The 72,089-nt window shown below is 39.6% G+C and overlaps 13 non-coding genes across 13 annotated transcripts; 6 read left to right on the forward strand and 7 right to left on the reverse strand.

The window, feature by feature from the left end:
• Nucleotides 1-14,237: 14,237 nt before the first annotated feature.
• Nucleotides 14,238-14,320, reverse strand: trnal-cag (transfer RNA leucine (anticodon CAG)). Its single transcript has one exon. It is a non-coding gene; the product is annotated as a tRNA-Leu (tRNA).
• A 3,646-nt stretch (nt 14,321-17,966) lies between these two features.
• trnaa-agc (transfer RNA alanine (anticodon AGC)) lies at nt 17,967-18,039 on the reverse strand. The gene has a single exon. It is a non-coding gene; the product is annotated as a tRNA-Ala (tRNA).
• A 3,699-nt stretch (nt 18,040-21,738) lies between these two features.
• Nucleotides 21,739-21,811, forward strand: trnaa-agc (transfer RNA alanine (anticodon AGC)). Its single transcript has one exon. It is a non-coding gene; the product is annotated as a tRNA-Ala (tRNA).
• A 5,393-nt stretch (nt 21,812-27,204) lies between these two features.
• trnal-uag (transfer RNA leucine (anticodon UAG)) lies at nt 27,205-27,287 on the reverse strand. Its single transcript has one exon. It is a non-coding gene; the product is annotated as a tRNA-Leu (tRNA).
• Nucleotides 27,288-30,466: 3,179 nt separating this feature from the next.
• Nucleotides 30,467-30,549, reverse strand: trnal-cag (transfer RNA leucine (anticodon CAG)). The gene has a single exon. It is a non-coding gene; the product is annotated as a tRNA-Leu (tRNA).
• An 863-nt stretch (nt 30,550-31,412) lies between these two features.
• On the forward strand, nt 31,413-31,485 carry trnac-aca (transfer RNA cysteine (anticodon ACA)). Its single transcript has one exon. It is a non-coding gene; the product is annotated as a tRNA-Cys (tRNA).
• Nucleotides 31,486-34,212: 2,727 nt separating this feature from the next.
• trnak-uuu (transfer RNA lysine (anticodon UUU)) lies at nt 34,213-34,285 on the forward strand. Its single transcript has one exon. It is a non-coding gene; the product is annotated as a tRNA-Lys (tRNA).
• A 1,734-nt stretch (nt 34,286-36,019) lies between these two features.
• On the forward strand, nt 36,020-36,092 carry trnak-uuu (transfer RNA lysine (anticodon UUU)). Its single transcript has one exon. It is a non-coding gene; the product is annotated as a tRNA-Lys (tRNA).
• A 12,251-nt stretch (nt 36,093-48,343) lies between these two features.
• On the reverse strand, nt 48,344-48,425 carry trnal-aag (transfer RNA leucine (anticodon AAG)). The gene has a single exon. It is a non-coding gene; the product is annotated as a tRNA-Leu (tRNA).
• Nucleotides 48,426-52,279: 3,854 nt separating this feature from the next.
• trnal-cag (transfer RNA leucine (anticodon CAG)) lies at nt 52,280-52,362 on the reverse strand. The gene has a single exon. It is a non-coding gene; the product is annotated as a tRNA-Leu (tRNA).
• An 11,430-nt stretch (nt 52,363-63,792) lies between these two features.
• trnal-cag (transfer RNA leucine (anticodon CAG)) lies at nt 63,793-63,875 on the reverse strand. Its single transcript has one exon. It is a non-coding gene; the product is annotated as a tRNA-Leu (tRNA).
• Nucleotides 63,876-66,943: 3,068 nt separating this feature from the next.
• trnak-uuu (transfer RNA lysine (anticodon UUU)) lies at nt 66,944-67,016 on the forward strand. The gene has a single exon. It is a non-coding gene; the product is annotated as a tRNA-Lys (tRNA).
• Nucleotides 67,017-67,745: 729 nt separating this feature from the next.
• trnak-uuu (transfer RNA lysine (anticodon UUU)) lies at nt 67,746-67,818 on the forward strand. Its single transcript has one exon. It is a non-coding gene; the product is annotated as a tRNA-Lys (tRNA).
• The last annotated feature ends 4,271 nt before the right edge of the window (nt 67,819-72,089 follow it).

Here is a 72,089-nt window from a genome sequence, read left to right on the forward strand (position 1 = left end):
AGCTATCCAGGCTCTGCAACCTGCTTTAATCCCCACGAGCATGTGACTTAAATTACAAACTTTAACATACGTTGTCCTGTAGAACTTCAATTACAGTTTTTCTCGATTGTTTACACACATTTTCTGAAAGCTTGCCTCATACTCAAAACTCTACACACAAATCAAAAAACACACACACAATGGGCAAAACCCCTCAATTCTCCTGCAAAATGAAACTTTACATTCAAAACAATGTTTTCTCTTTTTTGTTTAGTGTTACACTTACTACTGACAGTACATACATACGTGTGTTGTAAAATATTTTGGAATATTGTTTTTATACTCAGAACACACAAATACACGGTAACAAATGTATTTTATTTTTCCCACAAAAACAATGTACACAGTGTACATCCCAACCAACACAAAGTTGCACATACAGTGGTCTACATACAAAAGAACAGACAAATTTACTGTATACAGTTACAGTAAAAAAAAACACACAGTCCAGCGTGAAATATCTCATTGTTTTCTATTATTTTTCTTTGTATTTGCCATAATGTTATGGCGTTATTTTCTAGGACCATGTTCATGATTTCAGTTTCCTGTTCAGGAGACAGAAGACGTTCCCATCCACCTTGTGTTGGTAATCTTTCAGTTCTGCAATAAAAATAGTAAAATACTGTAAATACTGTATTATTCCCAAATAATTGAAACATACTTTATTTTTACAGTCCTACAGAACAGTCCACATGCAATACTGCACTACTGTACTCATTGAGTACTGTATTGATATGCAGTACTGCAGTTTTGTAGTGAGAGTAGATTTCTTACCTGTTCTCATTTCTGAAAGTCCGGATGATGGATGCTACAGTGTACCTGCTCAAATTTGGCTGTACTCTTTGCCCAGCCTCCCTCATTGTTAGACCATGGTTGACCACATGGTCAACCAAAGTGGCTGGGATCTAATCAGAGATTACTGTCACTGGCCTTCCTCGTCCTCCTCTTACTTTTACTCCTCTGGCTCTGCCTCTGTTTCCAATGTTGGCATCCATTGCTCCAAAACAGAAGAGCTCACCTGTTGCCCTTTTATACTAAAGCTCTGATTTCTGATTGTTAACCTGTGTGACAGGTGTTTGCCCATGTGATGAGTCAGTGTGCATAGTAGGGCAATTAACTTTAGAGTTAGGAATAACAGAATGTTCCTTGTGAAAACAAGAGATTTTCTTCATGAAAATTGTGTGTAGTGTTTTGAAAAAAGTGTGTTTTAGAACTGCAATTTAAGTGTAAAGCAGGAATTGTGCTTGTAGTTTAGCAGAGGTTTAGGAAGTTGGTGCATGAGTTACATGTTGTGGTCATTGTGTCTCAAGTACCAGAATTTGTGTGTAAACAATCGAGAAAAACTGTAATATAAAATATTTTTATTTCTGTTTCGGCTCTCTTGAAGGCGATTATATCAAGTTTTAGGTGAAGTATGTTGCTGCTTACACACACTAAAAAAAACAGGAGGAGAATTTTGCAGGTAGATTACAAACAGATTCCTTTCTTTCACCTTTTTCCTTTTTTCCTGTATCAATTGCACGATTGTTTTCCAGTCCTTAAATGTTATGTGCATTTATATGTGGCAAGAGAAAAAAATCCATAAAAATCTAATTGAGTTAGCAAAGAACCTTAAATTATACTTTTATAATTCTAAGAGTTCTTCAAGTAGAAACAGTTCTAGCAAAAACACAAAAAACCCTTAAGACTTCTTAGTCTTAGTTTTTTATTATTTCAAATGCCATTAATAATTTATAGTGACTGATTTGTGAGATATCAGCAGTAGTAGATCATGTTTAACTGGTTTAATATTGTTTAAGCGCTGATTATCGGCTGTTTTTCGTTTGGGCGGTTTTCCATGCATTTTGACGGACTTTAAAATGCGCAATCTGGCAACCCTGGCTGAAGCGTTCATTCATATTTTGGAGCGATGTATGTTTGTATGCTAGAATATAAATAACATCTTTTACAAACTGCTGTCTATTTACATTGACATTTTCTCTTCTGTCTAAACATTTTTGGAATTGGGTTTGTAAAAGTAAGTGATACTGTGGATAATATATTTAATGAGCTGAACTAACTGAGAGAAGCGCTAACGGTGGTGGAAGAGTCTAAAAGGGTTTGGAACATAGTCGTATCATCATAGCAGTACAACACAGTTTTGTCCGTAGCATCCGAAAATATCCAGAAGCTAAAATACAAAAAACGTTTATTTTAATAAACTTACCTTAAACTTGTTAATAAAGTATGACCATAAAATCTAAACAAACACAGTATCCCCTAACTATTACAGCATAACTAGGTTTGCTTGTTTAGTTTGAAAAGACCAATCAAAAGCCTGAGTAAATAAATATGTTTTCAATCTAGACTTGAACATAGAGACTGTGTCCGAGTTCTGACAGCGGATCTCCCGAAGTTTGAAGCAGATCTGTGATGGAAATGTTGTGTTTCAATAAACAATAAAAGTTTTCAGGAGCAATTTCTTGGAAAGACTCCAAAGGGGTTACCAAAAGTACAGTTGTTTTACATCAGGGGTGCCCAATACGTCAATCACGATCTACCAGTCGATCGCACAGTGCATACTGGTAGATCGCCCCTCATTCTAACAGGTCAACGTGATTGACATGAAATGTGGCCACTGTTTTTGTAAATTTGCGGTCAATCAAATGTGGCCCGCCATATATTTCCTAGATTTTATTGTCTGGGCTTTATGCAATTAATTAAACTTTAGACGATACAACAGACATAACAAATACGAGTTATGTTGCCACATACCGGTTGCGTGTTGCCACGACATCATTGCCCCCAGATATTCCACAGCTGGTCAAGACCAAACATTCACAACCGTCACATTGAAATTATGATAAGGTAAGTCTGAGATCAAATATAAACACTACATACCATCAGCATCATGTATTTATAAAGCCTATATGAATTTGGCTCTATATTGCGTCATTGTAGTCTGTAGCCCGTGACCAGATATGTAATTATTAATCTGGCCCTCAGTGGGTAGAAGGTTCCCCACCCCTGGGTTAGAACATAACATTAAAACAACCTCTTTGTTTCTAAACTCACTGTCCATTTTATCAGCTCCACTTACCATATTGAAGCACTTTGTAGTTCTACAATTACTGACTGTAGTCCATCTGTTTCTCTACATAATTTTAAAAGTCTTCTGAAGCAGCAGTTGATGTAATCACATGCCTGTGTCAACAGATATGGACAACTGGTAAATGGCCCAAGGACTGGACAAGATCAGTGTTTATTCCTATTCCGAAGAAGGGAGATGTTACTGACTGTGGAAACTATCGTACTATTGCGCTCATACATCATGCCAGCAAAATACTACTGAAGATCTTACAAAGACGGTTGCAGCCTTACTTTGACAGAGAGCTGCCGGAGAAACAAGCAGGATTCAGGAGGAGCAGAGGTACAAGAGATGTGATTGCTAACATTAGGTGGATAATGGAAAAGGCCAAAGAATACAACAAGGAGATTTATTTTTGCTTCATTGATTACAGTAAAGCCTTTGACTGTGTTGATCACCAGAAACTTTGGATTACCATGAAGGATATGGGTGTGCCGAGCCATCTGATCAGCCTCATTAGGAACCTTTATACCGACCAAGAAGCAACAGTCTGAACAGAACACAGCGACACGGAATGGTTCAAAGTAGAGCAGGGCGTCAGACAAGGATGCATCCTGTCGCCATTTCTCTTCAATTTGTACGCAGAAGCCATTTTCAGGAAGGCTGGACTAACTAAGGCAGGAAAATCTATGGCAGACAAGAGTCAGAACAGCGGATTGGGCGTAACGTTATTATTACTGTTTGCTCCTTTTTCTCAACACTTGTGCTCGATTTACACTGAAGATATATTTAGTAAATAAGTACATGTCCACGCATGCACGCGCTTGTGTTCATTTCCGGTTGAACTGATAAAAAATTTTGATTTTGAAAAATTAAAAGACGAGCCGTTATTCAGTTTCTGCTTGTTAGCTCACAGCTAACGCTAGCCAGTGTGGCTCTTCACTCGTCTCTCTGTGTTATCACACAGTGAGCACCCCACAGCCAATCAGCGAGCTCCAACCACCTACCCCTCCCATCCCTCCCTTACTGTGGGTGCGCGCATGTCCTAAAGTCTCAGTTTTCAAGGTAGACCTGAAGCAGAAATTTGGCGCTTCACATTTAAAAAATACCGTCACCATTTTTGAATACCGCGGTATACCGTAATACCGTCATACCGCCCAATCCTAGTATAGATTCAAAAATTAAGTTCTAGTCCTTGAATGTGTGTATTAAAGGTATTTTCCTATGGCTGTTTTACCCAGGTAGAGTAAATAGTGTGAGTAGGTTCTTATCTGGTCCTGGGCAAAAACTCTGATATATCCGGAGTCTTCTGTAAACAGTCTTAACGGTAGGCCACACCGCTTCTACGACCATCAACAGTTTCACAGGGCTGGGCTCGCCATCACAATTCTCCAAGTCTTTCTGTGCGTCTAAGAAAAACCAATCTACACAGATAGTGCAGAACAATGAATGCTCCTATTATTTTATGTTCCCTAAAATGAGATCTCATTAAGTTCTTTTCTTCATTTCAGAACATCTTATAACATGTACAAAAACTAAGGATGCACCTTGACTACAAATGATTAATTAACATTCATACATCACAGCAACATTTAACATGTAAGGAATTACCATACATCACTCCAGTATTGGTATTTTAGCACTGACTAATGAATTACTACTCTAAGTTGTATATCAGATAACGGATTTATGTTCCCTACATAGTGCACTAAGTTGTATATCAGATAATGGATTTATGTTCCCTACATAGTGCACTAAGTTGTATATCAGATAACGGATTTATGTTCCCTACATAGTGCACTAAGTTGTATCAGATAACGGATTTATGTTCCCTACATAGTGCACTAAGTTGTATCAGATAACGGATTTATGTTCCCTACATAGTGCACTACGTTGTATATTAGAGAACGGATTTATGTTCCCTACAAAGTGCACTAGATAGTATTTTAGATATGAATTCATGATCCCTACTTAGGGCACTAGACAGTATATTAGACACTTGATTAATGTTCCCTACACAGTGCGCTAGATTGTATATCAGATACCGGATTTAATACGTGTCCCTGCGTGTGTGCGCTCTTGGCCGCTCGTTCTAGATTGTGGGAGATTTCATCTGACTTGCGGGCATCAGGGAGCCGCTATGTATATGCGGGAGAGTCCCGGAACTTCCGGGAGACTTGGGATGTCTGTTCTCATAACTCCAATTGGTTTTTTATTCCTTCCATTTCTAATGAAAAGCGTATGAACTCAAAAGAAAGGTGTACTCTCCCTTTACAGTGGCTAGCTAGGCTATCAGAACAAACTCACGGAAGTTTAAAAAACGTATTACTTGACAGAAAACCGCCTCCCTCACGTTCATAGCTGGAATTCTGGTAAAAAAAAAAAAATCCAGTTCATTAGCTCTAATATATGCTAAAAGTCAATATTTGAAACCATTATGTAGTATTTTGTACCGAATATTGCTCAGCTGGTCTGCAGCAATCTCTCAAGATCTCTTAAGCCAAAAAGGGAAAAACTAACGCAGGTAAAGTCTTTTTCTACCACTGCGCCCTCTTTTGGGGACGACAAGTAATTACACCTCTTAAATGACGAGGTTTTAGTAGCTCCATATCTCATATGGGTTACAATAGCATACGCTTCAATCAGGCTCTAAATCTCTGGTTTCCACCTACCATTCAATCATACGCTAATTTTATGTTATAGTTCGCCTACAGATTTATACTTCCATCATTACCACTTAGTTATGCCATTTACTTATTAACTGTCATTGTATCAGTGGCGATTTCTCTAAGACTAAAATGTCAAAAATTAAATGGTCAAATATGTACAGTTGTGTTAACATTGCATTGACTACAAATGCGTTAGAACACGTTCATCTTGAAGACGAGTTCGTTCAGAATCAGCTACTTATCACAAATCGACTGACTTGATTTTGTTAACTCCCGTAGCGTGAATGCATTTACCCGCAGAAGCTGAGCGTCTCTTCACTTCAATGGGGCTGCATGGAACGGTTTTTTTCATTGCTTCGAAACTCGCCGGTCATTGGATAAATGCCACGATTTTGTCCCGCCCCCGGACACTGAGCGTCTCTGGGGGTGAATGGAGCTGTGGGCGGGTCTGGACGCTGAGCTTCTGCAAGATGATTGGAGGATCAGTCGAAAGGCTGAACCCCATTTTGATTGACAGCTATTTTGAGATCTACACGTCACTTAATCACTGGGAGCTTCAGTCCCATCATGGATTTTGCGAGTGAAGTCGAAAGACAAACTGCAACCCATTTCTTGGTATTTGCTTGGTGAAATTACTTGACCATTTCCGTTGTTCACTGTGTAAATAATACACACTCATAGTATTTGTTTCAGGACACTGGTCAAGTCCCTGGAAAAGACGCCTATTTGGTACGATAGGATCACAGGCCATTTTCTTGAAAAGGAACAGAGGGCAGAATTTATGTATAAATAAATTGACAAATTTTATGATGTAAGCCGACAACGAGCTTCCCCTCTTTGAAAGACCAGCAGCTGCCACTGCATTGTATGTGTTTCTTGTAAGTTTAAGAAACATTACAACGATTCAAAACTTAGCGCTGTGGTTTTAATTACTTCGGTGAGAAGAATAATTGGCTTTATGTACTTACCCCAACAGAAAGGGACTGATATGTTATGAATTAGGTTTTTTGAAACAATTTAGCCTAACCAAACAACTAAATGTTGGTGGTGCCTCATGAAGCTATTAATTATATTTAAAAAAATAATTACATGCAAATCTCTCTTTTACGCTACAATAAGGACCACTTCCCATACCCATAGAGAGACCAAAAAGCCATAAGGTAACCAAGTCAGCCAGTAGTCGAACCTAGACTGACCTGATTTTTGATGCTGCATTTCAGTGAGCAATGACGCAACGAGTTCATATTTCGGTTTGCCTTCAAGTGTTTCAGCTCATGTACTCTTTTCTATATTATGTGTTGCTTTTAAACCATCACAGACTCAGTTTATTTAAAGCGTTCGTCTCAGCCTTTAGGACGAACTGAAAGAAAACTGTCTTTGTAACACTGACAGACTTAAGTGTTGAGGCTGCATTTTAAAAGGGAATGTTGTGAATATCAGCTGTTCATCTTTTACCAAGCAGTTCACTTAATAAACCATGAAAAGGTCACGTAACGACACAAAAAAGTGGTTTTAAAAATCCGAGACATTACAAATTTACAAACAAAGCAGCTCTGTGAAACAAGAACTAAAATTATGATGCATGTAATTCAACATAAAATATGTGGGTATTAATATCTAAAACTCAGTGCATTATTATTATCACTGCTTGGTTCATCTTGTTCCGACATACAGGCAGAAACTAAAATCAGCTAAGCCTGTGGTTAAAACTGTGAAGAAATGGACCAGTGAGGCAAAGCAGGAACTACAGGACTGTTTTGACTGTACTGATTGGAGTGTTTTTGAGACTGCAACCGACAGCCTGGATGAACTCACTGACACTGTGACATCGTACATTAGCTTCTGCGAGGAGGTTTGTGTGCCCACCAAAACCTTCTGCAAATACAACAACGACAAACCATGGTTTACAGCCAAATTAAGAAAACTCCGTCAAGCAAAGGAGGATGCCTACAGAAGTGGGGACAGATCCCTGTACACGCAGGCCAGGAACATGCTGAACAAAGAGATCAGAGTCGCCAAAAACAGCTACACTCAAAAGCTGAAAAACAGGTTTTCAGCCAACGACTCTACATCAGTATGGAGAGGCCTGCAAGAGATAACCAACTACAGGAGATCACCCAACCCCATTGAGGCAAACAAAGACCTGGCTGATGACCTTAATGTTTTCTATTGTAGGTTTGATAAGGAAACATTCACACCCACCCTTCACCCCTGCACATCAACAGCCCATATCACACCTTCAGCTATCACCACACATTCTTCCATGGATACACAATCTGCATTACAAATAGGTGAGATGGACGTGAGACGACTGTTCCAAAGACAAAAAACCAGGAAGGCACCAGGCCCAGATGGAGTCTCACCGTCATGTCTCAAAGCCTGTGCGGACCAACTGGCTCCTATTTTTACAAAGATTTTCAACGAGTCACTGGAGCTGTGTGAAGTCCCATCCTGCTTCAAACGCTCCACCATCATCCCAATCCCCAAGAAACCCTCCATCACAGGACTTAATGACTACAGACCGGTTGCCTTAACATCTGTGGTCATGAAATCCTTCGAACGACTGGTTATGACACATCTGAAGAACATCACTGGCCCCCTGCTGGACCCTCTCCAGTTTGCCTACCGGTCAAACAGGTCGGTGGATGATGCAGTCAACATGGGATTGCACTACATCTTAGAACATCTGGACAGCCCACGGACTTATGTAAGAATCCTTTTTGTGGATTTTACTTCTGCATTTAACACCATCATACCAGAACTCCTTGACTTCAAACTGTCTCAGCTCAGTGTGTCCCCCGCCATCTGTCAGTGGATCACCAGCTTTCTGACAGACCGGACACAACAGGTGAGGCTGGGGGATATTACCTCTGACATAAGAACAGTCAGCACTGGTGCACCACAGGGCTGTGTCCTCTCTCCACTGCTATTTTCTCTCTACTCTAATGACTGTACCTCTACAGACCCAACAGTGAAACTTCTAAAGTTTGCAGACGACACTACGATCATTGGACTAATCCAGGATAGAGATGAGTCTGCATATATCAGACATAGTGCTGAACACACTAAAGACTGTAGAGATAACAGTGGATTTTAAAAGGAAACCTTCGACACTGCTCCCCATCACCATATTCAACAGCACTGTGTCTACCGTGGAGACCTTCAGGTTCTTGGGAACTACTATTTCCAATGACCTAAAGTGGGAGGCCAACACCAACTCCATCCTCAAAAAGGCCCAGCAAAGGATGTACTTTCTGCATCAACTGAGGAAACACGGTCTGCCACAGGAGCTGTTGAAACAGTTCTACACCGCAGTCATTGAATCTGTCCTGTGCACATCCATCACAGTGTGGTTCGGTTCAGCCACAAAACAGGACAGATGCAGATTGCAAAGAGTGGTGGATAGAGCAGCAAAAATCATCGGTGCTCCTTTGCCTACCCTCCAGGACTTATACACAACAAGGACCAGAAACCGGGCAGAAAAAATTATCACAGACTCTGCACACCCTGGACACGAACTCTTTAACCTCCTACCCTCTGGCAGGCGCTACAGAGCCCTGAACACTAAATCAAACAGACACTGTAACAGTTTCTTTCCAAATGCCATCAAACTCATTAATAACAAAAACTGAACTACTGTTTACTGTTGTTTACATGCCACACTGCACTTTATACATGCTGTATAATACCGTAACTGCATCTTACCTTACTCAACTATTTATCTTACACTATTTTTATATTTTCTGTACATATGCAAATTCTGCTGAACATGTAAAATTGTACATTGTCTACATAGTCTTGTCTGTATATTGTATTGTTGTAAATTGTAGAGAGCTAACAACAGCCGGAAACAAATTCCTTGTGTGTGTAAACATACTTGGCGAATAAAGCTGATTCTGATTCTGATTCTGATTAGGCTGCACATAAATATAGATTTAAACTGTCCTATATTTACTACAGTCTGTTTGCAACAGCTGGGCGTACAACTAGTTGGTGTGGAGAACATGTTACACATATAGTGTGCTATTATTTCAAGCTGATCAAGTACATGCTATTTCACTTAGAAATATCTCACAAAGTACAAATTCTTCAACTTTCTAAATAAACCATGTAGTATGGGACATTACCGCTTACCTAATGCAGTAAGAAACAACTCGCCCGAACAGGGACTTGAACCCTGGACCCTGATGCTCTACCGACTGAGCTATCCAGGCTCTGCAAGCTGCTTTAATCCTCACAAGGACGTGACATAAATTACAATCTTTAACATACGTTGTTTTGTAAAACTTCAATTAATATAAAAAGGTTTTATTGCCAAAAGTATTTCCTCATCTGCCTTCACATGCATATGAACTTGAGTGAAATCCCATTCTTAATCCAAAGGGTTTAATATGATGTCGGCCCACCCTTTGCAGCTATAACAGCTTCAACTCTTCTGAAAAGGCGTTCCACTTCTTAGTGCTACATACAGTACATCAGTTGTATTCCACACAGATCAGCATGCAATGAAACTTTCCAACGCAATATTAACTGTATTCATATTATTCAATCTTGTGGACGATTGAATAGCCTACAACAAGCACAAAAAGGGTTTGAGTTCTTAATAAATAATGCAGTCAGTTTAAAACCCAACAAGAAGGCTGTACCTAATACACTCATACCAGAGAAAAAACACACCCTAACACGCTAGTGCCATTACAGTGCTAAGAATGGTCCACCCAAAAAACATAATTTGGTCAGTTGGAGATCTCATATGGGGCTCCCTTTCGATTGATATATGATTTACAGCCTAGTGACAAAGTGTACAGTGCAGCAAATGGGTTAGAGTCAGTACATTTACTATACATAATAATGTGAAAAGATTCAGGAGTTCGTACAAATATTAGTTCGTGTGGGGCGGGAGTGGTGTCAACAGTGTCCAAGTTAGACAGAATGGTTTAGCAGTCTACGGCACTGTATTCAGTATGCAGTATTCGCTGAAGGGGTGGGTTCAAATCCCACTTCTGATAGCTCATGCTTTATACAAATTTACGTCTTTAACCCTCTACCATACATAATAATGTGAAAAGATTTAGCAGTTTGAGCAAATCTTAGTCGGTGTGGGCGAAAGTGGTATCAATGAAATCCCAGGTAGTCAGGATGACCGAGCGGTCTAAGGCGCTGCGTTCAGGTCGCGGTCTCCCCTGGAGGCGTGGGTTCGAATCCCACTTCTGACAGCTCATGCTTTATACAAATTACCTTATCTTTAACCCTCTACCATACATAATAATGTGAAAAGATACAAAAGTTCGTACAAATCTTAGTCCTAGTTAGTCTTAGTTTTTTATTATTTCAAATGCCATTCATAATTTATAATCACTGATTTATGAGATATCAGCAGTAGTAGATCATGTTTAACTGGTTTAATATTGTTTAAGCGCTGATTATCGGCTGTTTTTCGTGAGTATGTTGGGCGTTTTTCCATGCATTTTGACTGACTTTGAAATGCGCAATCTGGCAACCCTGGCTGAAGCGTTCATTCATATTTTGGAGCGATGTATGTTTGTATGCTAGAATATAAATAACATCTTTTACAAACTGCTGTCTATTTACATTGACATTTTCTCTTCTGTCTAAACCTCTTTGGAATTGGGTTTGTAAAGATAAGGGATACTGTGGATAATATATGTAAAGAGCTGAACTAACCGAGAGAAGCGCTAACGGTGTTGGAAGAGTCTAAAAGGGTTTGGAACATAGTCGTATCATCATAGCAGTACAACACAGTTTTGTCCGTAGCATCCGAAAATATCCAGAAGCTAATATACACAAAACGTTTATTTTAATAAACTTACCTTGTTGAAAAAAGTATGACCACAATTTCTAAACAAACACAGTATCCGCTGCTGCAGTCTCTACACAAACTATTCTGCACTGAAATCGCAAGGACACATTTTATGGATATTACGGTAATGCACTGAAAACGCGTCCTACAGTCATGCAAGCACATACAACAGTGTGTGAGTTTACACTAATCAACCATAACATTAAAACCACCTCCTTGTTTCTACACTCACTGTCTATTTTATCAGCTCCATTTACCATATAGAAGCACTTTGTAGTTCTACAATTATTGACATGAGCACCACAGAGCAGGTATTATTTAGGTGGTGGATGATTCTCAGCACTGCAGTGACATGGTAGATATAAAGATATAGACATACTTTATTTGTCATATACATAGTACAATGAAATTCTTTCTTTGCATATCCCAGCTTGTTTGGAAGCTGGGGTCAGAGTGCAGGGTCAGCCATCGTACGGCACCCCTGGAGCAGACAGGGTTAAGGGCCTTGCTCAAGGACCCAACAGTGGCTGCATAGCAGAGCCTGGATTTGAACCGCCAATTCTGGGTAATAGCCCAAAGCTCCACCCACTAGGCTACCACTGTGGTGGTGTGTTAGTGTGTGCTGTGCTGGTATAAGTGGATCAGACACAGCAGCGCTGCTGGAGTTTTTAAATACAGTGTCCACTCACTGTCCACTCTATTAGACACTCCTACCTAGTTGGTCCACCTTGTAGATGTAAATTCAGAAACGATCGCTCATCTATTGCTGCTGTTTGAGTTGGTCATCTTCTAGACCTTCATCAGTGGTCATAGGACGTTTCCCACAGGGCGCTGTTTGCTGGATGTTTTTGGTTGGTGGACTATTCTCAGTCCAGCAGTAACAGTGTTTAAAAACTCCAGAAGCGCTGCTGTGTGTGTCTTATTGCAGGGGAGACACACACACACACACACACACACACGCACACGCACACACACACACACACACACGCACACGCACACACACGCACACACGCACGCACGCACACACGCACACACACACGCACACACACACGCACACACACACACACGCGCACACACACACACACCATAGGGCAATTCAGTGTCTCCAATTAACCCCAGGAAACCCACGCAGACACTGGAAGAACATGCAAACTCCACACAGAAAGGACCCAGAGCGCTCCGCCTGGGGATTGAACCCAGGAACTTCTTGCTGTGAGGTGACAGTGCTATCCACCAAGCCACCATGCCTCCCCTTAAATCTGACTCTCCTGCATAAATTCGTAATAAAATCTTCTCTGTCTTACTTAGCCTTCTGCTTCCTTGTATAGAAATAGGCTAAATACAGGGGGTAGAAAGTCCTGCTGTCCACTACAAAGGACATTGAATAAAATTGCTGTACATTTTTAAATCTTTTGAAACAATTTGATTATTAGGAAAAGATTACAAGAAAGATCATGAGCTGCCACACACCCACAAATGTGACATTACTAAAAAGCCCAGGGTGTACTCTATAAAGTACAGTAGTACTCAAATGGATTGCATCAATGGTGCTTGTGTTAGAGATCTCAGACACATGTTCCCACAGGGGACAAAAATGAATTGCTCTGTCTCAGAAGGATATGTTAATTAAAGCTCATAATGTCACTCATTACAGTTTAATTTAGAAATACAAGATCTGATAACTGACCTTACAAATTTTGAAACAGATCTGTGATGGAAATGTTGTGTTTCAATAAACAATAAAAGTTATCAGGAGCAATTCCTTAGAAGGACTCCAAAGGGGTTACCAAAAGTACAGTTGTTATACATCAGGTGTGCCCAATACGTCGATCGCGATCTACCAGTTGTTCGCACAGTGCATACTGGTACATCGCCCCTCATTCTAACAGGTCAGCGTGATTTACATGAAATGTGGCCACTGTTTTTCTAATTTGCGGTTTGCCTCCACCTCCACCTAATTTATTACAGGTTAGAACATAACATTAAAAAAACCTCTCTGTTTCTAAACTCACTGTCCATTTTATCAGCTCCACACTATTTTGGCCCTTTCATAATGCAGCATCAACGCTCTGTAGTACATTACAATTTACAAAGGGTAAAGGAGAATTGTGGGCCATATTGACTAATCAGTGAAAATTAATGTTTCCTTGTATAATAAAACCATTATGCTTATTTAGCTTTAATTAGCTTTAATTATTAAATAGTTAATAAGATAGTGATGGTGAAACTAAAAACCTGTAATTACCATCACTAAGTGTTTTTACCATCACAACAAGATATGTGTTGGTAATGACATGTTGAGGTAATGACAGTTTTTACTTAGGAAAAAAGTAAACAGCTAGTATACAATGTACTTAACATACATTTAAATAATGTGAACATTTCAGTTGTAAAATACTGCTGTAACAATGTAAATAGACGCTGAATAAACATACTTTATGATCAGGATGAATACATGTTTAAATTTCTCACATTTTTAGAGATCAAAAACCTGGGTCCTGGCATCCATGCAGATGTTACTTTGACACGTACCACCTACTGTACCTCAGCATTGTTGCAGACCATGTACACCCAGTTCATGCAAACTGTATTCCCTGATGGCTGTGTCCTCTGAAGAAGTAAACTTGCATAAAGCATGAGATGTCAGAAGTGGGATTTGAACCCACGCCTCCAGGGGAGACTGCGACCTGAACGCAGCGCCTTAGACCGCTCGGCCATCCTGACATGCTTGTGAGGTCCTAATGCCAATTACCAACAACACCCTCACATGGCCAAAGATTTGTACAAAGTGCTGAGTCTTTTCACATTATTATGTATGTTAGTGGGTTAAAGACATAAATTTGTATAGAGCACTAGCAGTCAGAAGTGGGATTCAAACCCACACCTCATGGGACACTGTGACCTGAACTTAGCGTTTTAGACCTCATCCTGACTAGCTTGGGTACCATCGACACCACCATTTGTACGAACTGCTTAATCTTTTCACATTATTATGTATGGTAAATTTACTGACTGTAACCCATTTGCTGCACTGTACACTTTGTCACTAGGCTGTAAACCATATATCAATCGAAAGGGAGCCCCATATGAGATCTCCAACTGACCAATTAATGTTTTTTGAAAGGGTTCTTTTTGTGTTCTTGGTAGAACTATAATTCAAGGTTCTTTGCTAACTCAATTAGATTTTTATGGATTTTTTTTCTCTTGCCACATATAAATGCACATAACATTTTAATGACTGGAAAACAATCGTGCAATTGATACAGGAAAAAAGGAAAAAGGTGAAGGAAAGGAATCTGTTTGTAATCTACCTGCAAAATTCTCCTCCAGAGATGTTTTTCTTTGTGTGTAAACAGCAACAACCTTCACCTAAAACTTTTTATAATCGCCTTCAAGAGAGCCAGCACGGATCTTTACAGCCCAGTCGGTAGAGCAACAGACTTTTAATCTGAGGGTCCAGGGTTCAAGTCCCTGTTGGGGTGAGTTGTTTCTTACTGTGTTGGGTAAGCGGCATTGTCCCGTACTACATGGTTTGTTAAGAAAGTTAAAGAATTTATACTTGGTGAGATATTTCTAAGTGATCAGCTTGAAACAATCGCATAGTGAATGTGTTCTCCACACCAACTAAACTATAATTATGTGCAGCCTAAAAATGCACTGAGTTGTACATATTAATACCCACATATTCTATGTCGAATTACATGCTTTTTTAAATTGTTCAGTTCTTGCCTTACAAAGCTGTTTTGTTACTGCACTGCACTAAACAGTAGGTATATCCTGCACTATTTTGGCCCTTACATAATGAGTTCTTTCTGTGTCCTGACTGACCTCTTATTGATGACTGGTTCAGTATTATCTTAAAATGACAATCACAAAAAAACTGAATAGCTTAGTGTGCAGTGATAACCATTGTTATAGTTGTCATTGTAGCATACACTGTTGCTCAGTTACAGACTAAACCAACATAACACCAGCACAGTCTAGTTTAAACCAAAAGTAGATTTATCTCAGGTGCTTGTAAGTGCAGCATATTCTTTTATTTTATTTAATTTTCATCAAACATTTTATCTTGGACGGGGTTGTGGTGGGTCATTTTTTACTGGGCGGAGGGAAAGGATACAGTATATACACAATATTGAACATAAAATGATATTTATTATAAATACTTGTAGTGCTTGTGCCTGTGCTGACTTGATCATTTAGAAACTACACACCCAGAAGCAGCAGCCACCTCACTGGCCTATAGTATGTCATCTATATTTTATTGTTCAGTGTGTTGTACTCGTCGAGTACTTTATGCCAATTTGTAAAGACAGTAAATAAGTCTCTGTAGTTCTACCTAATGTTTAGTCATGTGATGTTCAAGTCCATGTAGACACAAGTACTACAATGAGCAATATATAAATATAAAAAGTCATTCATTTGCATGAATAGTTAAAAGCTAATGAATGGATTGTTGGATGGATAATTGCATTTAGATTCCCTCGATTTTACTTCATGGTAAAAACCCTACACAGACAGAAGAACAAAATAAATATTATGAAGACCATGTTTTTAACTACAGTGCATTACAAGTCTAAATGTTATTTACAAGTCCCTACTTAGCTCATGGGAAAATGTGCTTAAAGGTTTGCAATGCTTCTGCATTGGAGAATGCGAGCATCGATCCAGCTACCGCTCGCATGCTAAACGAGCACTCTACCATTCGAGCTAATTCCCCTTACGATGAACCCCCTTTAGCCTTTTGTAAATTGTAATGTACTATCAGAGCGTTGATGCTGCATTATAAAGTGAGGGTGCAACGTGTTTAAGCTCACATACTCTTTTCTGTATTATGCCTTGCTTTTAAACCATCACAGACTCCGTTTATCGCAGACTTTAGGACGAACTAAACCCAATCAAAACTGTCTTTGTACCACTGATAGACTGACTTAAGGGTTGATGCTGCATTTTAAAGGGAATGTCGTGAGTTTCAGCTTTTCATCTTTTACAAAACAGTTCACCAGATGAAAAATCATTAAAAAGTCACGTACCGCTACTTTAACAAAAAGTCGTTTTAGATAAAACTCCGAGACATTTCAAAATTGGAGAATTATAAGTTATTGTGTGTTTGTGTAGCCCAATTAAAATTTGGGGATTACTAATATTTTATGTTAATTTATAACTAGTAAATAAGTTGTTCTTATTTGTTCTGTAAATAATGTTCTGGTTGTTTTATGCTGTTTAAAGTAAAGTGTATGTAAATCCCTTGATTCATTTTTAAGCCAATCAGCATGAACTGTCACAGGTCGGGAAAAGAAGAAAAAAGTGGAGAAAATAGCGTGATGTGAAACGTGTCATGTAAGTGGGTAAAACACCTGTTTAGGATTTATCTCTGTTGATGCGTAAAGACAAACGGACAGTGAATCTTATATTAACATCTTGCAGTCGATTAGTGACATTGTTTATGCTGTATCAGCCGTGAACTTCGTCTCTTGAGTTTCGCGCATGGACATTGAAGGCAGTACGCTTCCTCAGCAGCTGTGATGATTACAGTGGATTAAAAGCATCGGATTAACTCTGATTGTTTCATCCAAGATCAAAAGGAAAAAGACTGGTGGATTTTTTCTGTTTCATCCATGTAAACAAAGAACGTGGACAGCTCCACCACAACCGACCAAATATACTTCATGATCTGTGTTGATTGGGACTATTAGGTTGGATCAGGCCTGCAATGCAATGGTAATTAAAAAATTTTTTAGTTAGTTATTTACCTAACTTAGGAGAGATTGATAATATTTTGAATATTACTGATGGTAATTTGAGTGAATCTGTATTATGACATTTTTGTAAAATATATTGGGGTTTGAAATGCATATTAAAGATTGTGTAAATGAGTAAATAGTTAATTTGCTTAAGTATTATTAACGTATACAAGTTTGGTATGTGAGTCAGGGATAACGTTAATACAGCTACTGTAAATGGTGTTAGTCGCAGGTTTTTTTGTGCAAGGTTAGTACCACATAAATATAGGGTAATTGAAGTAGTTTTTTCGGTTTAAATAAGAGTATAGCTTAAATATAAAATAACCGTAAGTACTGATAAGTAATGGCCCTTTTAAATCCTTACATTACCACAAAGAAAGAGATTTCTTAAACAAATAAAAGAAGTCAGGGAGCGCTTTCCAAATACAGCCAGGGGTGCTAGGGGGCGCTACATTTGTCAATTTAAACAAGTCAAAAAAGGCCTTTAAACCAAAGGATTTGAGTAAAAATAGAGCATAACTGTCACTGTAAAACTTACAGACTGACCTAATGTTTGATGCAGCGTTTCAGTGAGCAACGACTTTTATATTATGTGTTGCCTTTAAGTGATCATAATGTTTCGGCATTGGAGAATGTGGGCATCGATCCCACTACCTCTCGCATGCTAAGCGAGCGCTCTACCATTGGAGCTAATTCCCCTTACACAGAACCTTCCTTTATGATTTGTAAATTGTAATGTACTAACAGCAGTGGTGTATAAAGTACTGGAAGGCCATACTTGAGTAAAAGTACAAGTATCTTACCAGAAATTTACTTTGATAGAAGTAAAAGTCACCTTTTAGAATATTACTTAAGTAAAAGTCTAAAAGTATATGATGTTTAATGTACTTAAGTATCAAAAGTAATTTGATATTAAATGTACTTAAGTATTAAAAGTAGAAGTAAAAGTAAATGCTGTTAGTATAAATGGAAGCGGTCATTTTAAATATAAAGATTGTTCTTTTAAGCCTGTAAACCACCTTAACAATTAACCTGTTTTCTTCCTTTCATCTGAACATGATTTGTGCCAATTCATGATCATTTGTTGACATCACCTGTTTGAAATCATGACATTATTTAGTTGTTTTTTAACTTATTACTAGCCCTAAATGTTCCTGTTCCAACGTTTTTAGAATATGAGTCGATGTAAATGTAAGAAACACTGCATCTATTTTATTTGCATTTTCTATACTGTCCCATTTTTTTATTTGGGTAGTATATTTCAATAACAAAAAAATAATTTTGGCATAATTAATTTAAAGCAAAACTCAAGAGAGTTTAACAACGTGTGGCACTTTTATCCCTTTAATGATCTGTTCAACCATTATTTTAAATCAAAATATTTGAGTAAAATAAGCTGTATTTAAATCATCTTTTTTGGGCTGTATCTACTCACTGAATGGCATGTGTTAAACTAAAAAAATATTGGTATTCTTACTTTAAGAAAACACCATTTCTAACTTGAAGCCAACAGCTGAAAAATCATGAATAATAAGTTGGATAAGTTGAGTTCTTGTTGAGAGCATTAAAGGTTAAAGACGTGCTGCATGTTCCTCAGCACCATGAATCTCTCCTCCGCCGGTCTAATACAGAAGTTATCTGAGGAAATATTTGTCCGTAGGCGAGTTTTTAAAAATAATGGACGTGTCTTCATGAGTTTTGCAGTCAATGAATTCCAAACAAATGTAATGATTTATGAAACGTTTTATTTGTGGTTCGAATGTAATCGGTGAAAGTGGTAGGTAGATATCTGAACAATGTTAATGCTAATAATATGAAAAAAAAAACGCTGATGCTTCAGCTTTACTTTGTTAATCATTGTTAACTTACATCAGTGTGTTGGAGCTTCTGAAATCTCCATATTTGCGGGTCTTTGGGTGAACGACGCACATCTAGAAAACTCTGATAGCTTTTAGAGAACGTTTGCACATGCGCATTAATGTGTTTAACTCACAAGCGCAGATTTGTGCATCATTTAACTTTCATTTTGTAGTAACGAGTAACGAATTTACATACAGCGAATGTAACGGAGTAAAAGTACACAATTTCTTTAGAAGATGTAGTGGAGTAAAAGTGAAAGTTTTTATACTCCAGTAAAGTACAAGTACTTCAAAAAACTACTTAAGTACTGTAACGAAGTATTATTACTTTGTTACTATACACCACTGACTAACAGAGTGTTGATGCTGCATTATAAAGTGAGGGTGCAACGTGTTTAAGCTCACATACTCTTTTCTATATTACGCGTTGTTTTTAAACCATCACAGACTCAGTTCATTTAAAACGTTAATCTTAGCCTTTAGGACGAACAATGTGAGGTCTTTTTTGAAGTGCATTTTTTTTATTTTATTTTGTTGGACCTGTAGGGTTATTTTCTTGGTGTTTGTGGTGGTGGTGGTGGTGGGGTCTTTGTTCCCATTTTGGTTTATTTAGTAAATGATGTACTTTACATCCATTTCAATTAGGGCTGCACGATATTGGAAAAAACTGACATTGCGATTTTTTTTCTTCCCTGCGATATATATTGCGATATTTAAAAAATGCAGGAATTTTCACCACATTGCTAATAATATTAATAATGCATGTATCTTACTCTAAATAAGGGGCTCATCTGTGAAAAAGGGTGGTGCCTACAAGGGTTACAAAAGATTATGACCAGCTACATCTTTGTACTTGGTTGAAACTGAGCATTAAACTAAGAAAGCTTCAATATCTCTTCTCTCACAGAAAAATAAACATGGCTGACGGAGCGGACAAAGTTGTTTTCAAACGTAAATAAATAATTATTGATTTTAAACGAGTGTTTTTATTAGCAAGTATGGGCTTGTCAGCAAATGTAACCGTTTTCTGTACACGAATCGAGATGTTATATTGACATGTTAGCGCTAGGGTTGCCAACCGTCCCGTAAAATACGGAATCGTTCCGTATTTGAAAACTGAATGTCGCGTTCCGTATTGAACTGATACGGGATGCGCTTTGTTCCGTATTTTTATCAATGGGAGAGAAATGCTGCAGATTAGACTGTTCAATACTAGAGCTGGGCGGTTCCTGAATCAACCGTGTTAATGATTCGAATCTTTGTACTGAATCAGGAATCACGAGTCCGAAATCTCAATGAACCCGGATCTTATGAGTCCTCTGACTGGCTGCTGCTCAGTACACAAGGCGGGTGTGAGCCGTCATTGAAAATGAGAACGGTGTGAATTTTGGTTTTGTGTCAAGCAGCAAAAAAGTTGTAGCATGACGTATTTGATATCATTTGCATTAAGAAACATCGCACGTCCTGCGATGTGACTATCGCGCATGCACACATCGCGATGACGATGCTGAAACGAAATATCGTGCAGCCCTAATTTCATTAATGTGAACATTTCCATTTTTGTCGTAAAATACTGCTGTAACAATGTAAATGGACGCTGAATAAACATACTTAAATGGATATTTAAGTATTTAAGTACATATTTAAATGGATGTAAAGTACATCAAATAAACCAAACCTACCTCACCTTGACACGTACCACCTACCTCAGCATTGTTGCAGACCATGTTCACCCTTTGATGAAAACTGTATTCCCTGATGGCTGTGTCCTCTAAAGAAGTAGATTTATTTAAATCATGAGCTGTCAGAAGTGGGATTCGAACCCATAAACTGCTTAATCTTTAAACATTATCATGTATTGTAAATGTACTGACTGTAACCCATTTGCTGCACTGTACACTTTGTCACTAGGCTGTAAACCAAAAATCAATAGAAAGGGAGCCCCATATGAGATCTCCAACTGACCAAATAATGTTTTTGGGTGGACCATTCTTAGCACTGTAACAGCACTAGCATGTTAGGGTGTGTTTTCTCTAGTCTGAGTGTATTAGGTACAGCCTTCTTGTTGGGTTTTTAACTGACTGGATTATTTATTAAGAGTAATAATTATTCATTAAGATCTCAAACCCTGTTTGTGCTCGTTGTAGGCTATTCAATTGTCCACTAGATGATAATATGAATACAGTTAGAAAGTAAAACGATGTCTGTTTCGAGCAAAGTTTCATCGCATGCTGACCTGTGTGGAATACAACTGATGTATGTAGCACTAAGAAGTGTTTCTTAAGGGTTCTTTTAGGTGTTCTTGGTAGAACTGTTTCTACTTGAAGAACCATTTAGGATAATTTAAGGTTCTTTGCTAACTCAATTTGATTTTTATAAATTTTTTTTATTTTGCCACATATAAATGCACATAACATTTTAATGAAAAGCAACGCATAATATAGAAAAGAGTACGTGAGCTTAAACATGTTGCACCCTCACTTTATAATGCAGCATTAACACTCTGTTAGTACATTACAATTTACAAAGTTTTGTGTAAGGGGAATTAGCTCAAATGGTAGAGTGCTCGCTTAGCATGCGAGAGGTAGTGGGATCGATGCCCACATTCTCCAGTGCACAAACATTATGATCATTTTGCAATCTGAAAAGATGAAATTACGGTAAAATTCGTTGCAGCATTAACCATAAGGCTAGTCTGTCCGTGTTACAATGTCAGTAACGCCCTATTTACGCTCAAACAGTTTTGTTTACATACCTTTTTTGTTTTGTTTTGACAGAAACGCATGAACTTATAATTTTTTATAATGTTTTATTATTTGATACTGTTACAATTGATACATTATAAAGTATTGTACATATTTAAGTTCGGTGGCATAATTGGCTTGCTTTTAAAAACGACCACAGTGCGCCATCTACAGGCCATTCTTGGTACGTCTTGTTAAACCGTAGCCAATGTAAAACTGGTGCCCACACTTCTGTGGCTTGGGATCTACTATTTCAGTCAACAGGTCATCGGGATCTACTTTTTAAAAAGGTTGGCCTGATCATTTTTCAAGAATGCTTTAAAGCTTTTTTAAATGCGCTTCATTTGCCTGTATTGATATTCAGCATTACAGGGCAAGCGTGGGTCCAGTGTCACAAACACTGGGCTCGAGACAAAAATACACCCTAGACAGGGCGCGTCAAACCATCGCAAAGCATCACACACTAATTTATCCACTCACTCACACATACAGGTGCAATTTAGAGCAGCAATTACACCTACTGGCACGTTTTCATACCCGGAGGAAAGTCACGCATACATGGTGAGTATACACCGATCAGCCATAACATTAAAACCACCTCCTTGTTTCTACACTCACTGTCCATTTTATCAGCTCCACCATATAGAAGCACTTTGTAGTTCTACAATTACTGACTGTAATCCATCTGTTTCTCAACATGCTTTTTTATCCCCCTTTTATGCTGTTCTTCAATGGTCAGGACTCTCCTGTGTTGTGCTGGTATGAGTGGATAAGACATAGCAGCGCTGCAGGTTTTTAAACACCTCACTGTCACTGCTGGACTGAGAATAGTCCACCAACCAAAAACATCCAGCCAACAGCGCCCTGTGGGAAGTGTCCAATGACCACTGATGAAGGTCTAAAAGATGACCAACTCAAACAGCAGCAATAGATGAGCGATCGTTTCTGACTGTCTCTACAAGGTGGACCAACTAGGTAGGAGTGTCTAATAGAGTGGACAGTGAGTGGACACGGTATTTAAAAACTCCAGCAGCGCTGCTGTGTCTGATCCACTCATACCAGCACAACACACACTAACACACCAACACCATGTCAGTGTCACTGCAGTGCTGAGAATGATCCACCACCTAGATAATACCTGCTCTGTGGTGGTCATGTCAATAATTGTAGAACTACAAAGTGCTTCTATATGGTGAGTGGAGCTGATAAAATAGACAGTGAGTGTAGAAACAAGGAGGTGGTTTTAATGTTATGGTTGATTAGTGTAAACTCACACACTGCTGTATGTGCTTGCATGACTGTAGGACGCGTTTTCAGTGCATTACCGTAATATCCATAAAATGTGTCCTTGAGATTTCAGTGCAGAAAAGTTTGTGTAGAGACTGCAGCAGCGGATACTGTGTTTGTTTAGATTTTGAGGTCATACTTTATTAACAAGGTAAGTTTATTTTTTAAAGAAAACTTTGTGTATATTAGCTTCTGGATATTTTCGGATGCTACGGACAAAACTGTGTTGTACTGCTATGATGATACGACTATGTTCCAAACCCTTTTAGACTCTTCCACCACCGTTAGCGCTTCTCTCAGTTAGTTCAGCTCATTAAATATATTATCCACAGTATCCCTTATCTTTACAAACCCAATTCCAAAAATGTTTAGACAGAAGAGAAAATGTCAATGTAAACAGACAGCAGTTTGTAAAAGATGTTATTTATATTCTAGCATACAAACATACATCGCTCCAAAATATGAATGAACCTCCAGGGGAGACTGCGACCTGAACGCAGCGCCTTAGACCACTCGACCATCCTGACTAGCTGGGGTACCGTTGATACCACCCTCGCCCCACATGGTCTAAGATTTGCACAAACTGCTTAATCTTTTCACATTGTTATGTATCGTAGAGGGTTAAAGACATAAATTTGTGTAAAGCATGAGCTGTCACAATGCCTTAGACTGCTAAAACCATTCTGTCTAGCTTGGACACTGTTGACGCCACTCCCACCCCACACAGACTAATATTTGTACGAACTGCTTAATCTTTTCACAAATTATTATTTCATAAATTATTATGTTTGGTAAATGTACTGACTGTAACCCATTTGCTGCACTGTACACTGTCACTATAGGCTGTAAACTATATATCAATCGAAAGGGAGCCCCATATGAGCACTCCAACTGATCAAATAATGTTTTTTGGGTGGACCATTGTTAGCATTGTAACGGCACTAGCATGTTAGGGTGTGTTTTCTCTGGTATGAGTGTATTAGGTACAGCCTTCTTGTTGGGTTTTTAACTGACTGGATTATTTATTAAGAACTCAAACCCTGTTTGTGCTCATTGTAGGCTATTAAATCGTCCACTAGATAGCATAATATGAACACAGAAAGTAAAATGATGTCCATTACTAATAAATAAATAAATGTCTGTTATTAATAAAGCTACTTTGAATCTTGAATCTACTATCAAAGTTTCATCGCATGCTGACCTCTGTGGAATACAACTGATGTATGTAGTACTAAGAAGTGTTTCTTAAGGGTTTTTTGGTGACTTTTATTTTTGGCCAGGCAGTGTATGTTAAAGTTTGTAATTCAAGTCACATCCTTGTGGACACATCCTTGTGAGGATTGATGTGTCTTGCAGAGCCTGGATAGCTCAGTGCGTCAGACTTTTAATTTGAGGGTCCAGTGTTCAAGTTGTTTGGGAGAGTTGGTTCTTACTGCATTAGGTAAGCGGTAATGTCCTGTACTACATGGTTTGTTTAGAATGATGAAGAATTTGTACTTTGTGAGTTGTTTGTAAGTGAGCATGTACTTGATAAGCTTGAAATAATAGCACACTATGTGTAACATGTTCTCCACACCAACTAGTTGTACGCCCAGCTGTTTCAAACAGACTGTAGTAAATAGAGGACCGTTTAAATCTATAATCTCTCATCCAGAGCGACTTACAGAAGTGCTTCCATAGTAAACATTTCATTTCTCAAGTTTTAGTAAACAACAGTCGAAGAAAACAAATCTGCTGAAACCTGTTAGAACCAAAGTGTTTTTTTTTTTGTTTTTTTTTTGGAAATGGAAAAACATTTTTTGTAAATAAGTACAAGTCAGCTTAAGTGCTTAGTAAAAAGGTGAGTTTTTAATCGTTTTTTAAAGACAGCAAGAGACTCAGATGTTCGGACGGACAGAGGAAGTTCATTCCACCACTTGGGTGCTAGAACAGAGAAGAGCCTTGATGCTTGTCTTCCTTTAGTCCTGGGTGGAGGATCAAGTAGGGCAAGACTAGTGATTCGGAGGTTGCGTGGTACAGAGCGGGGGTTTGATTAGACCGTGAAGGTAGCTTGGGGCTGGTCCATTTTTGGCTTTGTAGGCGAGCATCAGTGTTTTAAACTGAATGCGTTCAGCTACAGGAAGCCAGTGAAGAGAACGCAGCAGTGGGGTGATGTGGCAGTGTTTGGGCTGGTTAAAAAACAGACGGGCAGCTGCATTTTGAATGAGCTGCAAGGGTTTAATAGTGGACATGGGAGCTCCTGCCAGGAGGGAGTTGCAGTAGTCCAACCGTGAGATTACAAGTGATTGGACCAGAATCTGGGTAGCTTCCCTGGAGAGAAATGGCCGAATCTTCCTGATGTTGTACAGGAGGAACCGGCACGATCTTGTCATGTTGGCTATATGAGGAGAGAAGGTCAGCTGGTTATCCAGGAGAGCACCAAGACTTCTTACCTTATCAGATGGTCTGATCTGGGAGTCATCAAGAGAAATGACTAGGTCCTGGGTTGGAGACTGATCTCCGGGAATGAGCAACATCTCTGTCTTGCTGGGATTGAGTTTTAGATGATGAGCTGACATCCATTGTGAGATATCTCGCAGACATGCTGAGATGCAAGCTGAGACTTGTGTGTCTGAAGGAGGAAATGACAGAATGAGCTGAGTGTCATCTGCATAGGAGTGGTAGGAGAAGCCATGGGAGGCTATGACCTTACCCAGAGAGCGGGTGTAGATAGAGAAAAGAAGTGGGCCAAGAACAGAGCCCTGAGGAACACCGGTTGAGAGAGTGCATGGGGGAGATATGGATCCCCTCCATGACACTTGGTAGGAGCGCCCTTCAAGGTAGGAGGTCATCCATTGCCATGCTGAACCTGTTACTCCAAGGTTGGAGAGAGTGGACAAGAGGATGCCGTGATTCACTGTGTCGAAGGTTGCGGAGAGGTCAAGAAGAATGAGGACCGATGACAGTTTGGCTGCTGTGGCTGCATGAAGCTTCTCAGTAACAGCTACAAGTGCTGTTTCCGTAGAATGTGCTGCCCTGAAGCCAGACTGGTACGGATCGTGGAGGTCATTCTGAGTAAGAAAGGAAGATAGTTGGTTATAGACAGCACGTTCAAGAATTTTGGATAGAAAAGAGAGGAGTGAGACAGGTCTGTAGTTGTTAATGTCTGTAGTGTCTAGTGTAGGTTTCTTAAGAAGGGGAATGACCTGAGCCTTCTTAAAAGCAGTAGGGACGACACCTGATGTCAGGGAGTTGTTGATGATGGGTGTGATGAAGGGGATTAGGTCCTGTGAGATGTCTTTGAGGATGGTGGATGGTATAGGGTCGAGTGTGCCATGTAGTGGGATTGCTGGATGAGAGGAGCTGTGCAACCTCATCCATGGTGAGTGGGGTGAAGCTGGTGAGTGTGTTGGTGGGTTGAGGGTCAGTTGAAAGTGGGTCAGTCGGAGAGAAGGATTGATTGATTTTGTCAATCTTGTCCTGAAAGAATGTTGCAAAGTCAGTAGCAGTAAGAGAAGCAGATGGGGGAGGAGGAAGAGGGTTCAGAAGAGAGGAAAAGATAGCATGAAGCTTACGTGGGTCAGCAGCAGATTGTTCAAGCTTGGCTTTGTAAAAAGATGTTTTTGATGCAGTCACATCGGATGAGAACCTGGACAGCAGATCGTGGTAGGAGTGGAGATCAACACCAAGCTTAGATTTTCTCCACTTTCTCTCAGCTGCCCTTAATTCTCTTCTGTTGCTGCGCAATGCATCTGAAAGCCAAGGAGCAGGGTGAGAAGGTTTTCCTCGTTTAAGGGTAAAAGGACAGAGCTGATCGAGGACAATATTAAACCAGTTAAACATGGCCTACTACTGCTGATATCTCACAAATCAGTGATTATAAATTATTAATGGCATTTGAAATAATAAAAAACTAAGACTAAGATTTGTACTATCTTTTCACATTATTATGTATGGTAGAGGATTAAAGATGTAAATTTGTACAAAGCATGAGATGTCAGAAGTGGGATTCGAACCCACGCCTCCAGGGGAGACTGCGACCTAAACGCAGCGCCTTAGACCGCTCGGCCATCCTGACTAGCTAGAGTACCACAGATACCATCCTCGCCTCACAAGGAATAATATTTGTACAAATTCCTGAATCTTTTCACATTATTATGTATGGTAAATTTACTGACTGTAACCCATTTGCTGCACTGTACACTTTGTCACTACGCTGTAAACCATATATCAATAGAAAGGGAGCCCCATATGAGCACTCCAACTGACCAAATAATGTTTTTTGGGTGGACCATTGTTAGCACTGTAACGGCACTAGCGTGTTAGGGTGTGTTTTCTCTGGTATGAGTGTATTAGGTCCAGTTTTCTTGTTGGGTTTTTAACTGACTGGATTATTTATTAAGATTATTTATTATTTTTTAAGAGCTCAAACCCTGTTGTGCACCACCCTTAGGCCAGACTTGGTTTTCTGGTCCCCTTCATTGAAGTCTGTATACATCACAGAGCTCACAGTTCCATGGGAGAATTGAACAAAAGAGGCCTATGAGTGCAAGAAACTGCGCTACACAGAACTGGCAGCAGATGCTCAGCAACGAGGATGGAACGCGAAAGTCTATCCAGTTGAAGTGGGATGCAGATATTTTGTGGCTTCTTCCACCATCAGGCTGCTGAAAGAACTTGGCATCCATGGACAGGCTCTACGACAAATAATTAGATCAGTCTCTGAAGCGGCCGAAAGAAGCAGCCAGTGGATATGGATCAAGCGGAAGGACCATTGCTGGGCTCAAAGAGCATCGACAGGACCCGCTCACTAATTCCCCCCACACCCCATCCCATTAGAGAACCCAGGTCACAACCCTCCAGGAGGAGGATGAAGAAGGTATACGATTAGTGCTAGGCTTGACTCGGGGAAGAGGACACCCCCTGCCTTGCATAGTCCAGTGGGCTGTGCCACTTAAATAACCAGGCAATTCTCATGATTGGGCATGGGACACAAGCTCAGGTTTGATCATCCTGTAGCTGTATCGAACCCACGCCTCCAGGGGAGACTGCGACCTGAACGCAGCGCCTTAGACCGCTCGGCCATCCTGACTAGCTGAGTCATCCTCAACACCACCCCCACCCCACACGGACTAATATTTTTATATACTCAGAATGTGGCTCCGCCCATCCCGCCACTCACCAACCCAACTACTGGAGGACCAACACTGGTTCTTAACCACCACCAGGTGAGAACCACCCTGAGGAAAGTCAATGCAAGCAAAGCAGCAGATCCAGATGGAGTTCCCGGCCGGGTGCTGAAAGCATGTGCCGACCAGCTTACAGAGGTGTTTACCAGCATATTCAACCTCTCACTCCAACAAGCTGCTGTCCCAACGTGTCTTAAATCCTCCACCATCGTTCCAGTACCCAAGAAATCAGCTTCATCATGCCTGAATGACTATCGTCCAGTGGCTCTAACACAACACCCATAGTCATGAAATGCTTCAAGAAGCTGGTGCTTTCACACATCAGAACAGTCATCCCATCTGGCCTGGACATGTATCAGTTTGCCTACCGACCAAATCGCTCAACAGAGGACGCCATAACAACAGCACTCAACACCGCGCTGACACATTTGGAGGAACTTGACAGTGATGTGAGGATTTTATTTGTGAACTTCAGCTCCGCATTTAACACGATCATCCCCAATAAACTGGTCAGCAAACTGGTGAACCTGGGCCTGAATTCCTCAATGTGCACCTGGATTATGGATTTTCTCACTGGACGTCCACAAAAGGTCAAAATTGGCAACCACACCTCCTCCACCCTCATCCTAAACACAGGAACGCCGCAGGGTTGTGTGATAAGCCCTATGCTTTTCACACTTTTTACACAGGACTGTACCACCATTCACAATTCCAACAGAATAATTAAAATTTCAGATGACACAACTATAGTTGGACTGATCTCCAACAATCAGGAAATGGCCTACAGGCAGGAGGTAGCTCACTTGTCTGATTGGTGTACATTAAACAACCTGGCTCTTAACACCTCTAAGACAAAGGAGATCGTCATTGACTTTTGAAGAACAAAGGAGATAAACCACCTCCCCCTGCACATCCATGGAAACAAGGTGGAGATGGTGAAAAGCCTGAAATTCCTCAGAGTCTACGTGTCTGACCAGCTGACGTGGACCGTTAACACCTCACACCTGATTAAGAAGGCTCAACAAAGACTCTTCTTTCTCAGGAAGCTGAAAAAGGCCAAACTACGGCAGAACCTACTAGTGAACTTTTACAAGAGCACAATAGAAAGTATTCTGACCAGCAATTTCACAGAGTGGTATTCAAGCTGCACTGCCGCCGAGTGTAAGGATCTGCATCGCGTAGTGAAAACAGCTCAATGGATTTGTATTGTTCTTTCTTTTTTTTGTGATTACTACTACTGTCTTTCTTCTACTGCTGCTACTCTATTGGAGAGATGCCACTCGAAATTGCATTGTACTTGTGTATAGTGACAATAAAGATTCTATTCTATTCTTCTATTCTATGCTGCATTATAAAACGAGGGTGCAACGTCTTTGAGCTCACATACTCTTTTCTATATTATGCATTGTTTTTGAACCATCACAGACTCAGTTTATTTAAAACGTTGATCTTAGCCTTTAGGACGAACAATGTGAAGTCTTTTATAAAGTGCATTTTTTCTTTAATTTTGTTGGACCTGTAGGAGATTGTCCTGTTCTTGTTGCAGCTCTGCTGGAGGGTTATTTTCTTGGTGTTTGTGGTGGTGGTGGTGGTGGGGTCTTTGGTTTATTTAGTATATGATGTACTTTACATCCATTTAAATAATGTGAACATTTCCATTTTTGTCGTAAAATACTGCTGTAACAATGTAAATGGACGCTAAATAAACATACTTAAATGGATATTTAAGTATTTAATTACATATTGAAATGGATGTAAAGTACATCATATACTAAATAAACCAAAATGGGAACAAAGACCCCACCACCACCACCACCACCACAAACACCAAAAAAATAACCCTCCAGCAGAGCTGCAACAATAAACAGAGCAAGATCAGGATGAATACATGATTCAGTTTCTCACATTTTCAGTGATCAAAAGCCTGGGTCCTGGCATCCATGTGGATGTTACTTTGACACGTAGCACCTACCTCAGCATTATTGCAGACCATGTTCACCCTTTGATGAAAACTGTATTCCCTGATGGCTGTGTCCTCTAAAGAAGTAGATTTGTATAAATCATGAGCTGTCAGAAGTGGGATTCGAACCCACGCCTCCAGGGGAGACTGCGACCTGAACACAGCGCCTTAGACCACTCGGCCATCCTGACCTGAACGCACATTATGAAAGACAATTTTCCTCAACACCCCCACATGGCCACAGATTTGTACGAACTGCTGAATCTTTTTACATTATTATGTACAGTATGTTAGAGGGTTAAAGACATAAGTTTGTATAAAGCACTAGCAGTCAGAAGTTCAAACCCACGCCTCAATGAGAGACTGTGATCTGAACGCAGCTCGTTAGACCGCATCCTGACTAGCTTGGGTACCATCGACACCACCCTCGCCCCACACGGACTAATATTTGTATTAACTTTTTACATTATTATGTACAGTAAATGTACTGACTGTAACCCATTTGCTGCACTGTACACTTTGTCACTAGGCTGTAAATCATATATCAATAGAAAGGGAGCCCCATATGAGCACTCCAACTGACCAAATAATGTTTTTTGGATGGACCATTGTTAGCACTGTAACGGCACTTGCATGTTAGGGTGTGTTTTCTCTGGTATGAGTGTATTAGGTACAGCCTTCTTGTTGGGTTTTTAACTGACTGGATTATTTATTAAGATTATTTATTATTTTTTAAGAACTCAAACCCTGTTGTGCTCGTTGTTTGCCTATTAGTTCCTCGTTGCTGTAGCTCAAGCAGCTTGTTCTGTTGAAACTGTGAGACTGTGAAACTGTGAAACTGTGATAGTCTATCAGGGAGCAGTGGCTGAGCATTGGGAAGCCATGCTCATATAGTGGTTAGTACTCTGCGTTGTGGCCGTAGCAACCCCGGTTCGAATCCAAATCACGGCACTGTCTTTTTGTATGCCGTGCTTCAAAGGTTTCTATTCTCTCCTCGGGCAAGAGACCGAAATGAGGCTGGAGCTTCAGGAAAGTCAGAACCATAGTCAAAAAGGGGCCAGTGGCGCAATGGATAACGTGTCTGACTACAGATCAGAAGATTCTAGGTTCGACTCCTGGCTGGCTTGGTTACCTTATGCCTTTTTTTTTGTCTCTCTAACTCCTTGTGTATGGAGCACCAACAATGCATCCAACAATGGAGGTCTTGTCAAAGTGAAAAAGACTTGTCAGAGCGGAAAGAAGTGGCTGATGCTGTTGGAACTATGACTGCAGTCTATCAGCCGACATGAGCCACCAGTGGCAGACTGCTGGGAAGCCGTGATCATATAGTGGTTAGTACTCTGCGTTGTGGCTGCAGCAATCCAGGTTCGAATCCAGGTCACGGCACTGTCTTTTCGTATGCCGTGCTACGTAGTGGGTTAATGACATAAATTTGCATCAAGTACGTGCAGTCACAAGTGGGATTCAAACCCACATCTCCAGGGGAGACAGCTACCTGAACGCAGCGCCTTAGACCACTCAGCCATCCTGACTAGCCAAGAAATGATTAATACCACTCTCACCCCACACGGATTGAGATTTGTACTAACTCCTTAATCTGTAACCTATTTGCTGCACTGTGCACTTTGTCACTAGGCTGTAAATCATATATCAATAGAAAGGGAGCCCCATATGAGCACTCCAACTGACCAAATAATGTTTTTGGGTGGACCATTGTTAGCACTGTAACGGCACTAGCGTGTTAGGGTGTGTTTTCTCTGGTATGAGTGTATTAGGTACAGCCTTCTTGTTGGCTTTTTAACTGACTGGATTATTTGTTACGAACTCAAACCCAGTTTGTGCTTGTTGTAGGCTATTCAATCGTCCACAAGATTGAATAATATAAATACAGTTAATATTGTATTATATAATAGAATGACTATAAAGCTGAGTCTGAGCTTAAACACTTGCACCCTGACTTTATAATGCAGCATCAATGCTCTGTTAGTACATTAGTAAAGGTGGGGTTTTCATAAGGGAAATTAACTCAAATTGTAGAGCGCTCGCTTAGCATGCGAGAGGTAGTGGGATCGATGCCCGCATTCTCCAGTGCAGAAACATTATGATCATTTGGCAGCAACTCGGAATCTGAAATTATAAAATTAAGGCGAAATTCGTTGCAGCATTAATCTTTAGGCCAGTCTGTCAGTGTTACAATGTCATTAACGCCCTATTTACTCTTAAACAGTTTTATTTACATACCTTTTTTGTTTTGTTTTGACAGAAACGCATGAACTTATAATGCTACAATATTAAAATGCACAAGTTTTATTTCTTAGTTTGATCGCTGCTATTGATATAACTGAAATGATATTATTGTTATCTTTTTTATTTACTTTTCGAATTAAAAAAAAAAAAAAGACTCACAGTGATCATTACCAGGATAAAACAGGCAGTGAATGAATGAATGTATTCCATAATAAGAAACAATAAGAACATCCATCATACCACCAGGTGGTGGAAGTGTGATTGTGTGGGGATGCTTTGACATTTGGGTGACTTCATGGGAGTCTTAATCGATTGAACCAGGAATAATGAACCACTGCCCTGATTCTCAGTGCTGAGAATCATCCACTATCTAAATAATACCTGCTCTGTGGTGGTCCTGTGGGGGTCCTGACCATTGAAGAACAGAGTGAGCAGTCTAGAGTCAGTAATTGTAGAACTACAAAGTGCTTCTATATGGTAAGTGGAGCTGATAAAATAGACAGTGAGTGTAGAAACAAGAAGGTGGTTTTAATGTTATGGCTGATTAGTGTAAACTCACACACTGCTGTATGTGCTTGCATGACTGTAGGACGAGTTTTCAGTGCATTACCGTAATATCCATAAAATGTGTCCTTGCAATTTCAGTGCAGAAAAGTTTGTGTAGAGACTGCAGCAGCGGATACTGTGTTTGTTTAGAAATTGTGGTCATACTTTTTTCAACAAGGTAAGTTTATTAAAATAAACGTTTTTTGTATATTAGCTTCTGGATATTTTCGGATGCTACGGACAAAACTGTGTTGTACTGCTATGATGATACGACTATGTTCCAAACCCTTTTAGACTCTTCCACCACCGTTAGCGCTTCTCTCAGTTAGTTCAGCTCATTAAATATATTATCTACTGTATCGCTTACTTTTACAAACCCAATTTCAAGGTTTAGACAGAAGAGAAAATGTCAATGTAAATAAACAGCAGTTTGTAAAAGATGTTATTTATATTCTAGCATACAAACATACATCGCTCCAAAATATGAATGAACGCTTCAGCCAGGGTTGCCAGATTGCGCATTTCAAAGTTCCCCAAAATGCATGGAAAACCGCCCAACCTACTCACGAAAAACAGCCGATAATCAGAGTTTAAACAATATTAAACCAGTTAAACATGACCTACTACTGCTGATATCTCACAAATCAGTGATTATAAATAATGAATGGCATTTGCAATAATAAAAAACTAAGACTAAGAAGTCTTAAGAAGTGTTTCTTTAGGGTTTTTTGTGTTCTTGCTAGAACTGTTTCTACTTAAAGAACTCTTTAATATAATTCAAGGTTCTTTGCTAACTCAATCGTGCAGTTGATACAGGAAAAAAGGAAAAAGGTGAAAGAAAGGAATCTGTTTGTAATCTACCTGCAAAATTCTCCTCCAGAGATGTTTTTCTTTGTGTGTGTAAGCAGCAACATCCTTCACCTAAAACTTTATATAATCGCCTTCAAGAGAGCCGAAACAGAAATAAAAACATTTTATATTAATTGAGGTTTTAAAGGACAAAATATGTTAAAGTTTGTAATTTAAGTCACAACCTTGTGAAGATTAAAACAAGTTGCAGAGCCCGGATAGCTCAGTCGGTAGAGCATCAGATTTTTAATCTGAGGGTCCAGGGTTCAAGTCCCTGTTTGGGCGAGTTGTTTCTTACTGCATTAGGTAAGCCGTAATGTCCCGTACTACGTGGTTTATTTAGAATGATGAAGAATTTGTACTTTGTGAGATGTTTCTGAGTAAAATAGCATGTACTTGATAAGCTTGAAGTAATAGCACACTGTATGTGTAACATGTTCTCCACACCAACTAGTTGTTTTAAACAGACTGTAGTAAATAGAGGACCGTTTAAATCTATATTTATGTGCAGCCTAATAATGCACTGAGTTTTAGATATTAATACCCACATATTTTATGTTGAATTACATGCATCATAATTTCAGTTCTTGCTTCACAGAGCTGCTTTGTTATTGCACTGCACTAAACAGTTGGTATATCCTGCACTATTTTGGCCCTTACATAATGCAGCATCAACCCTTAAGTCAGTCTGTCAGTGGTACAAAGTTACGATTTGGTTCAGTTCGTCCTAAAGGCTGCGATAAACGTGAGTACGTGAGCTTAAACACGTTGAACCCCCACTTTATAATGCAGCATCAATGATCTGTTAGTACATTACAATTTACAAAGGGTAAAGGAGAGCTCTTTAAAAGGGGAATTAGCTCAAATGGTAGAGTGCTCGCTTTGCATGCGAGAGGTAGTGGGATTGATGCCCGCATTCTCCAATGCCGAACCATTATGATCATTTAAAGGCAACATGAGATTCCTTGCGTCATTGCTCACTGAAACGCTGCGTCAAAAATAATGTCAGTTTACGATTTTCATTCATCGTTTAGTCAAAAGACCTTTATTAATTTTTTTAATTGACAAACATGCAATAACTTTGAAACAATCTTGAAACAAATCTTTTCACATTATTATGTATGGTAGAGGGTTAAAGATGTAAATTTGTATAAAGCATGAGCTGTCAGAAGTGAGATTCAAACCCACGCCTCAGTGAGAGACTGTGACCTGAACGCAGCACCTTAGACCGCATCCTGACTAGCTTGGGTACCGTTGACACCACATCATATAGCAATAGAAAGGGAGCCCCATATGAGCACTCCAACTGACCAAATAATGATTTTGGGTGGACCATTCTTAGCACTGTAACGGCACTAGCATGTTAGGGTGTGTTTTCTATGAGTGTATTAGGTACAGCCTTCTTGTTGGGTTTTTAACTTACTGGATTATTTCTTAAGAACTTAAACCCTGTTTGTGCTCGTTGTAGGCTATTCAATCGACCACTACATGGAATAATATGAATACGGTTAATATTGCGTTGGAAAGTTCTAGCAAAGTTTAATCGCATGCTGACCTGTGTGGAATACAACTGATGTATGTAGCACTAAGAAGTGTTTCTTAAGGGTTCTTTTTGGTGTTATTGGTAGAACTGTTTCTACTTGAAGAACTATTTAGTATAATTCAAGGTTCTTTGCTACCTCAATTTGATTTTTATGGATTATTTTATTTTGCCACATATAAATGCACATAACATTTAAGGATTGGAAAACAATTGTGCAACTGATACAGAAAAAAAGATAAAAGGTGAAAGAAAGGAATCTGTTTGTAATCTACCTGCAAAATCTTCCTTCCGGGATGTTTTTCTTTCTGTGTGTAAGCAGCAACATACTTCACCTAAAACTTTATATAATCACCTTCAAGAGAGCCGAAACAGAAATAAAAACATTTTATATTAATTGAAGTTTTACAGAACAACTTTTTTTGTAAAAAGTTTGTAATTCATGTCACGTCCTTGTGAGGATTAAAGCTGGTTGCAGAGCCCGGATAGCTCAGTCGGTAGAACATCAGACTTTTAATCTGAGGGTCCAGGGTTCAAATCCCTGTTCGGGCGAGTTGCTTCTTACTGCATTAGGTAAGCGGTAATGTCCCGTACTACATGGTTTATTTAGAAAGTTGAAGAATTTGTACTTTGTGAGATATTTCTAAGTGAAATAGCATGTACTTGATCAGCTTGAAATAATAGCACACTGTATGTGTAACATGTTCTCCACACCGACTATTTGTACGTCCAGCTGTTTCAAACAGACTGTAGTAAATAGAGGACAGTTTAAATCTATATTTATGTGCAGCCTAATAATGCACTGAGTTTTAGATATTAATACCCACATATTTTATGTTGAATGACATGCATCATAATTTTAGTTCTTGCTTCACAGAGCCGTTTTGTTATTGCACTGCACTAAAAAGTTGGTATATCCTGCACTATTTTGGCCATTACATAATGCAGCATCAACGCTCTTTTAGTACATTACAATTTACAAAGGGTAAAGAAGGGTGCTTCATAAGGGGAATTAGCTCAAATGGTAGAGCGCTCGCTTAGCATGCGAGAGGTAGTGGGATCAATGCCTGCATTCTCCAGGTTTCAAATTTATGTAGAGAAACAGATGGACTACAGTCAGTAATTGTAGAACTACAAAGTGCTCCTATGTTGTAAGTGGAGCTGATAAAATGGACAGTGAGTCTAGAAACAAAGAGGCTTTTTTAATGTTATGTTCTGTTATGTTATGTTCAATAAATTGCATTTATCAGTGCCGGATGCCATCTGCCGGACTCATGGACTTTCTGACAAATAGGACACAGCAGGTACGGCTAGGAAAACACACTTCAGACCAGCGGAACCTAAGTACTGGTGTACCACAAGGCTGTGTGCTTTCACCCCTTCTCTTCAGTCTCTATACCAATGACTGTGTTTCTAAGGAACCAGCTGTAAAGATCCTTAAGTTTGCTGATGACACCACTGTGGTGGGCCTTATAACCGATGGTGACGAGTCTGCCTACAGAAAGGAAGTCGAGCAGTTGGTCTCCTGGTGCAGCGACAACCACCTGCTGATCAACACACAAAAGACTGTAGAGATGGTTTTGGATTTCAGGCGCAACGCACCCTCCTTACACCCCCTCACAATTAATGGCTCTATGGCCTTAGTGGTGGAGTCACTTAAGTTCCTGGGCACCACCTTATCCAGGGACCTAAAGTGGGAAAAGAACATGCTCTCCATCGCCAAGAGGGCTCAGCAGAGAATGTTCTTCCTGAGACAGCTGAAGAAATTCAACCTGCCACAGAGTCTGCTGATCCAGTTTTACACAGCCAGGGGTGGATCTAGAAAAATATTTATGGGGTGGCGAGAGGGGGGCAGGAATTTTTGAGGGGTGGCAACATATGGCAAACGTATTTATACTAAATTTAATCACAGTTTGATGAGAAATAGTATGTACACACTTCAAAAGGGTCAGAGTGGCAGCGTTGCAGCCAGCATTTGTACAAGAAGAAACTATCCAAAGAAAAACTTACCCATGAAGATCTATGGACTGAGCTGTACTAAGGTGAGCATAAATACACTGTGGAAATAAATGGGTCATGGCACTCAAACAAGGTACTGGACATTGCTTTTATTTTTTACTCGAAACACACATTCTCCCCATTTGTCCCTTAGTAGCTTGAACAGATTTATACTGTATATACAAAAGAGACATTAAAAACAACAACAATAACAACAATAACAACAACACTATAACAGCTGAATGCGGCGATTTCCATGTTGCTCAGCAAAACGCTTAACAAATTTATCTAGGTCTAATGCTTTTGTGCGTTTTGATTCAATGCTGAGTACAGCCAAACTTGATAGTCTCTTTTCTGTCATAGTAGACCGCAAATAAGTCTTTATGAGCCTGAGAGATGAAAAACTTTGTTCACAGGATGCACTGCTCACAGGTAAAACAACTGCTATTTTACACAACCTGAACAACTCATAAAAAACATCCTGGTATGGGTCCAAAAACTGAGTGAACTCCATTAAAGTGGTAGGACTCTCCTTTTCCCCCTTTTTTCTGTCTAGTACTCTTTTTGTCTGATGTAACTCGTGTTTGAGATCCTCAATATTTGAATCATAAGCTTCAGCCAATAACAGAACAGCCTCCTCCCTCAAAAAAGTTGGACTTGACGGATTTAGTGCCTGGACACCCTGCATAATTTTACAATTTGTGTTAGAAAATCTTCTTCCTATTTCTCCAATCATGTTATCCAGAACTGGATAGTACACAGAGACACAAAAGGTGTGTTTGCTATCTGGAACTACATGCTGTCCCAAGGTGGAGTGGATGACAGTATCCTGAAGCACCTTTGTTGTCTGTCTTGGCCTCTTTGGTTTTCGCTGAGTTGTATCAATGTTACTTCGCTGACATAAATCTAGTGTTTTACTCCACATTTCCTCAAAAGAGGTTTGACTACGGTACTGGACCAGTGTCTCTTTAAGTGCTTCAATAAGTTCAACAGCCTTGGCATAGTCCACTGTTTTAGACTGGAGCATGTCTGATAAAAATTTGGAGTCACTCAGGACCTTTTTGAACAGAACAAGAGATCCAGCAAAATTCAGATCAATTTGAGCCAATATCCCTCTTGCTTCAACAGCTCTTTGTGGATGGTTCTCAGATGCGATCTCTTCAAGCACCTGTACTATTGCAGGCAACCTGTCCATAACATTGCGACATGCTATGTGCCTACAGGCCCAACGTGTATCACTTAGCTGTTGGAGTTCCCTTGGTGCACCATCAAACATCTCCCGCTGCACTTCCAGCCATTTGTTATGTACATAAGACCCAGACATGAATACATACAGTCGTTCCAATAATGAGAAGAAGTTTCCTGCATCTGCCACACTTTTTACAGCGTCTACTATAACTAAGTTCAAGCAGTGTGCACTACAGTGAACATAGAAGGGATGTTTGGCTACTTCTTTTATTTTTGCTTGAACACCTGCATGTGCCCCTCGCATCACTGCCGCGCCATCATAGCCCTGGCCTACAAGGTTTTTCTTGTACTCCAGCCCATGCTTCTCAAGGAAGCATATAATCTTGTCACTTAAGCTGGCAGCATCCAGGTGTTCTGCCACTTCAAACTCCAGAAAGCTCTCATGAACCACACCGTTGTAAAAATATCTCAGAACAAATGATATTTGCTCTTTTTTCTTAACATCTTTAGTTTCATCAACAATAACTGAAAACTGCTTGCTCGTTTTAACTTCCTGGATGATTTCCTCTTTGACCATTGCAGCCAAGCACTCAAGTATTTCATTCTGTATTGTTTTACTGGTGTATTTTGCATTTTTAACTTGTTGTTCAAGTCTTTTTTTAATGATAAGGTTATGGTTACCCAGCAAGTCTAACATAGACAGAAAAACACCCTTTTTTTCTGAGTCGAGAGACTCCCTGTGACCCCGCTGTGCTATGTTTTCTATTCTGTGGCTGTTAGAACTAAAATTTCAGCTAATGTTTTAATGTAGTATTGATTTTCAGCCACCTGCTTCTTTTTTTGCTCATCCATTAGTCCAAACATTGAGGTATTTCTATCCATAATTTTCTTGTTCTCTGTCCATGCAAACATTGCATTTACATGGCCTTCAGATCTGGCATGAGAACAGAAACCACTGTCTTTCATTGTAGCCTTTTTCCAGTTACGATAACCCTCGAATGAGGTGAAAACAGTCCTTGGAGCATCGGGGAGGGAAAAATGCCTACAAGCAAAACAGTAAGCTGCATCTTTGGATTGCGAGTATTCTAACCAGGGATGAGATTTGTACCAGTCGCTGCGGAAGCTTCTCCTGGCTCCTCCCTGGAGGGTCTTAGGGAAACTCTCTCGCATTGGCTGCACTGGCACCTCACACCTGGACTTGGATACGTCTAGAAGATGGAGGGGAGGAAAGATTCAAACTGCATTACATCTGAACTAATAATACAATATAACAACTAGTAAAAACATAATCAATTTGGAACTGTCATTGATTAGTTATAACCATCAGACTGTGTTAGCACACACTAACATTTTAGCCTGGAGAGTATTTTTAGGTTTATTTGTGTAATTTTGGAATTTAACCTTAGCAATAGATCTAAAATACATTGTACACAAAATATTAAAACTCCGTCCCCATCTCATCACACTTTCACACTTACAAGTTTCCCCAATTATTCATATTTAAGCAAACATGAATATTTATATTTATTTGTCTTATAAGTCTAAGCAATGTCTCTTAAATACACCTTACAGCAAAATGTCCGTTTTTGTCATTTGTTCTTATTCATATGTAACTTAGTAAACTATGCAGCAACAATTTCCATACCATGTGGACCAGTTCGACTGGAGATCGTTGGTGATGGCTCAGGCACTCTCCTTTCCCTTTCACTGTCTGAGCCCTGTGTGTTATCTTGTCTCTCGCTTTCTCCCTCCTCCATATCTTCACCGCTATGGTGTTCTCCTACCTCCTCCTGTCCCTGGTTGCCTTGGCCTATTCTATCTCTGTCACGTTTCTGTTGCCCTCCTCTCTCTCCTTCCACCTCATCCTTCTCTTCTCTCTCTCCTTCCACCTCATCTTCACTGTTTACCTTGCTCAGTTGTTCATTTTCTATTTCTGTCGCCTCTCTCTTTGGTGAGAAAAAACTATGTATGCTACCCTTCCTCTTCATTTCTGTAAGATTCAAAGTAACTTTACAATGTTTTCCTTGACAGACGTTGAATCAATATTAGCTTTTATAGCCTACTTTACACAGAACTAACGTCAGACCTAGCTAACATTACATGTTTACAGACATCCCAAATCTCCCGAAAGTTTCGGGAGTCTCCCGCATATACATAGCGGCTCCCTGATGCCCCCAAGTCAGATAAAATCTCCCGGAATCTAGAACGAGCGGCCAAGAGCAACACACACACACACACATGCATGCAGGCGACACAGACCTTTTTTCCCATCGCGTATTAAATCTGTTATCTGATATACAATCTAGTGCACTATGTAGGGAACATAAATCAATTGTCTAATATACTGTCTAGTGCACTGTGTAGGGAACATAAATCAATTGTCTAATATACTGTCTAGTGCACTATGTAGGGAACATAAATCAATTGTCTAATATACTGTCTAGTGCACTATGTAGGGAACATAAATCAATTGTCTAATATACTGTCTAGTGCACTGTGTAGGGAACATAAATCAATTGTCTAATATACTGTCTAGTGCACTATGTAGGGAACATAAATCAATTGTCTAATATACTGTCTAGTGCACTGTGTAGGGAACATAAATCAATTGTCTAATATACTGTCTAGTGCACTATGTAGGGAACATAAATCCGTTATCTGATATACAATCTTTCACACTATCTAGTGCACTATGTAGTACACATTAATGTGTTTGTGACATGAACAGTTAACTTAGTAGCTCAGTTAGCAGCTCCTAAAAGTTCTGTTATCACCCATATCCTTTGGTGTGTGCGAAAAGTTTTTTAGCTGTTTTTGTTTTGGGCTTGGGGGGTCGTGGTCCGGGGGTACCTCCCTGAAATTAGTTTTTGCAACTTGGGATGTCTGTGTATAGTTAGCGAAATAACGTTCTTCAACCTGATTTTTAACATCTCAAAATCAGCATCGCAACTATACTAGCACTGCGCTTTCATTATAATTTAATTTCTTGATAGATAGTTACTCAGTTTTTACCTTTTTCCTCCCGTGTCTCCTTTCCTCGCGACTCCTGGCTCCCTCGCTTCGCGCCAATCTGACGTTTCTTTCGCGCCAATCTGACGTTTCGCGCCGCTTTGACGCGCTGCGCCTCTCTGACGTTATCTTGTGCTGCGTTCACTGCAGTCGGACATTGGAGATTCGCGCTCGTAAATGTCAAATTGGCCATAACTTTTCTTTTAATTCGTTGCTGCCAACTGGGGTGGCAGCAGGGGTGGCAAGGCTTTCTTTTAGGGTGGCATGTGCCACCCTATGCCACCCCGGTAGATCCGCCCATGTACACAGCAATAATAGAGTCCATCCTCACATCATCCATCACCATCTGGTTTGGTTCCTCAACATCACATGAACGAGCCAAACTCCAGCGTATAATCAGGACAGCGGAGAGGATCATTGGATGCAGTCTGCCAACGCTTCAGGACATTTACAACAGCAGAGTGCTGAAGCGTGCCGGCAAAATCACAGCAGACCCCTCTCATCCTGGACATCACCTTTTTCAAACTCTTCCATCTGGCAGAAGACTCAGGACAATAAAAACAAACACATCAAGACACGCTAACAGCTTTTTCCCCAGAGCTGTAACACTTTTCAACCAAAGTTGTTCTCTTGGGCAAATGTTGGTAAATACTGGTTAAAAGTCCGTGTGCTGTCGGGTCTGTTAAATACGTTCTATGTTACATGTCATACATGTGTAATTGTCTGTACTACTATGTGGACTGTTGTGTGTATCATTGAGTGTATCACCAAAGCAAATTCCTCGTATGTGTAACATACCTGGCGAAATAAAGTGAGTCTGATTCTCAAAATGTCCACTAGGTGGAGGCAAACCGCAAATTTACAAAAACAGTGGCCACATTTCATGTCAATCACGTTGACTTGTTAAAATGAGGGGCGATGTACCAGCATGCACTGTGAGATCGACTGGTAGATCGTGATCCATGTATTGGGCACCCCTGATGTAAAACAACTGTACTTTTGGTAACCCCTTATGGAGTCTTTCCAAGAAATTGCTCCTGATAACTTTTATTGTTTATTGAAACACAACATTTCCATCACAGATCTGCTTCAAACTTAGGGAGATCCGCTGTCAGAACTCGGACACAGTCTCTATGTTCAAGTCTAGATTGAAAACATGTTTATTTACTCAGGCTTTTGATTGGTCTTTTCAAACTAAACAAGCAAACCTAGTTATGCTGTAATAGTTAGGGGTGCTGGAGTCTAAACCTGTAAAACTCTCTGATATTTTACTCTTAACGATTTCACATTGTAACAACATCTTCTGTTGTTTCAACCCGAGGAGGCTCTGATGGAAACCTGTTCACCCTCTCGAGGTTAAAGACTGCAAGTCGAGACTGCAGTGCCAACAATGCTGCTCCTACTAGATGTGACAGTGACCTTGCGTGTTTGCACCAAAAATGTCCAGAACGTACAACAGACTTTATCACAGACTGGACTGAACAATGAAGAACTTACATTATTTTTTTGCTAGTTACAACTTTCAGTTCAATTTAAATTTGTGTTTGTATGATTTGTGTAAATCCTTTTTATTTAAAGTATCCTCCAGGCCACCCAAGAAGGATGGGTCCCTGCTGAGTCTGGTTCCTCTCAAGGTTTCTTCCCGAGTTTTTCCTTGCCACTCTCGCCCTTCGGCCTGGATTCTGTAAAGTTGCTTTGAGACAATGTTCATTGGAAAAAGCGCCATATAAATAAATCTAACTTGACATGTGTCCGAGATCTCTAACTCAAGCACCGTTTATGCAATCCATTTGAGTACTACTGTATTTTATAGAGTACATCCTGAGCTTTTTATTAATGTCACATTTGCAGCCCATGAACTTTCTTTTAAAAATGGCTGCCATGTCATATTTTACATTTCATGGAAATAAGCAAAGTAAGAGATCAGTTTCGTTCAATATGAGTTGTAACTTCAGTTTATAAAGATTACAGAAATGTACAGCAATTTTAACCCTTTCTAAACAAAACATTTATCCAATGTCCTTTGTTGTGGACAGCAGGACTTACTACACCCGGTTTTTAGCCTATTTCTATACAAGGAAGCAGAGGGCTGAGTAAGGCAGAAAATATTTTATGGAACAGATTTATGCAGGAAATTCAGGTGGTGGTGTGTTAGTGTGTGTTGTGCTGGTATGACTGGATAAGACACAGCAGCGCTGCTAGACTGAGAATAGTCCACCAACCAAAAACATCCAGCCATCAGCACCCTGTGGGAAGCGTCCTATGTCCACTGATGAAGGTCTAGTAGATGACCAACTCAAACAGCAGCAATAGATGAGCGATCGTTTCTGACTTTACATCTACAAGGTGGACCAACTAGGTAGGAGTGTCTAATAGAGTGGACAGTGAGTGGACACGGTAGTTAAAAACTCCAGCAGCGCTGCTGTGTCTGATCCACTCATACCAGCACAACACACACTAACACACCAGCACCATGTCAGTGTCAATGCAGTACTGAGAATGATCCACCATCCAAATAATACCTGCTCTGTGGTGGTCCTGTCAATAATTGTAGAACTACAAAGTGCTCCTATATGGTAAGTGGAGCTGATAAAATAGACAGTGAGTGTAGAAACAAGGAGGTGGTTTTAATGTTATGGTTGATTAGTGTAAACTTACACACTGTTGTATGTGCTTGCATGACTGCAGGACGAGTTCTCAGTGCATTACCGTAATATCCATAAAATGTGTCCTTGCGATTTCAGTGCAGCAAAGTTTGTGTAGAGACTGCAGCAGCGGATACTGTGTTTGTTTAGATTTTGAGGTCATACTTTATTAACAAGGTAAGTTTATTTTTTAAAGAAAGGTTTGTGTATATTAGCTTCTGGATATTTTCGGATGCTACGGACAAAACTGTGTTGTACTGCTATGATGATACGACTATGTTCCAAACCCTTTTAGACTCTTCCACCACCGTTAGCGCTTCTCTCGGTTAGTTCAGCTCTTTACATATATTATCTACTGTATCCCTTATCTTTACAAACCCAATTCCAAAAATGTTTAGACAGAAGAGAAAATGTCAATGTAAATAGACAGCAGTTTGTAAAAGATGTTATTTATATTCTAGCATACAAACATACATCGCTCCAAAATATGAATGAACGCTTCAGCCAGGGTTGCCAGATTGCGCATTTCAAAGTCCGCCAAAATGCATGGTAAACCGCCCAAACATACTCACGAAAAACAGCCGATAATCAGCGCTTAAACAATATTAAACCAGTTAAACATGATCTACTACTGCTGATATCTCACAAATCAGTGATTATAAATTATGAATGGCATTTGAAATAATAAAAAACTAAGACTAAGAAGTCTTAAGGGTTTTTTGTGTTTTTGCTAGAACTGTTTCTACTTGAAGAACTCTTTAGTATAATTCAAGGTTCTTTGCTAACTCAATTAGATTTTTATGGATTTTTTTCTCTTGCCACATATAAATGCACATAACATTTAAGGACTGGAAAACAATCGTGCAATTGATACAGGAAAAAAGGAAAAAGGTGAAAGAAAGGAATCTGTTTGTAATCTACCTGCAAAATTCTCCTCCTGAGATGTTTTTTTTTGTGTGTGTAAGAGGGGGTGGATAGTGGTGGCCATGGCCACCATAAATGAATCTTCGGCCACCCCTCCGGCCCCCCCATCACCGCTTTGCCGGCAACTTTTTTTGCGGAAGCATTTCTGCACGCAGGTGTTCTCACAGGGACGCAATTCAACAGCGCACCTCAAAGAAGTAGTTCTCCACCAAAACAGTGCAGTAATACACTCGACATAAATGTCAACCACCAACACAATTACAGATGTAGTACTACTTAGTACTACTAGTACTACTATTACTATTTAGTAGTATTTGTGGCGAGCTACGAGTGAAGGCGCCAGCTGGCTTTGCGCGTTCCAGTGTTGCCAGATTGGGCGGTTATCCGCCTAATTGGGCGGATTTTGTTGGAAAACAATTTAATCGCAGTTAAATAACACTTCTATTTAAAAGAATATATTCCGTTTTAAGAAGCTCCAGCATTGTAGAAGGCTATTAAAAGTAAAGTCTATTTTCAATGCTGATTTGGCTTAATAGTGTTGGTCAGTCTGTATCATATTGTTAAAAGAAAATTAAAGTTTGTTTTCCATGCATTCACACTAGCATGTTCTGGGGTTCAAATGAGTCTCATCATTACACACAAGTTGGCAGCCAAATGATAAAGTATTGCAAGGGAATATCTAGTGCTGGACAATAGTTCGATATCGATATATATCGCGATAGAAAATGTTTCAATAACGGTGATATGATTTTTAAACAAATTCGATCGATATGCATACGTAAGTGCATGATGACGTGCGCCACAGTTACCGCTCTGATTACACTATAATACCTACAACACGGTGGATATTAGTGGCTAAATGAGTTCAACAGCTGTGAGTGAACGAGCATCCACAGTCAATCTGCGACCAGCCGTTCGAGGGGAAAAAAAAGTCTCTGTGACTCTGAAAGTCTCCGGTGCACCAACAGACACACATTAGGCCCATATCTAATCATATCTATAAATCTAAACCAATCAGAGATAGTGAAGGGCGGGACCAGCGTCATCACCGGCGGGCGTTACACAGCGAAATATCATGACGGAGTGTGTAGAATATGTGTGAGCATCTGTGCTGCTGTTACAGATGTTTGTTTTAATGTAAAAACATCATTCAAATATCGGTGATAAGAAGACGTGACGTGTTTGTCTCAGTTGTTGTTTTCTTTAGTTCACTGACGTGAGAAGAGTTTTGCGCTTCGCTTTCACCGCGACTCTCGACCTAAATAACCGATTTGCTCAGCGCTCGACTCGAGAGATAAAACATCATTAAAGTTCCATGATACAAACAAACTTCTGTGTGAAATAACCATCAAACCCAGTTAAACAGCTCCACATGTATCTGTGTTTAACTGGATTTACTTCACGTGTGGTGTTTATATTTCACGTTAAACGTTGTTCGTTCTGTCCGGGTTACATCACACAGTTCATCTTTTCTTTAAGGCACTTTAAAAATATCAGCGACAAACTGACTCAAAATGTAATAATGTCATGTCATGTAGCCTATGTCAATAATATGCGTCTCGTTACTGCATTAATTATATGTAATATTCTTATCATTAAATGAGATGTTCAGTTTGAAGCCCTTAAAACACTTGCACTTTTAATTTAGATTTTCTTTTAATTTAATTTATCTTGAGTTTAAATTTCAGCTTAGTGAAGCACTTTAATTACCAACACTTTTTCAGTAAGTTACCTTTCGTGTAGAATTGTGCTTCAAATAAAGAACTTTATGTTGACCAGATTGTTAGTTAATCAATATCAATCAAAGTCAGTATTAAAAAAAGTGAACCTGTAAAACAGGTGTTAAATGCGATGCGGTTGAAAATGTGGGTGCACCTAACTTTTGTGCTGGTGCACCTAAGAAAAAAAGTTAGGCACACCAGTGCAACCAGTGCAAAAAGTTAGTCTAGAGCCCTGAGTGTTGCCAAATTGGGCGGTTTTCCTCTAAATTGGGCTTTTTTTTTTTATGCTAGGCTTGATGTAATTCTACATGACACTCACTGCCTGTATAGGTAAATGAGTGAGTGACCAAAACACTACTAGATCCACAGCAACTTGCCACATAAAAAAAAGGTTTCAGACAGTTTCTGTGCCACCCCTGTGTGAGCAATGGTCTCAGTCTGGCCACCCCTATGAAAATTGTCTGGCTCCGCCACTGGTGTAAGCAGCAACATACTTCACCTAAAACTTTATATAATCACCTTCAAGAGAGCCGAAACAGAAATAAAAACATTTGATATTAATTGAAGTTCTACAGGACAACATATGTTAAAGTTTGTAATTTAAGTCACATGCTTGTGGGGATGAAAGCAGGTTGCAGAGCCTGGATAGCTCAGTCGGTAGAGCATCAGACTTTTAATCTGAGGGTCCAGGGTTCAAGTCCCTGTTTCAGTGAGTTGGTTCCTACTGCATTAGGTAAGCGGTAATTTCCAGCATTTAACCAGCCACAGCGAAGAACTGTTGGAGTAGCGACTAATCTTAACCCATCAGATACACGACCGTTCTTTTGTTACAGTAAGCTTGCAAGCAGAGCAACAAGACGGTCAGTATTTAAGGGCTTCCTTTCTTACAACATTTCTTCTGCTAAACCATCGTGCTGTATGCTTAATTTAAGACTCTGTGGTGCATCGGTGTGTTTGAGCTTGTTTAAAAGCTCATTGGCTTTAGAACGTATGCTGTTTTCACAGTGTCTGCGTTTCATTTTAGGTATAAACACAGTTATTGGGTGAGTACAAGTTTTTTTTTTTATTATGTTTCCTATTATATCATAGTTGCATGTAGTCAGAGTGATGCTAGAGATAACAGCAACGATACAAAGGTACACTAAGTTAAGGTTTGTGTGCACAGTGCGGTCGAACTGTTTCATGTTACATAAAAAAAAAAAGTTAAGAAAGGTTGTGGGTCGAAAAGGGCCAATCGCGTGTGCCACACTTGGGACTGTGATTGAGTATACGTTGCATTGGGTGGGTAAACATGGAGCCGGCGTTGAAAAGCCTGAGTTGGCAGCGGTGGGATTTGAACCCACGCCTATGAAGAGACTGGAGCCTTAATCCAGCGCCTTAGACCGCTCGGCCACGCTACCACTGGGTAAGGTGCTGATCGAAACGAGCAACTACGTACGCAATTTCTACATGCATTTTCCAATAGAAGTCAAAGAGGTTGCAAGTGCAGTCACCACACTTGTGATAGCTCAGTCGGTAGAGCATCAGACTTTTAATCTGAGGGTCCAGGGTTCAAGTCTCTGTTCGGGCAAGTTGTTTCTTACTGCATTAGGTGAGCGGTAATGTCCCGTACTACGTGGTTTATTTAGAATGATGAAGAATTTGTACTTTGTGAGATATTTCTAAGTAAAATAGCATGTACTTGATAAGCTTGAAATAATTGCACACTGCATGTGTAACATGTTCTCCATACCAACTAGTTGTTTTAAACAGACTGTAGTAAATAGAGGACCGTTTAAATCTATATTTATGTGCAGCCTAATAATGCACTGAGTTTTAGATATTAATACCTACATATTTTATGTTGAATGTTAATTTTAGTTCTTGCTTCACAGAGCTGCTTTGTTATTGCACTGCACTAAACAGTTGGTATATCCTGCACTATTCCCTACATAATGCAGCATCAACCCTTAAGTCAGTCTGTCAGTGGTACAAAGTTACGATTTGGTTCAGTTCGTCCTAAAGGCAGCGATAAACGTGAGTACGTGAGCTTAAACACGTTGAACCCCCACTTTATAATGCAGCATCAATGATCTGTCAGTACATTACAATTTACAAAGGGTAAAGGCGAGTTCTTTATATGGGGAATTAGCTCAATTGGTAGAGTGCTTGCTTCGCGTGCGGGAGGTAGTGGGATCGATGCCTGCATTCTCCAATGCAGAAACATTATGATCGTTTAAAGGCAACACGTAATGTAAGACTCCTTTCGTCATTGCTCACTGAAACGCTGCGTCAAAAATGAGGTCAGTTTTCGCTCTATTTTCATTCATCGTTTAGTTTAAAGACCTTTATTAATTTTTTTCATTGACAAACATGCAATAACTTTGAAACAATCTTGAAACAAATCTTTTCACATTATTATGTATGGTAGAGGGTTAAAGATGTAAATTTGTATAAAGCATGAGCTGTAGCTGCACGCATTCAGTTTAAAACACTGATGCTCGCCTACAAAGCCAAAAATGGACCAGCCCCAAGCTACCATCGTGGTCTAATCAAACCCCGCTCTGTACCACGCAACCTCCGAGCCACTAGTCTCGCTCGACTTGAGCCCCCACCCAGGACTAAAGGAAGACAAGCATCAAGGCTCTTCTCTGTTCTAGCACCCAAGTGGTGGAATGAACTTCCTCTGTCTGTCCGAACATCTGAGTCTCTTGCTGTCTTTAAAAAACTATTAAAAACCCACCTTTTTACTAAGCACTTAAGCTGACTTGTACTTATTTACTAACATTTTTTTTCCATTTCCAAAAAACTAACAAAAAAAAAAACACTTTGGTTCTAACAGGTTTCAGCAGATTTGTGTTCTTTGACTGTTGTTTACTAAAACTTGAGAAATGAAATGTTTACTATGGAAGCACTTCTGTAAGTCGCTCTGGATGAGAGCGTCTGCTAAATGCAGAAAATGTAAATGTAAAACGTTAGAAGTGGAAATCGAACCCACGCCTCCAGGGGAAACTGCAAACTAAACACAGCACCTTAGACCACTCAACCATCCTGACCTGCTTGCAAAGGTCTAATACCAATCCCACAACACCCCCATGTGGACTAAGCTTTGGCTGAACTGTTGTATCTTTTCATATTATTATGTATGGTAGAGGGTTAAAGATGTAAATTTGTATAAAGCATGAGCTGTCAGAAGTGAGATTCAAACCCACGCCTCAATGAGAGACTGTGACCTGAACGCAGCACCTTAGACCGCATCCTGACTAGCTTGGGTACCGTTGACACCACATCATATATCAATAGAAAGGGAGCCCCATATGAGCACTCCAACTGACCAAATAATGTTTTTGGGTGGACCATTGTTAGCACTGTACGGCACTAGCATGTTAGGGTGTGTTTTATCTGGTATGAATGTATTAGGTACAGCCTTCTTGTTGGGTTTTTAACTGACTGGATTATGTGTTAATAACTCAAACCCTGTTTGTGCTGGTTGTAGGCTATTCAATCGACCACTAGATGTAGTGTAGTGTGTATTCGTGTTTCCTTAATTTCGTTGTGTTCTCCCTTAATGTAATTGCGTTCCACCTTAAATAATTTGTGTTGTCTCTTAATATATTCGCGTTTTTCCTTATTGTTGTTGTGTTGTCAGCTTTTGTTTGTTTTGTAAATGTTATTGTGTTTTAACTCAGCGGGCCACCGTAATATAGATGGCATAATATGAATACAGTTATAAAGTAAAACGATGTCGCATGCTGACCTGTGTGGAATACAACTAATGTATGTAGTACTAAGAAGTGTTTCTTAAGGGTTTTTTTGTGTGTTCTTGCTGGAACTGTTCTACAGGACAACATATGTTAAAGTTTGTAATTCAAGTCACATCCTTGTGAGGGTTAAAGCAAGCCTGGATAGCTCAGTCGGTAGAGCATCAGACATTTAATCTGAGGGTTCAGGGTTCAAGTCCCTCTTTGGGCGAGTTGTTTATTACTGCATTAGGTGAGCGGTAATGTCCCGTACAACATGGTTTAATTAGAAAGTTCAAGAACTTGTACTTTGTGAGATGTTATTAAGTGAAATATCATGTACTTGATAAGCTTGAAATAATAGCACTCTGTGTGTGTAACATGTTCTCCACACCAACTAGTTGTTTCAAACAGACTGTAGTAAATAGAGGACAGTTTAAATCTATATTCATATTTATATATTCATCTATATTTATATTTATCATTGGGCCAGTGATAGCTCAGTGGTTAAGGTACTGGACTAGTAAACAGAAAGTTGCCGGTTCAAGCCCCACCACCACCAAGTTGCTACTGTTGGGTCCCTGAGCAAGGCCCTTAACCCTCAATTGCTCATTGTGTAAGTTGCTTTGGATAAAAGCGTCTGCTGACAATGTAAATTTATGTGTAGCCTAATAATGCGCTGAGTTTTAGATATTAATACCCACATATTTTTTGTTGCCTTAAAGACTCACTTAAATCCTGATCTAATTTTTGAAGCTGCGATTAAGCGATGCCGCAACGAGTTTCATATTACATGATACCCTTAAATAATCATAATGTATCTGCACTGGAGAATGCGGGCATCGATCCCGCTACCTCTCACATGCTAAGCGAGCGCTCTACCGTTTGAGCTAATTCCCCTTACGATGCTCCCTTGTTCCCATTTTGAAGGTTGTGATATTACTTTAAGCTTAACTTTTCTTTTTCATGTAATTACTGATATTTTTTTGGATCTCTGCTGATATCTTGTGGGCCATATTGACTAATCAGTGAAAATTAATGTTTCCTTGTATAATAAAACTATTATGCTTATTTAGCTTTAATTAGCTTTAATTATTAAAGAGTTAATAAGATAGTGATGGTGAAACTAAAAACCTGTTATTACCATCACTAAGTGTCTTTACCATCACAACAAGATATGTGTTGGTAATGACATGTTGAGGTAATGACAGTTTTTACTTAGGAAAAAAGTAAACAGCTAGTATACAATGTACTTTACATAAATTTAAATAATGTAAACATTTCAATTGTAAAATACTGCTGTAACAATGTAAATAGACGCTGAATAAACATACTTTATGATCAGGATGAATACATGTTTAAATTTCTCACACTTATAGAGATCAAAAGCCTGGATCCTGGCATCCATGCGGATGTTACTTTGACACGTACCACCTACCTCAGCATTGTTGCAGACCATGTACACCCAGTTCATGCAAACTGTATTCCCTGATGGCTGTGTCCTCTGAAGAAGTAACTTTGTATAAAGCATGAGATGTCAGAAGTGGGATTCGAACCCACGCCTCCAGGGGAGACTGCGACCTGAACGCAGCGCCTTAGACCGCTCGGCCATCCTGACATGTTTGCGAGGTCCTAATGCCATTTACCAACAACACATACATTATTATGTATGTTAGAGGGTTAAAGACATAAATTTGTATAAAGCACTAGCAGTCAGAAGTGGGATTCAAACCCACGCCTCATGGGACACTGTGACCTGAACTTAGCGTTTTAGACCTCATCCTGACTAGCCTGGGTACCATCGACACCACCATTTGTACGAACTGCTTAATCTTTTCACATTATTATGTATGGTAAATTTACTGACTGTAACCCATTTGCTGCACTGTACACTTTGTCACTAGGTTGTAAATCATATATCAATCGAAAGGGAGCCCCATATGAGATCTCCAACTGACCAAATAATGTTTTTGGGTGGACTATTGTTAGCACTGTAACGGCACTAGCATGTTAGGGTGTGTTTTCTCTGGCATGAGTGTATTAGGTACAGCCTTCTTTTTGGGTTTTTAACTGACTGGATTATTTATTAAGAACTCAAACCCTGTTTGTGCTTGTTGTAGGCTATTCAATCGTCCATTAGATGGAATAATATGAATACAGTTAATATTGCGTTAGAATCAAGCAATAGAACACGAGAGGGAGTGTGTTATCGTGAATAACATCACGGCTGTGATTCGGTCGCAGCCGTGATGTTATTCGCGATAACACATGACCTCAAGTGTTCTATTGCTTTTATACAACAGTTTTTACAAAATAAAGAAAGAAAATAAATCAAAGAAGCCCTGAATTTCATAATAAATATGCTTTAATATTGACAATACCTTCCGCCAAAAAGTAGTTCCACAACGAATATAAAGTTTAACACTACGATCGGGAAAAAGGTCTGTGTCGCCTGCGTGCGCGTTTGTGTGCATGAAGCTTGTCGTTACTGGCAACGCATCAGTGGAGTAATACAGTTGTGGTGTGAAAAGGCTGTGCTGTTATCACGAATATCAGCACGGTTAGAACGCTTCTCAACCAATCAGATTGTAAGGTCGGAACTAGCTGTTGTATAAAGTAAAACGATGTCTGTTTCTATCACAGTTTCATCGCATGCTGACCTCTAGAATACAACTAATGTATGTAGCACTAAGAAGTGTTTCTTAAGGGTTCTTTTTGTGTTCTTGGTAGAACTGTTTCTACTTGAAGAACCCTTTAGTATAATTTAAGGTTCTTTGCTAACTCAATTTGATTTTTATGGATTTTTTTTTCTCTTGCCACATATAAATGCACATTAATAATAATAATAATAATAAGTTCAACTTATATAGCGCCTTTCACCAAGCTCAAGGTCGCTGTACAGTAATAAAAAGTGAAAACAAACGACAACACACAAAACAAGACAAAACAAAAACAAAACAAAAACAGACCGACAGTGTGTAAGGATAGGTTAGAGATATAAGTTCAAGAAGTAGAATGAAAATGTTGTGAGAAGAGATGGGTTTTTAGAGACACCTTGAAAGCAGAAAGAGAAGAAATAGAGCGAAGAGGCAAGGGCAGAGAGTTCCAGAGTGTTGGGGCGGCAACGCTGAAGGATCTGCCGCCCATAGTGGACATCCTAAATCTAGGAACAGAGAGTTGATTTGTGTCTGACGACCTTAGTTTGCGTGATGGTGTGTGACGTGTGAGGAGTTTAGTAAGATAGGCGGGAGCGAGACCATGAAGTGCTTTAAAAGTCAAGACCAGAATTTTATATTTAATGCGCATGGAAATTGGCAGCCAATGTAGTTCTTCCAAAACAGGGGTGATGTGGTCAAACTTTCGGGTAAATGTCAGGACCCGAGCAGCTGCATTTTGTATAGTTTGCAGGGGACGGAGGGTTTTGGCGGGAAGTCCATGCAATAAGGAATTGCAGTAGTCCAAGCGGCTGGTGACAAAAGCGTGTATCAGTGTTTCCGCCACCTCAAATGAAAGATAGTGACGGAGACGAGTAATATTGCGAAGCTGAAGAAAGGCTGATTTGGATAGTGATTTCACATGAGGACCGAATGAAAGCAGAGGGTCAAACAGAACACCAAGATTGCGTACACAGCTGGAAGGTGTGATGGAAACATTCCCAACGAGGAGGGGAGAGTTTGTGAAAGAGGAAAGTGAAGTTTTAGTGCCCATGTAAAGAAGCTCAGTCTTAAGGGGATTAAGCAGCAAGAAATTTGAATGCAGCCAGGATTGAAGTTCCTGGATACACAAGGTGAGCGAGGCGGGAGGAAAAGAGATGGATGGTTTGAAGGCAAGGTAGAGTTGAGTATCATCTGCGTAGCAGTGAAAGTTAAGACCGTGTCTGCGTATGATGGAACCAAGTGGAAAGATGTAAATAATGAAAAGAAGAGGCCCCAGTACAGAGCCTTGTGGTACCCCTTGTTTCACCAAAGCAGTGTCGGAAACATGATTACCTAAGCGAATGAAGAAATGCCTGTCAGATAGATAGGATTTGAACCAGGAGAGTACAATGCCAGAAATCCCAATATCAGACAGACGAGTCAGAAGGATGTTGTGGTTAACCGTATCGAAGGCAGCAGAGAGATCTAGAAGAAGAAGAGACGAGACAAAACCAGAGTCCGAGGAACGTATTAGATCGTTCAGCACATAGAGTAGAGCAGTCTCAGTGCTGTGTTGGGAACGAAAACCTGACTGGAAAGTTTCAAATAGATTATTTGTGCTCATAAAGTCAAGAAGCTGAGAAGCTATGACTTTTTCGAGAACCTTAGAAAGGAATGGAGGATTCGAGATTGGTCTGAAGTTGTTTAACACAGATCTGTCCAGATCCGATTTCTTTAGGATGGGAGTGACAGCGGCAGTTTTAAGATCAGAAGGGACAGAACCAGAAGAGAGTGAGAGATTGACAAGATGACAGATAGGAGCAGCTAAGAGCGAGTCACAGCATTTCAGAATATAAGTGGGAGCGGGGTCAAGAAATGAGGTAGTGGGCTTTGAAGCGGCCAAGATCTTTAAAATAGCAGAAGAGTCGACAGCAGTGAAAGATGACAGAGAACTAGGAGAAGAGAGTGAAGGAAAAGTAAACGGAGTTTGATTTGTAGAGTTTGATAAAGACATTACATTTTAATGACTGGAAAACAATCGTGCAAAATTCTCCTCCAGAGATGTTTTTCTTTGTGTGTGTAAACAGCAACAGCCTTCACCTAAAACTTTATATAATTGCCTTCAAGAGAGACAGCCTGGATCCTTACAGCCCGTATATCTCAGTCGGTAGAGCATCAGACTTTTAATCTGAGGGTCCAGGGTTCAAGTCCCTGTTCGGGCGAGTTGTTTCTTACTCTGTTGGGTAAGCGGCATTGTCCCGTACTACATGGTTTGTTTAGAAAGTTAAAGAAGTTGTACTTTGTGAGATGTTTCTAATTGAAATAGCATGTACTTGATCAGCTTGAAACAATCGCATACTGAATGTGTAACGTTCTCCACATCAACTAAATGTACCCCCAGCCATTTCAAACACACTGTAGTACAAAGAGGAACCCTTTGAAACTATAATTATGTGCAGCCTAATAATGCACTGAGTTGTACATATTAATACCCACATATTTTATGTTGAATTACATGCTTTTTTTTATTTGTTCAGTTCTTGTTTTACAAAGCCGTTTTGTTACTGCACTGCACTAAACAGTTGGTAAATCCTGCACTATTTTGGCGCTTACATAATGAGTTCTTTCTGTGTCCTGACTGACCTCTTATTGATGACTGATTCAGTATTATCTGAAAACGACAATCACAAAAAACTGAATAGCTTAGTGTGCAGTGATAACCATTGTTATAGTTGTCATTGTAGCATACACTGTTGCTCAGTTACAGACTAACCCAACATAACACCAGCACAGTCTAGTTTAAACCAAAAGTAGATTAATCTCAGGTGCGTGTAAGTGCAGCATATTCTTTTATTTTATTTAATTTTCATCAAACATTTTATCTTGGACGGGGTTGTGGTGGGTCATTTTTTCACGGGGAATTTCTGGGCGGAGGGAAAGGATACAGTATATACACAATATTGAACATAAAATGATCTTAATTATAAATACTTGTAGTGCCTGTGCCTGTGCTGACTTCATCATTTAGAAACTACACACCCAGAAGCAGCAGCCACCTCACTGGCCTATAGTATGTCATCTATATTTTATTGTTCAGTGTGTTGTACTCGTCGAGTACTTTATGCCAATTTGTTTTTGGGCAAGACAGTAAATAAGTCTCTATAGTTCTACCTAATGTTTAGTCATGTGATGTTCAAGTCAATGCAGACACAAGTACTACAATGAGCAATATATAAATATAAGAAGTTATTCGTTTGCATGAATAGTTAAAAGCTAATGAATCACGGGAAAATGTACTTAACCCTCTATGGTACGCATTATGATACCAATGAGGAAAAAAATATTTGTGATGTTTTTCCTTCTTAAAATTGGTCACTATAACAATATCAAAAAACATTTTAATTATTTTTAAATGTATTTAGTTATTAAAATTTGTTGCCATACCATAATGGACAAATTAAAATATTTTATATTTTCATGCAGAGAAAAGAAATAGATATATTGAAAACATCAATTTCTTTTACCAAACACTTGAACAAACATATTTATCTAGTTTTCAATGTATTACACATTTCGTATTTAATAAAACGTCACATTTCACATCCATCTGTTGCTCTTAGGCAACATTGTAACATTGTGGAACACAAATATAACCAAATCATCATATCATCAAATTATTGTATCATTTTGTTTGTATCAAAAACATTGATGTTTTTTCATGGTAAAACATTAAAAACCACAATAACCTCATCCTAATATACACCTCATCCTTACAAGAATGCACATACACACACACGGACCTGCATGTACATACACAACATCTCCTGTATCACTAATGGCCCTCACTGCTTACAAAAGTTGAGGAAGCAATTCCTCTCAATAGGAAAACACAGGTAAGTAGCAAATTTTGAGCACTGCACTTTTACAATGCCTGAACAACCTGGGTTTTTGCATCATCTTCATCCTCATCTCTATCCTCATCTCCATCCTCACTCTCACTCTCTCCCTGCCGGATTGTCACTATGACCTCATCTTCCTCATCACTATATAACATCTCATCCTCACTCTCATCAACTGGAAGTACCACCTGTTCTTTATACCCTTTTTAAGTGCCATAGAAAACTTGCAGATTCATCTTCTGTATTAAATCATAATAAGTGTAAATGTAGTATTTGAATTACATATTTTTATAAATGCATTACAAAATCTTATTCATGGCACATACATGTAAACAGTTCTAGACCTGGTATGGCCTTATGCAATTATGGTATTCTATTATGGTACAATGCTGCCTCAAGGCAACATGCAGTTTTTTGTAATTTTCTATGATATATTTGATGGTATGTAATGTAATGTTTTTGAAAATACTTCTTAACTTACCAGTGAAGGTGAGTCAGATTTTTTGTTGGTGATTATCTGGATTAAAATGTGTGAAAAATGCACTTTTTATTAGAGAGAATACAGGGCTGTCTGTCATGCTCGCATGTGCTGAAAGATGAAGCAAAATTGACTCCTGTGGGTCATGTGACCACTTTTTTGCATTTTCATTGGTTAGTCTTTGAGTTCCCCTCCCCTGAGATAGCAATGATCAATTAAATGGGTGTCTACTTTTATTTAAAAAAGCTAAAATAGGCTATGTTGCCTGGAGGCAACCCGGTACCATAGAGGGTTAAGAGTTTGCAATGCTTCTGCATTGGAGAATGCGAGCATCGATCCAGCTACCTCTCGCATGCTAAGCGAACGCCATTTGAGCTAATTCCCCTTACGATGAACCCCCTTTAGCCTTTTGTAAATTGTAATGTACTATCAGAGCGTTGATGCTGCATTATAAAGTGAGGGTGCAACGTGTTTAAGCTCACATACTCTTTTCTGTATTATGCCTTGCTTTTAAACCATCACAGACTTTGTTTATCGCAGCCTTTAGGACGAACTAAACCCAATCAAAACTGTCTTTGTACCACTGATAGACTGACTTAAGGGTTGATGCTGCATTTTAAAGGGGATGTCGTGAGTTTCAGCTGTTCATCTTTTACAAAACAGTTCACCAGATAAAAAACCATTAAAAAGTCACGTACCTCTACTTAAAAAAAAATGTTGTTTTAGATAAAACTCCGAGACATTTCAAAATTGGAGAATTATAAGTTATTGTGTGTTTGTGTAGCCCAATTAAAATTTGGGGATTACTAATATTTTGTTTATGTTAATTTATAACTAGTAAATAAGTTGTTCTTATTTGTTCTGTAAATAATGTTCTGGTTGTTTTATGCTGTTTAAAGTAAAGTGTATGTATAGCCCTCCCTTGATTTATGTTTAAGCCAATCAGCATGAACTGTCACAGGTCGGGAAAAGAGCGGGAGAAAGTGGGTGGAAAAAGAAGAAAAAAGTGGAGAAAATAGCGTGATGTGAAACAAGTGTCATGTAAGCGGGTAAAACACCTGTTTAGGATTTATCTCTCTTGATGCGTTAAGACAAACGGACAGTGAGTCTTATATTAACATCTTGCAGTCGATTAGTGACATTGTTTATGCTGTATCAGCCGTGAACTTCGTCTCTTGAGTTTCGCGCATGGACATTGAAGGCAGTACGCTTCCTCAGCAGCTGTGACGATTACAGTGCATTAAAAGCATCGGATAAACTCTGATTGTTTCATCCAAGATCAAAAGGAAAAAGACTGGTGGATTTTTTGTGTTTCATCCATGTAAACAAAGAACGTGGACAGCTCCACCACAACCGACCAAATATACTTCGTGATCTGTGCTGATTGGGACTATTAGGTTGGATCAGGCCTGCAACGGTAATTTTGGGTACCCTTTTTTTTAGTTAGTTATTTACCTAACTGCCGGCTTAGGAGGGATTAATTATATTTTGAATATTACTGATGGTAGTTTGAGTGAATCCCACAACACCCCCACGTGGACTAAGCTTTGTACGAACTGTTGTATCTTTTCACATTATTATGTATGGTAGAGGGTTAAAGATGTAAATTTGTATAAAGCATGAGCTGTCAGAAGTGAGATTCAAACCCACGCCTCAAAGAGAGACTGTGATCTGAACGCAGCGCCTTAGACCGCATCCTGACTAGCTTGGGTAATGTTGACACCACATCATATATCAATAGAAAGGGAGCCTCATATGAGATCTCCAACTGACCTAATAAAGTGTTTTGGGTGGCCCATTGTTAGCACTGTAACGGCACTAGCATGTTAGGGTGTGTTTTATCTGGTATGAGTGTATTAGGTACAGCCTTCTTGTTGGGTTTTTAACTGACTGGATTATGTGTTAATAACTCAAACCCTGTTTGTGCTGGTTGTAAGCTATTCAATCGATCACTAGATGGCATAATATGAATACAGTTATAAATTAAAACGATGTCGCATGCTGATCTGTGTGGAATACAACTAATGTATGTAGTACTAAGAAGTGTTTCTTAAAGGTTTTTTGGGTGTGCTTTCTGGAACTGTTCTACAGGACAACATTTGTTAAAGTTACAACCACTTGCAGAGTCTGGATAGCTCAGTCGGTAGAGCATCAGACTTTTAATCTGAGGGTCCAGGGTTCAAGTCCCTGTTCGGGCGAGTTGTTTCCGCATTAGGTAAGCGGTAATGTCCCGTACTACGTGGTTTAATTAGAAAGTTGAAGAATTTGTACTTTGTGAGATATCATTGAGTGAAATATCATGTACTTGATAAGCTTGAAATAATTGCACACTGTATGTGTTACATGTTCTCCACACCAACTAGTTGTACGCATACGTGCATACGTTTACCATGCCGCCCCTACAGACACCTAAAAATAACATGACTATTATGTCACAATTTAATACAATAGACCAAAAAACTCTGGAGAAAACAGTTCAGCATCTTAAATCATCGACATGCTGCCATCTGAATTTTTTTAAACTATTTTTAACTCTGTAAAAACTGATTTGCAACAAATAGTTAATGGCTCACTAGCATCAGGCGTTTTTCCAAAGTCACTGAAAACAGCTGCCATTAAGCCACTCCTAAAAAAGAGAACTCTGGATGCGTCTGTGTTAAACAACTACAGGCCGGTCTCAAATCTTCCTTTCATAGCTAAGATCATTGAGAAAGTTGTTTACAATCAAGTCAGCAGTTTTTTGAATTCCAGTGGTTATTTTGACAAATTTCAGTCAGGCTTTCGAGCTCACCACAGCACTGAATCGGCTCTCATAAAAGTGTTAAATGATCTACGGCTGAATACTGACTCGGGTAAAATATCAGTTCTGGTTTTACTGGATCTTAGTGCTGCCTTTGACACTGTAGATCACAGAATATTGCTGGATAGGTTGGAAAACTGTGTTGGACTTTCCGGAACAGTCCTTAATTGGTTCAAGTCTTATTTAGAAGACCGGAGTTACTTCGTCACTATTGGCAGCTGTGAATCTGACAGGGTGGCTATGACATGTGGAATCCCCCAGGGATCAGTTCTCGGACCTCTTCTGTTCAATCTTTATATGCTGCCATTAGGCCAAATGCTACAGGCTAACAACATTGATTACCATAGTTATGCAGATGACACACAGATATATCTGGCTCTCTCACCAGATGATTACAGCCCAATAGATTCACTGTGTCAGTGTCTGGAGGACATCAATAACTGGATGAGCCAGAATTTTTTACAGTTAAATAAGGACAAAACAGAGATTGTGGTGTTTGGCAGCAAAGAAAAGAGGTCTAGTGTCAGTGAGCACCTCAGTTCCCGGGCTCTAAAAACCAAAGACCAAGTCCGAAATCTTGGCGTGCTAATAGACTCAGATCTTACATTCACCAGCCATATTAAAACCATCACCAAAACAGCCTTCTACCATCTTAGAAATATAGCCAAAATCAAGGGTCTAGTGTGCCAACAAGACCTAGAGAAGCTGATCCATGCTTTTATCTCCAGTAGGGTGGACTATTGTAATAGTCACTTAACTGGACTTCCCAAAAAGACAATTAAACAGTTACAGCTCATTCAGAACGCTGCTGCTAGAGTTTTAACTAAGACGAAGAGAACTGAGCACATCACTCCAGTTCTAAAATCTCTACACTGGCTTCCGGTTAGTTACAGAATAGAATTTAAAGTGCTGCTACTGGTCTATAAATCACTGAATGGGTTCGGCCCAGAATACATCTCAGATATGTTTAGAGAATATAAACCTAGTAGATCTCTTAGATCCATGGACTCAGGTCAGCTAGTTGAGCTCAGAGTCCAAACTAAACATGGTGAAGCAGCATTTAGCTGTTGGGCTGCATATAACTGGAACAGACTGCCAGGAGATATTAGATGTTCCGCAAATGTAGAAATGTTTAAATCCAGGTTAAAAACTTTTCTTTTTTCTTGTGCCTATGATTGAGCTCGAAATTTTTGCTATTACCCTATTTCTTTTAGTTTTTCATGCTCTTAATAATTCTTTTTACAGAGTAGTGTACATTCTAAATTGTAGTGTATATTTTACTATATTTTCTTTTAGTTTTCATGTTTTAATTGCTTATCTCTCTTGTTTTAATTTCGTATTTCCCAAATTGTAGGGTATATTTTACAATATTTTCTTTTAATTTTTCATGTTCTTAATTTTTATCTCTCTTGTTTGAATTTCATGTTGTCTTAATTGTAACTAAATGTTTGCAAGAAGTCTTTCTGAGGTTCTAGATCTCAGGAATGTTTTAATGCTTTTAATTTTTCCTTATGTAAAGCACTTTGAATTGCCACTGTGCATGAAAGGTGCTATACAAATAAACTTGCCTTGCCTTGCCTTGCCTTACGCCCAGTTTAAATCTATATTTATGTGCAGCCTAATAATGCACTGAGTTTTACATATTAATACCCACGTATTTTATGTTGCCTTAAAGACTCACTTAAATCCTGACCAAATTTTTGATGCTGTGTTTCATTAAGCAATGCCGCAACAAGTTTCATATTACATGTTACCCTTAAATAATCATAATGTTTCTGGAGAATGTGGGCATCGATCCCGCTACCTCTCACGTGCTAAGCAAGCATTCTACCATTTGAGCTAATTCCCCTTTCAAAGAACCCACCAAACTGTATAATGTACTAACAGAGCGTTGATGCTGCATTATAAAGTGAGGGTGCAACGTGTTTAAACTCACGTACTCTTGTTTATATTATGCGTTGCTTTTAAACGATCTAAGACTCACTTTATTTAAATGTTGATCTTAGCATTTAGGATGAACAATGTGAGGTCTTTTATGAAGTGCATTCTCTCTTTGATTTTGTTGGACTTCTGGTGGTGGTGGTTAGGGGAAGGGGGTTGTGATTATATGTAACTTTACTACCTCATGTGCATTTGCGTCTTTGTTCCCATTTTGAAGGTTGTGATATTACTTTAAGCTTAACTTTTCTTTTTCATGTAATTACTGATATTTTACTGGATCTCTGCTGATATCTTGTGGGCCATGTTGACTAATCAGTGAAAATTAATGTTTCCTTGTATAATAAAACCATTATGCTTATTTAGCTTTAATTATTATTATTTTTTTTTTTTACCCCTTTTTCTCCCCTTTTAGCGCATCCAATTGTTCAATTAGCATCGTCTCTGTCTATGCCGAACCCTGCCCTGACGGAGGTGATTGAAGCTAACCCGTATCCCCTCCGAAACACGAGCAGCAGCCAGATGCATCTTTGCCACCCACACATTGACGAGTTTGGCGCCACCTAGCGTTGCATGCGGAGAGACACACCCTAAGGGCACCCCCTCCCATCTCTGTGCAAGCGCCTCCAATCAGCCGGCAGAGAACTCAATCGCATTCTGACAGAGAGAGACCCACATCCGGTTCTTTGTCCCACCCCCCACATGAGCAACCGGCCAATCGTTGCTCATATAGCCACTCAGCTTCGAACCGGTAAAGCAAGGCTGGATTCGATACGACGCTTCTCAGAATCCAGCCCTGGTTGCAGCGCGTTTCTTTTTACCGCTGCGCCACCTGAGCGGCTAATTAGCTTTAATTATTAAAGAGTTAATAAAATAGTGATGGTGAAACTAAAAACCTGTTATTACCATCACTAAGTGTCTTTACCCTCACAAGAAGATATGTGTTGGTAATGACATGTTGAGGTAATGACAGTTTTTACTTAGGAAAAAAGTAAACAGCTAGTATACAATGTACTTTACATACATTTAAATAATGTGAACATTTCAATTGTAAAATACTGCTGTAACAATGTAAATAGACGCTGAATAAACATACTTTATGATCAGAATAAATACGTTTAAATTTCTCACATTTTTAGAAATCAGAAACCAGGGTCCTGGCATCCACGCGGATGTTACTTTGACACGTACCACCTACCTCAGCATTGTCATAGACCATGTACACCAAGCAATCATGCAAACTGTATTCCCTGATGGCTGTGTCCTCTAAAGAAGTAAACTTGCATAAAGCATGAGATGTCAGAAGTGGGATTCGAACCCACGCCTCCAGGGGAGACTGCGACCTGAACGCAGCGCCTTAGACCGCTCGGCCATCCTGACATGCTTGCAAGTTCTTAATGCCAATTACCAACAACACCCCCACATGGCCAAAGATTTGTAGTGCTGAATCTTTTCACATTATTATGTACAGGGGTTGGACAAAATAACTGAAACACCTGTCATTTTAGTGTGGGAGGTTTCATGGCTAAATTGGACCAGTCTGGTGGCCAATCTTCATTAATTGCACATTGCACCAGTAAGAGCAGAGTGTGAAGGTTCAATTAGCAGGGTAAGAGCACAGTTTTGCTCAAAATATTGCAATGCACACAACATTATGGGTGGCATACCAAAGTTCAAAAGAGGACAAATTGTTGGTGCACGTCTTGCTGGTGCATCTGTGACCAAGAGAGCAAGTCTTTGTGATGTATCAAGAGCCAGGGTAATGTCAGCATACCACCAAGAAGGACAAACCACATCCAACAGGATTAACTGTGGACGCAAGAGGAAGCTGTCTGAAAGGGATGTTCGGGTGCTAACCCGGATTGTATCCAAAAAACATAAAACCACGGCTGCCCAAATCACGGCAGAATTAAATGTGCACCTCAACTCTCCTGTTTCCACCAGAACTGTTCGTCGGGAGCTCCACAGGGTCAATATACACGGCCGGGCTGCTATAGCCAAACCTTTGGTCACTCGTGCCAATGCCAAACGTCGGTTTCAATGGTGCAAGGAGCGCAAATCTTGGGCTGTGGACAATGTGAAACATGTATTGTTCTCTGATGAGTCCACCTTTACTGTTTTCCCCACATCCGGGAGAGTTACGGTGTGGAGAAGCCCCAAAGAAGCGTACCACCCAGACTGTTGCATGCCCAGAGTGAAGCATGGGGGTGGATCAGTGATGGTTTGGGCTGCCATATCATGGCATTCCCTTGGCCCAATACTTGTGCTAGATGGGCGCGTCACTGCCAAGGACTACCGAACCGTTCTGGAGGACCATGTGCATCCAATGGTTCAAACATTGTATCCTGAAGGCGGTGCCGTGTATCAGGATGACAATGCACCAATACACACAGCAAGACTGGTGAAAGATTGGTTTGATGAACATGAAAGTGAAGTTGAACATCTCCCATGGCCTGCACAGTCACCAGATCTAAATATTATTGAGCCACTTTGGGGTGTTTTGGAGAAGCGAGTCAGGAAACGTTTTCCTCCACCAGCATCACGTAGTGACCTGGCCACTATCCTGCAAGAAGAATGGCTTAAAATCCCTCTGACCACTGTGCAGGACTTGTATATGTCATTTCCAAGACGAATTGACGCTGTATTGGCCGCAAAAGGAGGCCCTACACCATACTAATAAATTATTGTGGTCTAAAACCAGGTGTTTCAGTTATTTTGTCCAACCCCTGTATCTTAGAGGGTTAAAGACATAATGTGTATAAAGCACTAGCAGTCAGAAGTGGGATTCAAACCCACACCTCCATGGGACACTGTGACCTGAACTTAGCGTTTTAGACCTCATCCTGACTAGCTTGGGTACCATCGATACCACCCTCGCCCCACACGGACTAATATTTGTACGAACTGCTTAATCTTTTCACATTATTATGTATAGTAAATGTACTGACTGTAACCCATTTGCTGCACTGTACACTTTGTCACTAGGTTGTAAATCATATATCAATAGAAAGGGAGCCCCATATGAGATCTCCAACTGACCAAATAATGTTTTTGGGTGGACCATTGTTAGCACTGTACGGCACTAGCATGTTAGGGTGTGTTTTCTCTGGTATGAGTGTATTAGGTACAGCCTTCTTGTTGGGTTTTTAACTGACTGGATTATTTGTTAAGAACTCAAACCCTGTTTGTGCTTGTTGTAGGCTATTCAATCGACCATTAGATGGCATAATATGAATACAGTTAATATTGCGTTAGACTCAAGCAATAGAACACGAGAGGGAGTGTGTTATCGCGAATAACATCACGGCTGTGATTCGGTCGCAGGCACGCGTGTTATTCGCGATAACACACGACCTCAAGTGTTCTATTGCTTTTATACAACAGTTTTTACAAAATAAAGAAAGAAAATAAATCAAAGAAGTCCTGAATTTCATAATAAATATGCTTTAATATTGACAATACCTTCTGCCAAAAAGTAGTTCCACAACGAATATAAAGTTTAACACTACAAAGCAGACATCCCAAGTTGCAAAAACTCATTTCAGGGAGGTAAGAACAACAAGAAGAAAAAGGCAAGAACCTCCGAAGGGAAAAAAGAAATAAAAAACCTCTTGCACACACCAAAGGATATTGGTGATAACAGAACTTTTAGGAGCTGCTAACTGGGCTATTAAACTAACTGTTCGCGTTACAAACACATTAATGTTCCCTACATAGTGCACTAGATTGTGTATCAGATCACGGATTTATGTTCCCTACATAGTGCCCTAGACAGTGAATTAGACAACTGATTTATGTTCCCTACACAGTGCGCTAGATTGTATATCAGATAACGGATTTAAAACGCGATCGGGAAAAAGGTCTGTGTCGCCTGCGTGCGCGTTTGTGTGCATGAAGCTTGTCGTTACTGGCAACGCGTCAGCGGAGTAATACAGTTGTGGTGTGAAAAGGCCGTGCTGTTATCACGAATATCAGCACGGTTAGAACGCTTCTCAACCAATCAGATTGTAAGGTCGGAACTAACTGTTGTATAAAGTAAAACGATGTCTGTTTCTATCACAGTTTCATCGCATGCTGACCTCTAGAATACAACTAATGTATGTAGCACTAAGAAGTGTTTCTTAAGGGTTCTTTTTGTGTTCTTGGTAGAACTGTTTCTACTTGAAGAACCCTTTAGTATAATTTAAGGTTCTTTGCTAACTCAGTTTGAGTTTTATGGATTTTTTTTTCTCTTGCCACATATAAATGCACATTACATTTTAATGACTGGAAAACAATCGTGCAATTGATACAGGAAAAAAGGAAAAAGGTGAAAGAAAGGAATCTGTTTGTAATCTACCTGCAAAATTCTCCTCCAGAGATGTTTTTCTTTGTGTGTGTAAGCAGCAACATACTTCACTTAAAACTTTATATAATCGCCTTCAAGAGAGACAACACGGATCTTTACAGCCCGGGTAGCTCAGTCGGTAGAGCATCAGACTTTTAATCTGAGGGTCCAGGGTTCAAGTCCCTGTTCGGGCGAATTGTTTCTTACTGCATTAGGTAAGAGGTATTGTCCCGTACTACATGGTTTATTCAGAAAGTTGAAGAATTTGTACTTTGTGAGATATTTCTAAGTGAAATAGCATGTACTTGATCAGCTTGAAATAATAGTGCACTGTATGTGCAACATGTTCTCCACCCCAACTTGTTGTACGCCCAGCTTTTTCAAACAGACTGTAGTAATTGCACTACATTAAACAGCTGGTATATCCTGCACTATTGTGGCCCTTACATAATGCAGCATCAACACTCTGTTAGTACATTACAATTTACAAAGGGTCCTTCGTAAGGGGAATTAGCTTAAATGGTAGAGCGCTTGCTTAGCATGCGAGAGGTAGAGGGATCTATGCCCACATTCTCCAGTGTACAAACATTGTGATAATTTAATGGCATCATGTAAAAAAGTCAATGTGTCATTGCTCACTGAAACTATATCTTTTCAGGTTGTTATGTATGGTAGGGGGTTAAAGATGTAAGTTTGTACATAGCATGCACTGTCAGAAGTGGGATTCAAACCCACGCCTCCAGGGGAGATTGCGACTTGAAGGCAGCACATTAGACAGCTCGGCCAATATAGTGTATAAGTGACTTCAAAAGAGTCGAAACAGGTATAAAACCTTTTTATATGAATTGAAGTTTTACAGGACAACGTATGTTAAAGTTTGTAATTCAAGTCACGTCCTTGTGAGGATTAAAGCAGGTTACAGAGCCCGGATAGCTCAGTCGGTAGAGCATCAGACTTTTAATCTGAGGGTCCAGGGTTCAAGTCCCTGTTCGGGTGAGTTGTTTCTTGCTGCATTAGGTAAGCGGTAATGTCCCGTACTACATGGTTTGTTTAGAATGATGAAGAATTTGTACTTTGTGAGATGTTTGTAAGTGAAATAGCATGTACTTCATCAGCTTGAAATAATAGCACACTGTATGTGTAACATGTTCTCCACACCAACTAGTTGTACGCCCAGCTGTTTCAAACAGACTTCAGTTCTTGCTTCACAGAGCCGCTTTGTTATTGCACTGCACTAAACAGCTGGTATATCCTGCACTATTGTGGCCCTACATAATGCAGCATCAATGCTCTGTTAGTACATTACAATTTACAAAGGGTCCTTCGTAAGGGGAATTAGCTCAAATGGTAGAGCGCTCGAGGTAGCGGGATCGATGCCTGCATCCTCCGGGTTTTAAATTTATGTAGAGAAACAGATGGACTACAGTCAGTAATTGTAGAAATACAAAGTGCTTTAATATGGTAAGCGGAGCTGATAAAATGGACAGTGAGTCTAGAAACAAAGAGGTTGTTTTAATGTTATGTTCTAACCTGTAATATATTGCATTTCTCAAAATGTCCACTAGGTGGAGGCAAACCTCAAATTTACGAAAACAGTGGCCACATTTCATGTCAATCACGTTGACCTGTTAAAATGAGGGGCGATCTACCAGCATGCACTGTGAGATCGACTGGTAGATCGTGATCGACGTATTGGGCACCCCTGATGTAAAACAACTGTACTTTTGGTAACCCCTTTGGAGTCTTTCCAAGGAATTGCTCCTGAAAACTTTTATTGTTTATTGAAACACAACATTTCCATCACAGATCTGCTTCAAACTTAGGGAGATCCGCTGTCAGAACTCGGACACAGTCTCTATTTTCAAGTCTAGATTGAAAACATGTTTATTTACTCAGGCTTTTGATTGGTCTTTTCAAACTAAACAAGCAAACCTAGTTATGCTGTAATAGTTAGGGGTGCTGGAGTCTAAACCTGTAAAACTCTCTGATATTTTATTCTTAATGATTTCACATTGTAACAACATCTTCTGTTGTTTTAACCCGAGGAGGCTCTGACGGAAACCTGTTCACCCTCTTGAGGTTAAAGACTGCAAGTCGAGACTGCAGTGCCAACAATGCTGCTCCTACTAGATGTGACGGAAACCTGGCGTGTTTGCACCAAAAATGTCCAGAACTTAAAACTGACTTTATCACAGACTGGACTGAACAATGAAGAACTTACATTATTTTTTTGCTAGATACAACTTTCAGTTCAATTTAATTTTGTGTTTGTATGATTTGTGTAAATCCTATTTATTTAAAGTATCCTCCAGGCCACCCAAGAAGGACGGGTCCCTGCTGAGACTGTTTCCTCTCAAGGTTTCTTCCTGAGTTTTTCCCTGCCACAGTCGCCCTCGGCTTGCTCAATAGGGGTTTTTGGTCTGTTGGTCCTGGATTTTGTAAAGTTGCTTTGAGACAATGTTCATTGTAAAAAGCGCTCTATAAATAAATTTTACTGGACATGTGTCCGAGATCTCTAACTCAAGCACCGTTTATGTAATCCATTTGAGTACTACTGTATTTTATAGAGTACATCCTGAGCTTTTTATTAATGTCACATTTGAGGGTGTGTGGCAGCTCATGAACTTTCTTTTAAAAATGGCTGCCATGTCATATTTCACGTTTTATGGAAATAAGCAAAGTAAGAGATCAGTTTTGTTCAATATGAGTCGTAACTTCAGTTTATAAAGATTACAGAAATGTACAGCAATTTTAACCCTTTCTAAACAAAACATTTATCCAATGTCCTTTGTTGTGGACAGCAGGACTTACTACACCCGGTTTTTAGCCTATTTCTATACAAGGAAGCAGAGAGCTGAGTAAGGCAGAAAATATTTTATTACAAATTTATGCAGGAAATTCAGGTGGTGGTGTGTTAGTGTGTGTTGTGCTGGAATGACTGGATAAGACACAGCAGCGCTGCTGGACTGAGAATAGTCCACCAACCAAAAACATCCAGCCATCAGCACCCAGTGGGAAGCGTCCTGTGACCACTGATGAAGGTCTAGAAGATGACCAATTCAAACAGCAGCAATAGATGAGCGATCGTTTCTGACTTTACATCTACAAGGTGGACCAACTAGGTAGGAGTGTCTAATGGAGTGGACAGTGAGTGGACACAGTATTTAAAAACTCCAGCAGCGCTGCTGTGTCTGATCCACTCATACCAGCACAACACACACTAACACACCACCACCATGTCAGTGTCACTGCAGTGCTGAAAATGATCCACCACCTAAATAATACCTGCTCTGTAGTGGTCATGTCAATAATTGTAGAAATTCAAAGTGCTCCTATATGGTGAGTGGAGCTGATAAAATAGACACTGAGTGTAGAAACAAGGAGGTGGTTTTAATGTTATGGCTGATTAGTGTAAACCAGTGATTCTCAAACTTTTTCTGTCACGCCCCCCTTTGGAAGATGAAAATTTTCATGCCCCCCCAACAAAATGCTGACAAAAGTAGGTCAAGTTTAACTTTGTTGAAATATCTTCAAAGATCATGAATGTTCCTTTCACCTTTATTCCAGTCATTTCTGTTGTGCATTATCAAACCACTTTTTGACATATCACTAAACTGCTCCTTCAATCAGTCTGCTATTTCAAATATAAAAAAATTAAATAAATTTTGCAAACACTTTGCAAAAAAGATAAAGTTGTATCTCTGCCAAAAACGTGATTTGTGAGAGTTCAGGTCTTATCACTGTATTAGTGGCTGTTTTTCTTTTCATCCCTGTCAAATACCTCTGTATCCACATCCACATTTACCTTCTGTAAATCTAGACCAGGGGTGCCCACACTTTCATGGCTTGAGATCTACTGCTTCAGTCGACAGGTCATCACCATCTACTTTTTAAGGTCGGCCTCATCGTTTTTCAAAAAAGCTTTGAAGCTTTTTAAATGCGCTTCAGTTCCTGTACTGATATTCAGCTTTACAGGGCAAGTGACTGAAAAATCACACTGACCTTATTCTGATTATTTGCTCTAAACAGTATCAGTCAGGTTTATGTGGTCTGGACAGTAGCTGCTGATACTGATTCTCAAGCAGTTTTTCAAGTAGTCATCAGTAAGGGTGGACCAATATTTACACTTCATAATTTTCATGTGGGAAAAGGTTGATTTACACAACTAGGTTGATCCGAAACAGCTGTCAAATATTTGGCAGTCAAATATGTGGAAGTTCCAAAATTGATGCTATCTAATTATTTTATGGTTACAGCACCTTTTCATGTAGAGTTGTAGAAATTTAGCTTTTACAGGATCCAGTGAAATTTTCTATATTTGTAATTTAAGTGGCTTGTTTCACCTAAGTGAAGCGTTTTATATGAATGTCAGATAACAAACCGCAAATTAAATAATGTGGCCACATTTCATGTCAGTCACGTTGACCTGTTTGAATGAGGCGCGATGTACCAGCGTGCACAGTGCGATAAGTGTATTGGGCAGCCCTGATCTAGACTCTGTCAGAATTAATACTTCTAACCTGAAAGCACGGTTTGTTTATTGTACACCGTGAAAAGATTCCGACGTTTAAACATTGGTTCCGCGCTTCATTTCAGACGCGCCCCCTCTATCATGCCTCTGCGCCCCCCAGGGGAGGCGTGCCCCACACTTTGAGAAACGCTATCTGTACTGAATTTAATTACAGTTTCAGCAGAAAAACAGCATACAACAGACAGTTCTGACACCCCAACAAGAGAGAAAAGGGTACGTACCTTAATTACTGCTGATTTACTGTATAGTGTAGAATGTGTACAGGTGATTCTTTGTACAGGTAAAGTATGAACTGTGTCATTTCATACACTTCTGTAGCAGAAGGAACTTGATTATATAACATTGTTTTTAACTCGTCCTTTAAAAAGAGAAATTTAACCTCAGTAACCAAACCTGTACATTAGTTTAGAGAAACGTAATATTAAATCCTGAACATTTAAAACACGATAATTTTTCTTTTAAAAAACAGTTACTTTAATAATGTTTTGCACTTTGCTCGTCACAATGCTGAACCTGTATTTCCACTTTTCTCTCCCCGCAGTTCTTACCTGTACAAGCAGTGAATTCTTGTTGATAAATGAATCAGTTATTTTATTTGCTCAGTGATGTACAGGTTAAGAGAAACAGAAAAAGTTTTATCTGTTTTTATGTAAGTAAGGTTATAGCAGCTCAGTAGAAAAACAATGAAATGATCAGTACAGATCGATTTGTGCAGATTATCATTTAAAATCAGCTT

The sequence above is a fragment of the Trichomycterus rosablanca genome, chromosome 10, assembly GCF_030014385.1.
Source record: "Trichomycterus rosablanca isolate fTriRos1 chromosome 10, fTriRos1.hap1, whole genome shotgun sequence".
Classification (NCBI taxonomy): Eukaryota; Metazoa; Chordata; class Actinopteri; order Siluriformes; family Trichomycteridae; genus Trichomycterus; species Trichomycterus rosablanca.